At 32.0% G+C, this 58,101-nt stretch overlaps 5 protein-coding genes and 2 long non-coding RNA genes across 7 annotated transcripts; 1 reads left to right on the top strand and 6 right to left on the bottom strand.

The window, feature by feature from the left end:
• Nucleotides 1-11,748: 11,748 nt before the first annotated feature.
• LOC136274175 (uncharacterized) lies at nt 11,749-14,961 on the bottom strand. The gene is made up of 4 exons (XM_066080639.1): nt 14,626-14,961; nt 14,221-14,430; nt 13,810-13,983; nt 11,749-13,240 (listed from the first exon to the last, which is right to left on the bottom strand). Exons 1-4 carry the CDS (start codon nt 14,819-14,821, stop codon nt 12,954-12,956), a joined length of 867 nt encoding a protein of 288 aa, XP_065936711.1. The 5' UTR covers nt 14,822-14,961; the 3' UTR covers nt 11,749-12,953.
• Nucleotides 14,962-15,051: 90 nt separating this feature from the next.
• LOC105334438 (uncharacterized) lies at nt 15,052-19,456 on the bottom strand. Its single transcript, XM_020069814.3, has 6 exons — nt 19,357-19,456; nt 18,062-18,370; nt 17,587-17,718; nt 17,385-17,483; nt 16,586-16,705; nt 15,052-16,384 (listed from the first exon to the last, which is right to left on the bottom strand). Exons 1-6 carry the CDS (start codon nt 19,400-19,402, stop codon nt 16,110-16,112), a joined length of 981 nt encoding a protein of 326 aa, XP_019925373.3. The 5' UTR covers nt 19,403-19,456; the 3' UTR covers nt 15,052-16,109.
• A 5,000-nt stretch (nt 19,457-24,456) lies between these two features.
• On the bottom strand, nt 24,457-38,599 carry LOC105334439 (nucleolar protein 9). Its single transcript, XM_011437877.4, has 10 exons — nt 38,380-38,599; nt 36,111-36,497; nt 35,859-35,963; nt 35,060-35,195; nt 34,376-34,565; nt 33,796-33,924; nt 29,765-29,896; nt 29,077-29,298; nt 24,871-25,135; nt 24,457-24,528 (listed from the first exon to the last, which is right to left on the bottom strand). The coding sequence occupies exons 1-10, from the start codon at nt 38,531-38,533 to the stop codon at nt 24,500-24,502; spliced, it is 1,749 nt and encodes a 582-aa protein (XP_011436179.3). The 5' UTR covers nt 38,534-38,599; the 3' UTR covers nt 24,457-24,499.
• Nucleotides 38,600-41,082: 2,483 nt separating this feature from the next.
• LOC105334440 (uncharacterized) lies at nt 41,083-44,034 on the top strand. The gene is made up of 3 exons (XM_011437880.4): nt 41,083-41,415; nt 42,021-42,102; nt 42,231-44,034. The coding sequence occupies exons 1-3, from the start codon at nt 41,291-41,293 to the stop codon at nt 42,774-42,776; spliced, it is 753 nt and encodes a 250-aa protein (XP_011436182.3). The 5' UTR covers nt 41,083-41,290; the 3' UTR covers nt 42,777-44,034.
• A 15-nt stretch (nt 44,035-44,049) lies between these two features.
• LOC105334441 (uncharacterized) lies at nt 44,050-45,629 on the bottom strand. Its single transcript, XR_010712487.1, has 4 exons — nt 45,537-45,629; nt 45,144-45,255; nt 44,921-44,982; nt 44,050-44,680 (listed from the first exon to the last, which is right to left on the bottom strand). It is a non-coding gene; the product is annotated as an uncharacterized lncRNA (long non-coding RNA).
• Nucleotides 45,630-45,781: 152 nt separating this feature from the next.
• Nucleotides 45,782-47,028, bottom strand: LOC136274172 (uncharacterized). The gene is made up of 3 exons (XR_010712488.1): nt 46,941-47,028; nt 46,727-46,785; nt 45,782-46,575 (listed from the first exon to the last, which is right to left on the bottom strand). It is a non-coding gene; the product is annotated as an uncharacterized lncRNA (long non-coding RNA).
• Nucleotides 47,029-52,515: 5,487 nt separating this feature from the next.
• On the bottom strand, nt 52,516-55,439 carry LOC109619547 (uncharacterized). The gene is made up of 4 exons (XM_066080637.1): nt 55,382-55,439; nt 55,142-55,283; nt 54,594-54,646; nt 52,516-53,183 (listed from the first exon to the last, which is right to left on the bottom strand). The coding sequence occupies exons 2-4, from the start codon at nt 55,183-55,185 to the stop codon at nt 52,966-52,968; spliced, it is 315 nt and encodes a 104-aa protein (XP_065936709.1). The 5' UTR covers nt 55,186-55,283; nt 55,382-55,439; the 3' UTR covers nt 52,516-52,965.
• Nucleotides 55,440-58,101: the final 2,662 nt, after the last annotated feature.

Here is a 58,101-nt window from a genome sequence, read left to right as displayed (position 1 = left end):
GTCATTTTTAAAATTTTCAAAAAGTCATTTCGTCCGCGGCGTTTCTCAAAAACGCTTATAGATAGAGACTTGAAATTTTCAATGCTTATGATTTGGTCGATTTACCCCTGTAATAAGGCTGGAAATGAAAATCTGTCACTTCCGGTCGAAACCGGAAGTGAAACAAATTTTTCGAAAAAATGAATTTTCTGATCAAATCAAAAACGAATATGTGTTTTGTAGAGCTTATTAAGCTGAATCTAACACTGAAAGCCGTTTTAAAATCTGACGATGCATTACAGAGATATCGGGGTTTAAAAATTGATTTTTCCGGAAATTTTGATTCCGCGTCCTTGGTTTAAAAAATAGCATAATGTTCATAGTAAAGTTAACTCGTACCAAAAATAATTGTTAAGTCGTACTTAAACACATTCGGATTTTTTTTGTTAAGTCGTTCTTAAAATTAAAAAAAGTTTTTGTTAATTCGTACTTAAAATCATTCGGATTTTGTTAAGTCGTACCAGGAATAATTCGATTTTTTTCATCTTTTTATTTTAGTTACTCTTGTTCTTGGTTTAAAAGCTCTGCTTCTTACAGGAGCTTCCAGCTTTACTTCCGGTTTTAACGGAAGACCCACTCGTTGCTTTGCAACGAGCTTTGCTCTAGTTATTATTAGGGTCTTCCGTTTTCAACGGAAGACCCTCTTGTTATTCTTCGGTTTCTTTTTATTATTATTATACTTTTTCTTTTTTTTTCTGACTCCTTCTCGGCTTTATAACTCATAAAGTTTCCAACTGATTTTGATGAAACTTTCAGAGATAATGTGAAACTATTATCCCTCAAAGATGTTAAAGTTTTCTTGACAACGTCAATTCCGTTTTGACGTAACGTCATTTTTAAAATTTTCAAAAAGTCATTTTGTCCGCGGCGTTTCTCAAAAACGTTTTGAGATAGAGGCTTGAAATTTTCAATGGTTATGACTTGGTCGATTTACCTCTGTAATAAGGCTCGAAATAAAAATCTGTCTCTTCCGGTCGAAACCGGAAGTGAAACAAATTTTTCGAAAAAATGAATTTTCTGATCAAATCAAAAACGAATATGTGTTTTGTAGAGCTTAATAAGCTGAATCTAACACTGAAAGCCGTTTTAAAATCGGGCGATGCATTACAGAGATATCGGGGTTTAAAAATTGATTTTTCCGGAAATTTTGATTCCGCTTCCTTGGTTTAAAAAATAGCGTAATGTTTATAGTAAAGTTAACTCGTACTAAAAATAATTGGTAAGTCGTACTAAGACACATTCGGATTTTTTTTGTTAAGTCGTTCTTAAAATCAGAAAGGTTTTTGTTAATTCGTACTTAAAATCATTCGGATTTTGTTAAGTCGTACCAGGAATAATTCGATTTTTTTCATCTTTTTTTTAAATTACTTTTGTTATTGGTTTAAGAGCTCTGCTTCTTACAGAAACTTCAAGCTTTACTTCTGACAATAACGGAAGACCCACTCGTTGCTTTGCAACGAGCTTTGCTCTAGTTATTATACTTTTTCTTTTTTTTTCTGACTCCTTCTCGGCTTTATAACTCAAAAAGTTTCCAACCGATTTTGATGACATTTTCAGAGATAACGTGAAAGTATTATCCCGCAAAGATGTTAAAGTTTTCTTGACCACGTCACTTCCGTTTTTACGTTACGTCATTTTAAAAATATTCAAAAAGTCATTTTGTCCGCGGCGTTTCTCGAAAACGCTTAAAGATAGAGGCTTGAAATGTTCAATGGTTATGATTTGGTCGATTTACCTCTGTAATAAGGCTGGAAATGAAAATCTGTCACTTCCGGTCGAAACCGGAAGTGAATCAAATTTTTCGAAAAAATGAATTTTCTGATCAAATCAAAAATGAATATGTGTTTTGTAGAGCTTATTAAGCTGAATGTAACACTGAAATCCGTTTTAAAATCTGACGATGCATTACAGAGATATTGGGGTTTAAAAATTGATTTTTCCGGAAATTTTGATTCCGCGTCCTTGGTTTAAAAAATAGCGTAATGTTCAAAGTAAAATTAACTCGTACCAAAAATATTTGTTAAGTCGCACTGTAACACATTCGGAATTTTTTGTTAAGTCGTACTTGAAATCGGAAAAGTTTTTGTTAAATCGTACTTAAAATCATTCGTATTTTGTTAAGTCGTACCAGGAATAATTCGATTTTTTTCATCTTTTTATTTAAGTTACTCTTGTTGTTGGTTTAAGAGCTCTGCTTCTTACAGGAACTACCAGCTTTACTTCCAACATTAACGGAAGACCCACTCGTTGCTTTGCAACGAGCTTTGCTCTAGTTTTTATTATTTTCTTACTAAAATATTCAACATAAAGGGGTTGTTGGACTGTAGTACAAGTTGAAAACACTCGTACATTAAGATTTAGGCAAAAACAGTCTTTAATTATTAGGGTCTTCCGTCTTCAGCGGAAGACCCTTCTATTATTCTATTGTTTCTTTTTAGGGTCTTCCGTTTCCGGAACGGAAGACCCTTTTGTTTTTCTTCGGTTTCTTTTTATTATTATTATACTTTTTCTTTTTTTTCTGACTCCTTTTTTGCTTCATAACTCAAAAAGTTTTCAACCGATTACAATGAAACTTCCAGAGATTTTAGCAAGTTATCGTCCCTCAAAGATGTTAAAGTTTTAAAGACAACGTCACTTCCGTTTTGACGTTACGTCATTTTTAAAATTTTAAAAAAGTCATTTTGTCCGGGACTTTTCTCAAAAACGCTTTAAGATAGAGGCTTGCAATTTTCAATGGTTATGATTTGGTCGATTTACCTCTGTAATGATGCTATATAATAAAAATCCGTCACTTCCGGTCGAAACCGGAAGCAAATCAAATTTTTCAAAAAATTGAATTTTTTGCTCAAACAAAAAACGTATACGTATTTTGTAGAGCTTTTTAGGCTGAATCTAATGCTGAAAACCGTTTAAAATTCGGAGGATGCATTACAGAGATATCGGGGTTTAAATATTGATTTTTCCGGAAATTTTGATGCCGCGTTCTTGGTTTCAAAAATAGTGCAAAATTCACACTGAAAGTAATTTCTACTGTAACAATTCGTACTGATCATAAAACTTTATAAAAATCATAAAATTATATGCATATTGTATAGTTTGCAAAGCTAAATACAAAACTTAAATTCGTTTTAAAATCGGATACTGCATAGCAGAGATATCGGGGTCTAAATATTGATTTTTCCGGAAATGTTGATTCCTCGTTATTGGTTTAAAAAATAGTACAAAATTCACACTTAAAGTAACTCCTGCTGAAAAGATTTCGTACAGGTCATTAAACCGAACTCCTTTTTTATATAGTTAATCAGAGTGTTTATTGAAACAATTTCGTTAATTCCGTCGATAATTACGTTGTTAGTTTTTATTAGTCTTATTAGTTTTAATCGAAATAATTATCGTACGATTCACCATGTCAACTCGCCATGTTTTGACTGCGAACAGCAACTGGTAGCGGTGTGTCAGAAGAATGGCCTGCAAGACGGCGATAGTGGAAATTTCAGCTCAACTAACGTATGACAGATTATAAAGGTATGTTTCAATACAGGATATGTCGTATTGACTTTTTCTTTACAAAGTGTTTGTGCACTTTTCAATCTAATCCGACATTCCTCTGACTCTAACCTCCGCTTTTGACGTGCGTAACAATATAAAAGCGGGCATTTGAGTCAGAGAAATCTCGGGATATTATCTGTCCAATGTATTTTCACATGTATGTTTTGCACACTACTCTTTTGAATTTCTATTTATAATTATGTATGTCTTATTTTGTATTGAACAACACACCACACACTGTAAAACAGTGCAATTAAAAGGGGTGGGGGTCCAAAGGCACACAAGAGTAGAATGTTGTAATTAGAGTGCATGTTTGCATGATGATAACTTTACCCTAAATATTTGAATATAGCAGATATTTACCATATCACCTCCACTTAATCAATGAATTAAAGAACTCGGACAGGCTTGTGCTTAATTAAATAAATATATTTGACATGGTAAATATTCAGTCTAATTAAAATTAGAACTTTTGTCTGGCTCGCCGTTATATATATATCGCCTGCGAAAGAGCATGTAAAACAGAGTGCAAGATGAAAAGAACTTTAAGTTCAGATTTTAGGTTAATGTTCCCTGATATCTATAAAACATTCTTCTCAAGATTTGATTATTTCACAAAACCATTGTAAATTCTTTGAGATTAGTTTATCTTTTATATATATTGAATTTTATTGATTCATTTTAGGTAAACTTTACATGCAGAACACATCTACATTGTAAACAATTTTTACAGTAAGACAAATGTATGTAATAATTTTTACTACATGTGCCTCAGATCTCTCTCTCTCCCTCTCTCTCTCTCATGCTTTTAATCTTGGCAAAGCATCACAGAGCAACATCATTTTGTGCATATCTCTATAGTAAAAGAAATCAACAATGCTTTAAATTTCAAAATGAGCATGTATTATCGTGCAATCCCTCATTTTTTCATTGTGCAAGTAAAATCCAAAGCTTTGTAAAATTGTTTATGGAATTTTATACATACTAAACATAATATTGTTTTTAAAACATTAATAAGAAAAGAGAAAAAAATCCTCGCTAAATTTATTTGCAAAAAAAAAACTTAGTAGAATTCATTTAATAAAAAATGGTATAGCAGAAAATTATATGTTGAGGCTGTTCGGATGAAATACTGTAGGTTGTTTTAATTCCACCGTGTTAAAATTTCATGATTTTTACTAAAGTATCAATTGCTATGGTTTTAATTTCACGCTGCTTAAAAATTCAATTGATCAGAATAGAAGCATTTAAATTTCATAATATTTGGTTAAAGTGTTCAAACTTAAATGCTTCTTAGGAAAATCAAAAAATAGGGGGAGGGTATACATGTAAGGGTATTTCTAAGTGATGTGATGCTTTTGTCATGATAATATCATGTATATGTATGTAGTTTTGAATAAGGTTTCTTATTTAGGGAGGTTGAACAACAGTTGACCTCTAAAAGATTAGGTAACGATGCTTTATTTATGGAGAGCCTTATGAATCTGTATTAAATAGAGGAAAGTGGAAATGCTGGGTTCACTTAAATGGCCATATTTTTCTTAATCCTTAATGGAATTGGCAAAATGAGGTATACTTTTTCTCAGAATAGCATAAGCTTTGTAAGTTTAAGACAAGATGACTTTTCAGAGAATGTTAGTGTAAGTTTCAAGACTACATGGTATTTCAGATTTCTCATTTAACTGTAATTTTGAGTGGATTTTGTACCAAAAGTTGTCTATTTTGGGAAAATGGATGATTTTGTTGGTTATATATGTCATTACATGATTTATTAGCTATAATATACAAGGGAAGTACCGGTAAATCAATGTGTAGAATGACCACCACTAGAGTAAATTGGCTTAGAAAGTATAGGTATTTCCTATCATGATGACAATTAATAGGCTTAAGTTAATTACCGAGATAAGAATTAATACTGTAAAAGAGTTTTGATCAATTGAATTATTTAAATCATAAATTTGCAGCAATTTTGCTGTCTGATTTCATGAAATAACATTAAGCAACCTGACTTATATAACTCAATTTTTTTAAAACAGCATATTTTTCTTTCAAATAAAATTCACATGTAGACAAATGCAGTTATCAACTTGAGTAAAAAAACTCAAGTTTTTGCTCCTTCCTATCCAAAAGTGATATTTTAGATATAATTACAGAATTCAAAAAGCCACCCCCTCTTTCCAATTGTCTCCATTACCATTACATGTTGGATATGTAAATGTACATTGTAAATTGCATTGTGACTCCATTAAGCTGATTTTATCATACCTATTGTTCCTCAGGTGAGCGATGTGGCCCATTTGCCTCTTGTTTTAGTTTTTCATTGTTTTTCAATATTAAAAATTAAACATATGTAACCTACGGTATATTTCATGATGAGTACAAAACTAAAATCCGTTTTTAAATCGGACGATGCATAACAGATATCGGGGTTTTAAAATTGATTTTTCGGAAATTTTGATTCTGCGTTTTTGTTTCAAAAATAGCGTAAAGTTCAAACTCGTACCAAAAATAATTCGATTTTTGTTAAGTACTTTGACACCTTCGGAATTATTTGTTTGTTAAGTCGTTCTTAGAATCGTAAAGGTTTTTGTTAATTCGTACATAGTATCATTCGTATTTTTTTTTATCTTTTACTTTAAGTTGCTCTTGTTATTGATTTAAACACTCTGCTTCTTGCAGGAACATCAAGCTTTACTCTTGACATTAACGGAAGACCCACTCGTTGCTTTGCAACGAGCTTTGCTCTAGTTATTCTTTTTTTTCTTTTTCTGACTTTTTTGGAGCGCAATTTCTCAAAAACTATCTAACCGATTCGCAAAAAATTTTCAGGACTAATAAATCATGATCGGCGCTACATATTATAAAATTTTCAAATGATGACGTCACTTCCGGTTTCAGATATTGATGATTTTGTAAATTTTTAAGGGTCATTTTGTCCACGCATCTCCTCCGAAACTAATCAAGATAGAAGCTTGAAATTTTCAGGGATTGTAGATGAATGTATGTAGATGTACCCCCATGCTTCCACTGATGAAAATTGCTAAAGGCCTCAAAGCTCGCCTGAACCTGAAAATTGGCACCAAATTTTTTCACGAAATTTTTGCACATTTTCTGTGATATCTGTTGATGTATAAATATTTTGTTAAAACATGTAATGCAAAAGTTGTTTCAAAGTACACGGGCTTTCATTTGATATCAAGAAAAAGGGGCTGGTTCCTCAAATTAGGGGCCAAGAGGGCTGTAAAGTCTTCTTAAAATAACTCTTTACTGAATAATAATTTCTTATTAATTATAGAAGCAAAAATGTTCATTGTTGGGCTGTTTATCTATACAAAACCATACTTAAGTCATATGTTACGTAATTAGGGGTTTCAAGGGGCCAGAAATTCAAAATTTCGATCATTAATATCTGAAAAAGGAGAAATATTTTGAAAAGCATTGTAGAACAAAAGTTGCTTAAAATAATGTTCTGTACAATATGCCATCTTAAATTTTTTTGTTCATGACCCCATTTAGGAGATAAAGGGCCAGCCCCTAAAACACATTTGTAAAGATATCCAAAGAACGGTTAACATTTTGTGAACACATGTTGAACAAAATATGTTTATATTTGCAAGACCTTTCATTTGATATCAAGAAAAAAGGGGCTGGCCCCTCCAATTAGGGGTCAAGAGGGGTCTTAAATCTTCTTACAATAACTTTTACTGAACAATAATTTGTTATTGATTATAGAAGCAAAAATGTTCATTGTACAGCTGTTTATCTATACAGTACCATAACTAAGTCATTTATTACGTAATTAGGGGTTTCAAGGGGCCAGAACTCAAAACTTTGATCATTAATAACTGAAAAAGGAGAAATATTTTTTAAAGCAATGTAGAACAAAAGTTCTTCAAAATAATGTTCCTAACCATATGATTCCAAAAATTTTGTTGTTAGTGGCCCCGGTAAGGGGTTAAAGGGTCGGCCCCTAAAACGCATTTGTACAGATATCTCGAGAACGGTTTACAATTCATGAACACTTGTAGAACAAAATATGTTTATATTAGCGAGACCTTTTATTTGATATCAAGAAAAAGGGGCTGACCCCTCAAATTAGGGGCCAGAAGGGCTACTTAGTATTTTCATAATAACTCTTTTCTGACCAATAATTTGATATTAATCATAAAGCAGCAAAAAAGCTTTTATTAAGCTTAATTTAAAACCGAAACCCGTTTTAAAATCAGACGATGCATTACAGAGATATCGAGGTTTAAAAATTGATTTTTCCGGAAATTTTGATTCCGCGTCCTTGGTTAAAAAAATAGCGTAAGTTTAAAGTAAAATTAACTCGTACCAAAAATAATTGTTAAGTCGTACTTGAACACATTCGGATTTTTTTTTCTTAAGTCGTTCTTGAAATCTGATAGGTGTTTGTTAAGTCGTACTTAAAATCGTATTTTGTTAAGTCGTACCAGGAATAATTCGATTTTTTTCATATTTTATATTTTAGTTACTCTTGTTATTGGTTTAAGAGCTCTGCTTCTTACAGGAACTTCCAGCTTTACTTCCGACATTAACGGAAGACCCACTCGTTGCTTTGCAACGAGCTTTGCTCTAGTTTGTTTTTATTTTTTGTCAATCTAGCTTCGCCAATTAATAATCAACGAAAATTCCGTTAAAAAATCCGGAAATTATCTCGATTTTTTGGATTTTACAATCTTGCACATGCGCATTACAATCACGCTAAATCACGAGAGGCTCTTTAGTTTATGTTCCCACAATATCACATTTGCATGGATAAACCCAGGTAACTCTGTGCATTTAGTATGAAATATCCCGAGAGTTCCGAATGTCAACTCGGTGTGTAAATTCGAATCGAGTAAAAAACGTTGGTGAAAATGTGTTGAGTTCTTCATTACAATGAATTAAATTTTTAAATAAAAATTTGACTTTTATTTTCAATGCAGCCTCATCAATTTACTCCAAAATCGTTTTGGAGCGATTTTGCATTTTTGTTTTGCTACATCACAGTTTTATGGGAGGCATTTTAACTGTGGTAAAGGCCTGTTCCGAGACACGGTTAGAATATTTTAACTAAGCAGAGTGTAGTGAAATTATTAGCATGTTTGTAGTCTTAAAGCTTGGTTATGTAAATGTTAACAATACGGTGTGTCGATGTATCTATTTCGTAAATGTCCGATAGCAAATGCAATGTTAACCCGTGCACGCACGGGTCAAAGTCTAGTAATAACAATGCAACAACATTGAGCTTATCGGCACCACTGTTATGTATGATATATACTATAGTCTTACTTTCTATGCTTTGATAGAGGCATCTGCATGTGAACTACGGTTGGTGAATATTTCAATTGGATTTTATCTTTTAATTTCAATTTATTATTGAATTAATTTTTTTGATTTAATATATGATTTAACAAAATTAACTTGTTTAATATTTCAATTCTTATAAATACATGTTCATGTTTTCGGTACAGATCAGTGATTGGACGACATTTCAACGAGTGGAGAAAGCCAATATTTTGCTTTGGAATTCAAGACGAAATGGTAGAAGATTTTTTTGACGATAATCGTCTACATATAGAAAGAGATGACTGGGAGTTGAGTTGTGAAATTGTTGACAGAGTTTTAGGTGTCGTTGTTGGCGAGATGGTCAAAGTAGCGAACAAGCGGTTCCCTCGACTCATTTTTGGAGGCACTTTAAAAAAACAAGGCAGCTCAAGGGATGGTTTAAAGGTGTGTGATGCACTGGAATTTGATTTGCTTATACCATTTTACATAGAAGATGTACGCATGGTTGAACGAGTCGTTTGTGAAGGGAATGGGTCTCCAATACCTGGACTTAAAAAGATGCAGATCATGAATTATTTGAAATTTCCATCGTGGGGCGCTAGATACAACTTACTTTATTGTGAAAACGAAAAAACATATATAAATGCAAGAAATCTTCAGACAAGAGTCTTTACTTTCATTCTTGATCAAGTCAAAAACAGATTGAATATACGATTCAAGAGAGTGACGAAAAATTCTTATAACGAATACTCCATTGTGCTCAAGCCTGAGTCGCCCAATTTGAAAATAACAATTAAAGTTAAAAGTAAAGATGGGCTTGATGGTTTGAAATATCTTTTGCTTTCTGGAAATAATATTGACGACTCTCCTGATTCGAATGAAGTGAATCTCGAAATTGATTTAGTTCCAGGTATTTTATTATCAACTGACAATTATTCGTGCTATGCTGATTACGATAGAGATGTATCTTGTGAACGATATGGGGTTATAAAGTGGCTTAAGGAAGGGGATCTAAATATTTCATCAGAAGATGGAGACCTAATATGGCGAAATTCATCTTGTGGGTATGAGAAATGTATATTTAATATTGCGCAGAAAAATCCAGATCAACTTTATATAATGACGGCATGCATATTGCTGAAAGGATCATTGCGACAATTTGAACCAGAATCAACCGATAAACTCAGAAATGTGTTGCAATCTTACCATCTGAAAACTTTATGTGATTGTCTTTTTTGTATCTTGTTTTTGTCGATACTTGAACAAGAATCTACAATTTCTAGTGTAACAGAAGCATTGGGATATTTAATGGAGTTTCTTCGTCTTAGTTTAAATGTCGAAAATCTGCCGCATTTCTTTCACGGTAATCCATATCTTGATGCCATGTTTCCTGGGAGTTGTTTTGAAAACGAAAGAAAATTTAACATGTTCGCGAAACACAGTCCAGAGTCATTAGATCAACCAAGATTGCAATTTTCATGTTTCGCGTATAAACTTCGCAGACTTTATTGTGAAAAACATCTGCTTGACCGCAACAAGATTAAACTTTTTTGCTGGTCTTATGTTTGTGTAAAACCAGTATAATTGTTAAATTATGGTGGTTAGTATTCAAAAGAACTATGCAAATAAACTATTTTTAAAGAAATAGAAAAATACTAACCTGATATACTACTAAGTGTAATCCATCGAGGACATTTTTTTTTTCTCGTCATTGAATTTTCAGTAAACTTTTTGTCTAACAAGTTGTTGTTTCTTCAACAGGATAAAAATATAACAGTAGATTAATATAAATTTTAAGTAAATTTTGTTCAAAGGTTAGAAAAAGTCGTAAGGTTAGCGAAGCTTTTTTTCGTGGAGTCAACCGCGTTTCCCTCTCTCTGCGCAGGCCTATATTCTGCTTATACAAAGCACATTTTAAACAGGAGATGGTTGTTTAAAAATAATTCTAAAACTAGCTGTTATCAAACCTTTATTGTATATTTTTAGCCAATGCTGAGGCAAAGTATGAACATTTCTAACAGGTATCAAACCGTATGTTGTTTTACGAGTATGTTAAAAAATTAACCTATTTAGGACCTAAGATACGAGTTCTTGACAAATTTTAAAAAAGATTCTGTGTCACATGTCTTTTTTTGTGTCACATATTCCTGTAATGGATTTGAAGTCAATAGATATCGTTAGTTGGCCGTCGCCATTCTTGTCAGAGGTAGAGAAATGATTAATACCCACTCGTTTTGAAAAAAGGGGGCCTTAGATGTTTTTAATTGGTACAAAGCACAATTTGAAGAAAAACTATTTCATTGTAAAGTACTAACTTACTAACAAATTCTCAAAAAGTGTATTACGATCCAAATTATTAAAATTAATTATTCTGTGTACAGGCACTTACATTTTCTAAAATCCTAAACCGTGGGGGGGGGGGGGGGGGGGGGGGGGGGAGAAAACTAAAGTAACTTCAATTCTCATTTTTACATGGTCCCTTAAAAGTGGGGGGGGGACTCCATTTTAATTCTATTTTTTGTATGTAAATTTAAGAAAAATCTTTGCTGCCCAAAAAAAGATGCTACGTGCCTGATGTATATTCGAAAACTATTTAAATATTGGGAAACAATGTACTATCATTGGGGGGGTCCTCAACAAACACCATGTTTCTGCACGATCAATTTCATCTCTATTGAGAATTCATGACGTCATAACAAAAGAAAAAAGAAGACAGTTTTTTTAATGTTCCACTGTTTACACATGTAAATCTAGATTTCAGTCTGTTTTATAAGGTGTTTTTTTTATTCAATTTCACCTTTTCTTTCAAAACACACATTTAAATGTATCTGGGGTCAATGCTACGTTTCCAGGTAACTAAATTAATATAAAATACTTTAATGCAGTGAATCTCATGTGGCAGTAGTGAAGCGATACGCTTAACAATTAGAAATCCAAAACCTCATATATTCGAGAGGAAAGAGTAACGCAGCGTATTTAAAAGTTCCTGACGGCTTAAAATAAATAACAATAATAATTGAAAATGAAAAACACATTTCAGTTCAGTTTGGTAAACGCATGTTATCTACATGCTGTACCTCAAAGAAGATTGAGGTAATTATGATCATATTTAGACATTAGACGGGACGATAATGTAATTGTTAATAGCTTCAAAGAAACCGAATATTCTTTATCAACAAGTTTTAAAAAGTTATTGTGGAATAACACACCTGAAATTAACAGTAAATTATTTGAATGAAAAAGATATAATGATAAATAATTGTACTTGGGTTAAATAAGCGAAAATTTTGCAGTTTTGGGATAACAAATGAGTATCTTAAAAATTAACTTCAATAAGTGACAACAAAAGCAACTTAGGGATTCTAACTTGAAATATAGGGATCACAATCCCTTCGGCTATGGAGTAAGTTACATTTTTCCGTCAATAAAATCCTTTTAATAAAACGAAATGTCGTTTCGATTAAAAGCCATCCATTTTGTGATGATGTGTTATTCCATCTTAATTCTTGATGTGAAATTAAAACAAAATATTCAGCAAAGCCAAAGTAGACGCAAAATGAGCTTTTAAAGATTAAACAGGGATTTCCTGTTTCATACAATTAACTTGAAAGAAATAAATACAAAGATAAAGGAAGGTATTAAATGGTAACTGTCTTGTCGTGATATACCATTTCTGTTATTTAAGTGAACATTTAGTCATATTTCATGCGTAATCTTGTGTATCTCGTGAAATCTCGTTTATTTCGTCGAAAATAAAATGTGTACGGATTTCTTAGGAGTTCAAATAAGAGTAAACTTTTGAATAATTAAGGGAGAAAAGTTGTCAATCCAACCACAAATGGCAGAAGCACCTTGGTTTTTAGACTGTTTGCATGTTCAAAATATGACTATAGAAACAGAAAAAGGCTAGTGAAATTAAAAGTGGCACTTTTGAAACAAAGCTGTTCCATTCCTTGTCCTGGTTTTTACACAAGTCAAAGCGACAATGGAACTTTGAAATTAAAATAACAGTATGGTGTCCAATCCAAGCAATTTTTCAAATTCTTTTTCACAAGCATTTGCGAATAAGTAAATTATATAAAATTGTTCTTTGCTTGTTTAAGGTGCAACATCAGTATTGGTAGATCACTAATTATGAGGAAAGTAGCAATGGAAATTAGAAGTCCAGCCCCAAAAGTAGCCCCTACCCCCTTGGCAGAGGCACGTGGGTCGTACGCACAATGTTTCCGACGCATAGCCTTAGTTGTAGAATTTCTCGAGATTGTTAGTTGATTTTTCAACTCTTGTATTCGTTGCAGTAGCCATGCTGTTTCATTGATATTTTCGTCCCATTTGTGTATTGGGCATTGACAAAAACATCCTATAGCCATGTAAAAAAAAAAAAGGAAACAACATTTTTATTATTTTTTCATATGAAATTTGATACATCGTCACAAAAAATTAGCGTTTGTCCAGTGTATACTATATGAAACGTTATTTTTGCCCATTTTCGCCCTTTTACACTTTCAAACGGTTTTGCCAAGTCTCCAAATGTGTGATAGATAATCTTTTTTATTAACAAAACAATTAAAAGAGGTTCGCTCCTTAGGTCTTGGGTAGCCATTTTGGATCACATCTAGCCTGAAAATTCTGCATCCCATATTAAATTTAGTGTAATATTTATTTTTTGCAATGTCAAATAAACTTTATTGAATAAAATTGTGTTAAAAATATTACATTTTTATAGAGATTAGTAAGGGGCTATATTTTGTTGCGGAAGGTTTTAAAGAAAGAAATGAAGAACTTTCATAACTCGCTAGTTTTAAAGTTCGTGGGATCAATTTTTAATTCTTTGATGAGGGGTACCCACGAATTCCACGAAAATTGAACCACCACGAACTCTAGTGATTCCCCAGTATTTATATGTATATTCTTTAAACAACATCGTACCTGTACAAATCGGCGACACTCCACTCCAGGTACCCGTGTCCAGACAGGTGCGCTCCAGGTTCCCTCCCACGTGGTCAAAGCCAGCCACACAGGACAGAGTAACACTTCCACCGACAGAATCGTTCAGGTGAATGACTTGTGTGTTAGGTACTACAGGGCTAGGGCAAGTGATGGCTTTCAAAATATTTTGTAACGCTTAGTACCAATATAACATCACGTTTTACTCTTTCGTGCTGTTTTATTGTACAAGTTTAAATTTTACCATACTGCGAATCTTTGAAAATATCTTTCATTTTTCTTTAATGGTTAGTTATTAATCATTTCATGAAACCAATGTAATGTTAGAACTTTGTTGTATATTTCAATCTCACTGAGCCTTTATCGTCAACATATAATAGTCCTACTGTTTACCTTCACATATGATGGGTTCAGGGTTCCAGCTACCCCCGTTGTGTGATTCACACGTTGTAGTACTGTTAACTTCCACAGAACGGTATCCCGGTAAACACTGTAAACTCAACGTGTCGCCAACAGCAAAGACAGAGGCGTTGTGTCTTTCATATTTTGATGTGATGTTTATAATGGTTGTGGATAAATCAAAATCAAGAAGACAGATTGGCACTAAAACAGACATATTCCTCCGCGTTTATACTAGTAAGTACATACTTAAATACTGACATATTTCAAATCTAATTCTGTGTATACTGAGAAACATTACGGCAACGTTTAAAAACCATGAATGAACTTAAATCTTTAAAACCATAAATGCATGTTTGCTAAAGAGCTATTTTTTTTTACATTACAAGTGCTTTTTACCAAGTATATCTGTAGCTTTGACAACTATATCTACATTGTTCGTCGCCTGTGCCTTGAACGCCCATCCCCATACTTGTCCCAACATAAAAACAGCCGCCTTTCCATTGCTTCGTTTAAAAGAGGTGGGTACCCAGATCGCTACCATGGAATCGTTGTAACCATACACAAGTCCTCCATATAAAGGAGCTTCATTCATCACAGAACCGACGCCATCAAACCGGAAATCCTTGTTTGCGCCATCCAAAATGTGAAGCTTAACAAATCACAAATTAAAATCAAAGTACTGAAGAACTGACGGGAGTTGATTTTGTCGATGTTTATTTATTTTAAAATCAATGATATGTTATTTTGCATGACAAATACATGAAGTTTCTAATTTGTACATGTGTTTGAATTACGCACATCCTTATAATATGAATTTGTCGAGAAACCACCATATGAATCATGTTAAATAATATTTAAATATAAAATTAATTCAATCAAACAATGTATCGGTAATAGAAATATTTCTCGAAAATTGTTTGGATCCAAGCAATATTAAACTCTAGTCTCGTTCAACCAAACGCTCAGCTGACACCGTAAATCTCCGACAAGCAAGAGAGACTCTCTGCTTGTCGGAGATTTACGGAGACAGCAGAGCGTCGAGTTGAACGAGACTAAATTGAACTCTAGCGTATGAATACATACGACTACAAAAAATATCTAAATTGTTCGTACCATTTAAAATCTGACTATTTTCAAGGTATTTTTGAATAAGTTTCCTTGAAAAACAATGCTTTAGCATACATTACATCGATTTTATCAATCATTTTCAAGAACTAAGTCTTGTCAGCAGCGATGATTTGTGCTGAGGTCCAAACACTGTTTCACTTTCGGTTTGTCCGAGTAACTGCATAGGAGAGTTGATTAAAATGAACTCCCATAAAGACACTTAAACGTGTTGTGCTACCTTCAAAAAAACTTTTAAAAATATTTATTTTCTACAAATCAATATTATATGATACCACCCGAAAAATGAATATACTATCAACACTGGCCTTGTAAAGCGGCAGAACTAAGTTATTGACACTGACTTGTTAACTTAACTTATATTCTCCCTCACTACGTTCGTCCGAATATAAAACAATAAAGTGCTAAATTACATAGGTACGCTGCTCACAAGCGTTAATTTTATTTTAATAAAAAATACATATTAACATATGTCTGCCCAAAATCAACGCTTTCCATTTTTTCTGCTATTTTACATTAAATCCCAACTGGCTATAGCGAGGTTAGAGTACCATGCCACCGCATGGTCCTACTATCTATATTACCTGATCACGTGACCCGAAACCTATTCGAGTACGTATGAAAACGCATCACGCACATAATTTTTATTAATAAGCAATAAAAATTGCCAACTACATAAAATAAAGTTGTCAAGTTTTAGGGACGTTGTCAAGTTTTTGAGGGACATTACATGTAGTTCTTTTCCAAGACGCAACTCATCCAGTAACACATCTCTCTAATAGCATCGCATTATTGATTTCAATGTACTTTTTTCCCATTACCTGTACATTAACCACATCAAGTGATGGTAAATGAACTGAATCTATTCCATAGGAAGAAGATTCAACGTCATTAAGATTGAATCTACTAAAGACTTGATTCTGAGAACGGTCATGTAAATCCCATGCAGTGACTGTTATAGAGCCGTGAAATCCTCGTAAAAGCATGCCTCGCTGTCCCCATCCATCAGAAACCGACAGCAAGCTCAAACCTTAAAGAACATAAACATCAGTTTATTTGACATACAAGGGTTTTGTACTCTTCTGTAGCTATAAATTGGACGTGGGCCCCGTGGTGAGAATCTATGATAATACACAAAAGTATTGAATGTTTGCGCCTGAGTTATATAACCAAGATATTTTTGAATTATATAACCAAGATATTTTTAAAACGCGTTGGCAATAAAAATTACCACTATAACTTTCAGTTATGTCGCAAAGTGTCCATAAACGAACATGTGATTCGTTCGACCCATAAAGGAGCCCTCCGACTTGAGCGGCTCTTGTTAGACTGTCACCTGTCGACGCAAGACCTGAAGCAAAAACACGTATTACTGAAAGCAAAGCTAAAATGCATTGAATATAATATAGCAGAAACAGTATTGAGGGTTGAATTAGTCATTTTAATTTGTATTTACTCAATTATATTAATATATATAAATTATATCGGAAGAAGAAAAAACGGAATTGATAAAATCATACTAGGGTTAAACAGGTTGAATTGCTATACTTTCATGTTAAATACTGAAATCTGATTGGTTTAGACGCAGTTGATAATCTGTTCTATTACCCTCAGTGTTATCAACACACTTAGCAACGGGTAACATTATATAAATAGTGCCTGTTTGGGAGGGTAACAGTTGAAATTGACACCCCGAGAAAACCATTGTCAACCGACGCGAAAACCATGCGCGTACGGTTCGCCTTAGAATTCACGTGTATTCCTATCTAAAAGCAGTGATGTTTTCTTTAAAATTAAGACATTCAGTATAACAAAATTCGCGTCGGTTGACAATGGTTTTCTCGGGGTGTCAATTTCAACTGTTACCCTCCCAAACAGGCACCATTTATATACTATTATAACTTATCTTATGACAGTAAAACCCTAGTATCCAAGCTTAATAAATATCATTTGGTCTCATAAAATAATAAAAGATTTAACTATTATTCAAACATTTTAGCATATTTACACGATAAAACGTTTTTACAAACCTTGCCCCTGATACGATCCTTTTTCTGTTTTAATTTTTACAACAAGCATATCAGGATATTTCATCAGAGAATGTTCCAGGGTAGCATTTATGCAATCGCCTATGCAAAAAAAATTTATTAAATTTAATCAATTAATATCAAACAAATGAACGTACCCCTTATCTGCCGAATATATCAATAATAACCACCCAGGGTAGCATACCTTCAGTCGCCTGTAGACTTCCATTCCACGAGGGAGCTGGTAGGTCACGTGATCTCCATACCATTGCTCTTACTATCACAGACATGTAAATCCGTGGAATTGAATACGGTCCGGCCCATGACAAAGGGTCTCCTAAAATTTACCACGCAATCACAATATAACATATTATTTAAGATATAAACAGCAGATGATTAAGCAAAAAAAATTATAATGACATATTTTTTTCCATTTAAAAAAAAAAGAACTCATTCTTTTTTAATGTGTTCTCTTACATCAACATGATCGAGTTTTTCTTATTTATACGGGTTTTTTTATTTGTTAGAATGCTACATACAAGTAGTGTGGGTGTTGGAGAATGCTTAACGTTTCCTTTCAATTTCCATCTGAATTGTATAGATTGAACGCTTTAAATACTCCAAATTCAGTCAAAAAAAACCTACAGATAACAATCCGATAAAATATTGGCATCAATAACCTGTATAAATCGCGGCCCTTTGGCCTGAGGTTGGACCATTATTCCAAACAGGAACAAACAGATCTACATGAGTACTGTTGTAGACAAACACCACGCCCCCATACATAGCACCAGTGTCGTCATCCTGCTGGGCGGATCCAAACGCGGGAAATATAAACCCATTCTCTGTCCGTGCCTCGACCTTGACGTAAGCAGGATCTTCCTGAAGGTCATGCCGGAGGGTCACTTTAGCGGTAGGAGAATTGGCTGTCATCGGTGTCCAATTACTTACGTAGCTAGGTGTTGATCGAATCAAAATTGCATCTAATTCTAAACGATTGATAATGTTAGAATAGATTGATAACACAATATAACCAAATGTGTAATTGTAAGGAAACATCCATAATTTTCCTGTATACCGGTATGTTATCTTAAAGTGATATGTGATTTGAATATCAGGGATGTGCTAATTTACATTTGAAAGTATATATTAAACTACAATAACATGCTTAAAACCCTCAATTACATGTAAAAACAAACATCATTACAAAGGCATTGGCACGCTATTAAATTACAATAACTTTGAAAATTTGATTAAATTAATTACATTTAACTTTGAGAAAAATACATTAATAAAAGTTATTGAATTAACTCGTACAAATTTTGTCATGACATTTACTTGTGGTTTAGATCTAATACCTACACATGTTTACATGTATAATAAACTGTTCAGTATTAATCCACAATGTAAACAGATTTGGCAACTGAAACTTAAAAATCCAATTCAAGCCATTGCTCTAGGTCAATTGTCAACTAAAAAAGCATGACTTAATAGTTTAATTCAATTAACATTGATTTCTTTTTCGAAACAATTTTTTTTATCAAACTCAATAATGATTGAACACATTAATTATTCAATTAAAATAACTCAGTTTTCAGGAAAAGGAAATCGATAATGCAATCAAAATTATAAGTGAGTTTTTGTATTTGTTTCAAAAAGCCATATATAAAATAATCATGAACCTGCGAAAAGAGTCAAATAACAATAAGGTAAAAAAAAAAGAAGAAAATTTATTGTTTACATTTTAGATCAAATTACTAGTAAACACAAATTACATTTTACAGACTGATCGATTCTCTCTAAAAAATATGACTGTGCAATTTTTGCTGCGCTCGTCCCAACGGTAGCGCCGTAAAACATTTAAGTTTACAATACCTTTAACAATCATAAGCAAACGAAGTCCTAGAAAATAGCGGTACAATGGAACCTTGTTATGACGAGTCAAATTGAGGCACGTAAGAGGAAGATAAGTTACCTTTTAATAAAGTGATGCACAAAAATGAGATGACCACTGCAGACATGGTGCTGTTATTGTCTCTCGCAAATTCTGATATTCATAACCAAAAATCACTCTGGAAAAGGAAATAAGCACATATGTAAATAAGTAGGTATTTGCCCCATCCTTCTTTTAAGTTCTAGTACAAAACAATTGACCTTATATATTAGCTTTTGAATTTTAAGTGTTTCTTAAATCTTCAAAATCCAAAATTCCAAAAAAAAAGCTGCCAATTCAAAACTGTTTTGCAATATTTAATCGTTTTCATTTTACCAGTAAACTGCACTCCATCAGCAGAATCCAAAACTTGCTTGAAGTCATTTATATTTACTTAGAACACGAAAGCCATAAAAAATATCGGACAAATGATGTAAAAAAAATTATTGTAATCAGAAAATGTGAACAATTGAAGTTTAACGATAAAAAAGTAAGATGAATGTAAAATCATTAATTTTATAAAAATCCCTTAGAAAAAATCATTTATAATCCCGTATGCTCTTTCAAAATTATTTTGAAATGATGTTTTAGAACCGCTTATAGAGTGTTAATCCCAGATACACCGAATATTAGAATTAACAGCAAGCAAATAAGCATGAGAATTTATTTCCGATAATAAGACTGTAATAATTTTTATGGCATTGAATAAGTGTTCAAAATGAATGTAAAATCATTAATTTTATAAAATCTCTTAGAAAAATTATTTATAATCCCGTATGCTCTTTCAAAATTATTTTAAAATGATTTAAAGAACCGCTTATAGAGTGGAATGTTCGACAAATTCGATAAATTGTAAATTACATTATTTTAAGAGTCCCACCTAATTAATCAATATCAGCATTTCATCAGGAGGAACATTTAAAGATACATGTATCAATATTTGTCCATTATGTCAATCTTTAAAAAAGTACTATTTTGGTTTTAAAACAGTTATCAGATTTTTTTATATTGGATTTTGCAACGAAATCAGCAAAAATAACTAAATAAAACAACTTTTTGAGGACCTTTCTTTTCAATAAGCAGCGTTGCATCTATCTGGATAATAATACATAATAATTGTGGTTATACTGCTGGACAAATTTCAAGAACAAGAGAAAAGCTGTGGTTACATGAAAATCGATTTTTTTTTGTGAACAGTATCCATAATTAATTTGTCAGCTATAAATTGATGTGCACTACCATCCAGAGAAATGTGGTACTGTATATGCAATACCGCTGGTATTTTTCATTATTTATCAGAAATCAAAATCCTAGCAACATGCAAACCTCAGATGTATGTACAATTGATCTGCAAAAGAACAATTTCCTTAGCAAAAGAAAAATCTTGAAAAATGTCGATGGAACTATTCGTAGAATAGTGGTACCCTATATGCAATTTTCTGCCAAAACATGACAAAGTTCAATTGCTTGTATTTTCCCCAAAATTATAAAAATCAAAATCATAGAATTGCACACCTCTGATATATGTACAATTGATCTGCAAAAGAACAGCTTCCTATCTTGAAAACTGCAAGAGGAGGCATTGATTGTATAAGTGATAATTAAAAGGGCTTTTTTTCTCTTTAATGCATATAAATGATGAATTCAGGTAACAATAATTCTTAAAGAAGTATTAAAAAATGCTACTAATTTAAGTCGACATGCAATTTGTATATGATAACATGTCAGAAAAATAGGTTGATATGCAACTTCCTTACGTTAACTTATGCAAGTACTTATTTATGTTGACATGCGAGATAAATTTGTTTACATGCAACTTATTTATGTTGACATCCGAGATAAACATGTTGACATGTAACTAAGTTATGTTGACCTGCGAGATAAACATGTTGACATGTAACTTATTTATGATGACATGCAAGATAAACATGTTGACATGAAACTTTTTTATGTTGACATGCAAGATAAACATGTTAATATGTTACTTAGTTATGTTGACATGCAAGATTAACATGTTGATATGTAACTTAGTTATGTTGACATGCAAGATAAAAATGTTGACATGCAATTTAGTTATGTTGACATGAAAGATAAATATGTTGACATGTGACTTATTTATGTTGACCTGCGAGAAAAACATGTTGACATGTAACTTATTTATGTTGACATGCGAAATAAACATGTTGACATGAAACTTATTTATGTTGAAATGCGAGATGAACATGTTGATATGTATCTTAGTTATGTTGACATGCAAGATAAACATGTTGATATGTAACTTAGTTATGTTGACATGCGAGAGATTAACATGTAGACATTTAACTTATTTACGTTGACATGCGAGATATACATGTTAATATGTAACTTACTTGTGTTGACATGCAAGATTAACATGGTGATTTATAACTTACTTATGTTGACATTCGAGAGATTAACATGTAGACATGTAACTTATTTATGTTGAAATGTCAGATAAACATGCTGACATGTAGCTTAGTTATGTTGACATGCAAGATAAACATGTTAATATGTAACTTATTTATGTTGACATGCGAGATAAGCATGTAGACATGTAACTTATTTAGTTTGACATGCGAGATAAATATGTTGACATGTAACTTAGTTATGTTGATATGCAAAATAAACATGTTGACATGTTACTTATTTTAGTTGACATGCAAGATAAACATGATGACATGTTACTTATTTATGTTGACATGCAAGAAAAACTTGTTGACATGTAACTTATTTAGGTTGAGATGCGAGATAAATATGTTGACATATAATTTATTTATGTTGACATGCGAAATAAACATGTTGACATGTAACTTAGTTATGTTGACATGTAAAAAAAAACATATTGACATGTTATTTATTTATGTTGACATGCAAGATAAATATGTTGACATGCAATTTATTATGTCTACATGCAACTAAGTTACGTTCACATTCGAGATAAACATGCTAACCGAACAAACTGAACAATTCTCTGTGAAAGATTTTTATCTGGTTATTTTATCACAATATCAAAACCTGGGGAGTGTTAAAGAAGGCATGCCAATGCGTTGAGCATATTTTTGCATGATCATTTGTTGGAACAATCGATTCCTTTAGGAAGCAAAACTGATTTTAAAAAGCCAGGGTTTTTAAAAAAAAAACCAGTTGCTTAATGTAAGAGTATGAAAATTGTTGATTTGAATAAATACATAAAGTTATTAAATCTAAACAGTATACATATAAAAAGTTAGATCCACCCTTTATTTTAATTCATACACCTGAACATATACAATAAGGGCAGTGCTTGATCATGAGTTGGTCAGTGGATATTTGTGATCTTGGTTTTTATTGGTTGTTTGTGTCAGGTTGAATTTGGTTGGTTTGTATATTTTGCTTTATGTCAACATAACTAAGTTGCATGCTGATATAAATTAGTTGCATGGTACCATATTTATCTCGCATGTCAACATAACTAAGTTGAATGTCAACATAACCAAGTAGCATGTTGACATAAATAAGTTGCATGTCAACTTAAACAAGAAGCATCTAGCATGCTTGAAGTCACATTTGGGCAATATTTGAGATTTTTTATAGTTCTCATTTAATTACAATTTAATTTTTTGCATGTCAATATATTTATCTTGCATGTTGGCATACCGGTATTTGACGGAAAAATGACTTGCATATATAGGGCAGAGATAGTATAACATTTACTCCTGGCATATCAACAGCGCTTGCTGTGATATAATACCTTAATATAATAGCAATAATAATACTATATATAGGACTATACATGAAAAAAAAAATCATCTGAAAAGGAAATTAAGATAATCATTTGAAAACAAAATAAAATACCGTAGTTAGTGGTTGGAGTTAAACTCCGTTCTCTGTTGCTTTCAATACTCCATTTGCAATGAACAGAAATAAAATTCTCTTCGTTTCTTTAGTAACACTAACGTTCGGGTTATTTTTTTTAAATATGTGCGTGAGTTATATACCTCGTCAAGTAGAAAGAGACTACTTTAAAACTAGAACATCAGTTATCTTATGCATGTACCAATCATCCAAGAATGTTAATTACAATTTTCTTCAAATATTTATACTCCAAACTAATATCATTTTGGACGGCAATGTTTTTACATTTACTTGTAAAACTTACCTTTTTCATGTTGATTCTAATTTATGATAAATATGTAAACAACTTCACTTAAAAGTTCTAGTACAATGAACAAAATAGTCCCCGAAGTAGGGTTTTGTCACATTCAAATCCAATCATAGAAATCGAAATCTTTTTTCCCTGTTCTTTTTAAATACATTTGTTCAATTTCTTTGAAGTCAGTCGTTATACATAATACATAGCCAGTCGGCAGCTTCTATCTAATTTAAAATTACAGATGAAAGAAATGAATGTCTTAACTTTATTGTTAATTGTCATGTTTAAATTATTTTAGAAGAGGGGGGGGGGGGGCTATCCAAAACTTAACATTAGTTTAAATAAGAACTGACTAGAGTTGGGCGGATCCTTACAATGTCAATGAAATGTGCATGTCAAACTGTATCCCTGCAAACATAATAGAGGAGGAATATTTAAGCAATAAAATGCTTTATATTGTGATTCGTGCGGGATATTAAGATGACGACATTGCAGAAAAAAATTATACTGCGTTCGCATAAATCATCAAAAAAGGCATTTAATTGTTTACATATTCACATCTTTCTCTTTTTAACTGATGAAGTGATCGTAAAGAGTAAGTAAAGTAACTAAAGTTTTGATAGTTAATGCACATCAGTACGTTATATAGAAGAAAAAGATAAGTCGTATAATATAGAAATTTGACTCTTACATCAGCATGATTATTTCTTACAGTCCGCAATTTTTCTTAATATTGCTGAAGGTTTCGACCGATCGATAACTTGTTAGAATTGTAGCTTACATCTGTTCGAATTTCAAATGGTGGCTATAAACAGAAAGTAAAGAGAATCCATTTTTCTTGTTTTAAATTACTAAACCGAAGACAAAAGATGATCAACAGATTTAAGAAATCCATATGTCTTTCAAAAAAACTTTAAATGTTGTATATTTGTTATATCTTTTTAAAAATCAACCATATTCTGAGGGAAAAAAAGAGATCCATCAAAACAAAATTTCTTTATCTGTTTTATTAGGTCATTTTTTTTTTTTACAAAATTATTCTTTCTTTTTCTTTTTCTTTGTACCTGAAACATAAAATAATAAACAATCAAGTTAAATAACAATCATCTTTTAGAAAACTATTGTTTCATAATTTGCACAAAGTGCTTATTACATAACTTTATGGAACCCTTTGAATAATATTAAGCATGTCTAACTTTTCAGCACAAAAAAACCTTAAACGTGTTTTATTTAGCGGCTGTCTTTGCAAGATTGTTAGTTTTATCAAAAATCATTTAATCAAATAGCTGCTATTTTCCCGAAATTTTATTGCATGAAATTATAATATAAGTTATATAAATTGTATCACATGGTATCACACATAGTTCGAAACGGGGGAAACTATACATGTATATAATTTAACTGACCCGAGGTTTGAAGTATGTCTTCAAACATCTTTCGTTTCTTTTGACTGCTGGTCTGCATCTCTGTCCAGTGCCTGACACTGTTGATATACGTGGACACACCACAGTTTCTGTGGATGAATCGACCATATTGGTCACCTGCTAAGCGTCTGTCATGCTTGGCTAGAGCCTTAACAATGACTGTTTTCTGAGGGAGAGGGAGTTCTGTCCACATGGTTTCAATTATCCAGGACCCACAGGAACTACAGGCTATGTCTTGTAGTACATCCTAGTCAAATAAACCTTTTGTAGTATATTCAAGTCAAAGAAACCAAATTGAATATTTGTAGTGCATCCTAGTCAAATAAACCTTTTGTAGTATATTCAAGTCAAAGAAACCAAATTAAATATTTGTAGCGCATCCTAGTAAAAAAAAAACCTTTTGTAGTATATTCAAGTCAAAGAAACCAAATTCAATATTTGTAGTGCATCCTAGTCAAACACACCATTTTTAGTATATTCAAGTCAAAGAAACCAAATTGAATATTTGTAGTACATCCTAGTCAAATAAACCATTTGTAGTATTTTCAAGTCAAAGAAACCAAATTGAATATTTGTAGTACATCCTAGTCAAATAAACCATTTGTAGTATTTTCAAGTCAAAGAAACCAAATTGAATATTTGTAGTGAATCCTAGTCAAATTAACTAATATCTGTGAGTACATTTTGGTTTTTAAAAAGATAACATCTGCACAGTAGTTTATTCTAGTCAAAGAAACCAAATTAAATATTTGTAGCGCATCCTAGTCAAAAAAAAACCTTTTGTAGTATATTCAAGTCAAAGAAACCAAATTCAATATTTGTAGTGCATCCTAGTCAAACACACCATTTTTAGTATATTCAAGTCAAAGAAACCAAATTGAATATTTGTAATACATCCTAGGCAAATAAACCATTTGTAGTATTTTCTAGTCAAATAAACCAAATTGAATATTTGTAGTGAATCCTAGTCAAATTAACTAATATCTGTGAGTACATCTTGGTTAAAAAGATAACATCTGCACACCAGTTTATTCTAGTCAAAAAAAAATTAATTTTAAAGTATATCACCGAGTGACAATTACCGGTAACCCGACATTCATTTCTTAGTCCAGGAAGCTATACTTGTAGATATCCTAGTCAAAGATACCAACATTTATGAAATATCTTTGTCAGAGATACTAATACATGTATCAAAGATATATCATACTCAAAGAAAACAATATCTCTGGTACATCCTAGTGTCAAATAAAGCGATTGTTGGTGGAAGCACATCTACATAAAAAGAAACTGGCACTGATGGTTCAATTTTTGTAAAAGTCGAAAGCAAATATTCCTTATAAGGAATAAATACTGTATATCATGATAACCTTCTAAAAGAAACCAATACATTTGCATGTATGTAACCAGTGTAAGTAATTAATGTTACTGTTTCAGAGCTTTTAATTACTTTTTGTGTTCTTTTAATTATTTTTGTGTTCAGTCCATGTGTGAATGTCAACGTGTGTTTGTTTATGTTTATATGGTGTGCCATGACCATAGACATTTTTTTACAAAACACTCAGCGCTACACTCTTGAAGGGAACAGTCTTGTGTTCTACATAATCGATGTAGCTGAATACCTTGGTTGGTTTTTTGTATACTTATTGTTTGAGAGTATTAAAAATACAGTCACACCCTGTATCACAGGGTTGGTTATAATTTCTCTACCGACCTGGACTGCATGTACAACATCATACTATAAAATTACTATTCAATAAAAGTCACAAATATAAGACGCACACAATTCATAAATAAATCATCATTAGTCATTGGTTGTAGTTAAATTATTTGTAATAAGACTTTGCCCTTCCCCAACCCCAAGTTGAGAATATCACCAGAAATTAAAACTAATAAAAAATTTGCTGTGAAATGATGTTATAAATTTTATTTCTGAATTCTGAATTTTATTCTTTAGAACAGGAGAGGCAAATGTAGATTTTGATTTCAATACTTGTAAACATTTTCTTTATATTAGTAGATTTTGAAAACTTGGAGATTAAATAAAATGGGAAAAACAATCAGTAGGGATGAAATGTTCCTTAGAGAACTGAGACAGTAACCTTTTACTAGCCCCACATAAAGCAGTGGACAACACAACCAAGACCCCACGGACCCACATACTGATGCACAGACATTATTCCTGGCATAATGTGAAATTTTTTTTATACATAATCAATTATTGGTTACTCTGTAGTTATTTCGAAAAGCAATAGATGATTTTTTTATATTCTCTTTATTACTGCTTTTATCATGTGATTATCTTTCTCAAGTTTCTTTAAAAACCTAGTTTTAAAGCTAAATACTTAGCTGTGCAATTTCAAAATTCCACAGACCTTTAAAATTGTAATAAACAGTTTGCAAATAATTTTAGAGTTTTTAAATAAATTATCAGACACGTGACATGAACACAACCCTAAGGGAAGAGTACCAATTGTGTTATTATTGATCAGTCACATTCTTATTTCTGACTAGAACAGCACAAAGCCTCTCTCACTAAAACTTTATCTGCACCATTAATGATACAGATCTGCCAGTGTCAACTTACTGTTATATGTGGGTCAACCATTTGTACAACCACTGAAAGGGATCAGTAATAATACAAACTACCTGTACTGATAATCTGTATACCATATTCAAACAATAAAATGTTTTCTTTGATGATTCATTTGAGATATGAAGGTAGCGATATTGCAGAAAAAATACATAACCCAAGTATCATCAAAGAAAGCATTTTATTGTTTATATTAACATTTTAACTAATTAATAAATTGATTTTAAAAGTAAGTAAAATCCACTAAATTACTGTTAATGTACATAAGTATGTTAGCTAAAAGAAACAGTGAAATTGTCTCCTGTGAGACTTTGAGTCTGACATCATCATGATTATTTCGTGCGGTCCGTGATTTTTCTTAGGTCCCTGTAGGTTTTGACCAATCGATACACAGGGCGCGTCAATTTCAGTCCTGTCAGTATCTTGTCAGTTTCAGTCTCTGTAGATTTCGACCAATCGACAAATGGGGCGTGTAAATGTCAGTCTGACTGTTTCTATAGAGCTATGAATTAACTAGTATAAGTTTCCGTAAGAAATGGAGGGAATAATACTTGGTAGATGTAAATAAACAGATGTATCTACCTGTATAGACTTTTGCTGTGGTTTAAGCCAGACAGACAGACACACAAACAAACATACTGATGCACAGACAGCAAGCCTGGCACAATGTCATAAAAAAAACTTTTATACATATTCAATTATTGATTACTCTGTAGTTATTTCGAAAAGCAAAACATTTATTTAGGGGTTTTTCTTCTCTGTTTCTGCTTTTAATCATTAGATAATCTCTCAACTTTTTTTTAAAACCTAGCTGCAATAATGTAGCCTTTTCTGATTTTTTATATCTGATGTTTACTGAAAAAACAAATCGGGAGAGGGCTACATTATTGCAGCTATTAAAAACCCAGTTTGCAACTTGTGTACAATTTAAAAATTCCAAACGTCTTGTTTTAATGGACCGATTTGCAAAAAAACTTGAAGTTTTTAAATAGATTAACAGAAACCCAACCATAAGGATTAAGCAAGATATCTTTTGTTTTTCATCTGTCACATTCTTATTTTTGATAAGAAAAGCAAAGATCCTTTTCAATGTTCCCCATTCATACTTATTCAGCATGAAAGTCAAGCTTGCAAGCAGTCACCATGACCACTGAATAATGTAAAATAAAGCAGTCACCATGACCACTGAATAATGTAAAATAAAGCAGTCACCATGACCACTGAATAATGTAAAATAAAGCAGTCACCATGACCACTGAATAATGTAAAATAAAGCAGTCACCATGACCACTGAATAATGTAAAACAAAGCTGTCACCATGACCACTGAATAATGTAAAACAAAGCAGTCACCATGACCACTGAATAATGTAAAACAGTGCAACAGTCAGCTACCCAACACTGGCATGGTACATGTTGTATTTCTCAGCATTCAAATTAAACAAAGCAAATGACACATACCTTTCAAAGCTCTGTCAAAAGGTATCAGAGTCTGGATTTGTTTTAATGAATAATAATACCCCTAGCCATTCTTATAACTTGTTCAACATAATATGGACTGTATAAATGATTTCTCAACTATATAACTATGGTTATTACCTGTAATCTGTCAACCATAGCTGCTTTATTTTTCTCTGTGACAGTGGTGCTTTTGAAATAAACCTCCATTATGTGACTCCCTGAGGGGTCACAGGCCAGGCACTGCAGGTTCTTCGGGGTCATGTGCAGTAAACTGTTTACAACATATTTTGGATTCTTAAACACAAGTAATGTTTGTAAAATGAGAGACCCATGTATGTTCACTTTCCCTAGTGTTGGATTCTGAAAAAAAAACCCATTACAATGAAAATTCATTTAGAACACAAAAAAAGCCTCAAAATACTATTTGAAATTTCCCTGATATATATATATAAAGAGAGATGCTTCTTGCTCAAATAATTACTTTATAGTTAGATCGTATTCATTGATATTTCATATTCAGTCCTGAAATTTACATTACATGAACTCAGTCCTGATACCTACAGATGGCCAATTCTCTAAATAAAATTAACAAATCAATGGATTTGCAGTGGTTGGTTAAATCAGATAAAAATAAATATTTAATGACCCAATGGAAATTAAAGAAAAGGTATATGTACATTGTAATTAGTTGGAAACTCTTACTGATCGTAAAATCAATATTTTGAACATGAGCATAAGCCATAACACGAATTAATTACATCTTTTTTAAGCAGAGAGATGATAAATTCATTTTATTGGGTCCTTCAGTGTGCCATAGATAATTCACCTCATTTTCTGGTTTGTCTGAACCCTCCTCAATTCCAAAATACACTTCATAAGTAGTCAGGGTGGCCAGAAGTGGAACAAACATTATCTGTCGATCTTCTGGCTCAAAGCAGTGAAACGCCCTCAACAAATGCTACAAAGACATTCAATTTCTCATGTTAGTTAATCATAGATAGCAAAAAATTTGTGTCCAAGTAGCACATTGGCCAATGCACTTGCTTAATACCGCTGCGACCCGACTTTGATCCCGAGATCAACAGTGGCTGTATGTGAAAGGGTATGGAGGTAGCCTGCTAGGGTTTTATCATGGTACTCCGGCTTCAATCCACACCAATGACCACCTTGCACTAACATCCGTGCCAACGAGAGATATTAATATAAGTTGTAGAACTTGTTTATCAATCATTGTTAAATAAATAAATTTTAATTAAAAAACTGAAGGAAAAAAGTCAAATATTCTATAACTAGGTCAATGAAAACTTAAGGAAAAAAGTCAAATATTCAATAACTAGGTCAATGAAAACTTAGAGAAACTTCTACACTTAAACCACAGTGTACTACATTTATCAAAAAGAATGCAGAGACAGATAAAAGAAAAAGCATCACTCAAACAATTCCAGTCGGTCAATTTATTCACCGGTTGATTTTACCCTCTCTAATTTCAACTATTTGTAACTTCAACTGACAAGTCTTCAAGTGATCTTACCTTTTCTAGCTCTTTAGCTAGCCTTTAGCTGCTCTTACCTTCACTAGCCTCATTTGACAGGTCTTACACTGATCTTAACTTCACTAGCTTTATCTGACAGGTCTTACACTGATCTTAACTTCACTAGCTTTATCTGACAGGTCTTACACTGATCTTAACTTCACTAGCTTCAACTGACAGGTCTTACACTGATCTTAACTTCACTAGCTTTATCTGACAGGTCTTAAACTGATCTTACCTTCACCAGTACCCAACAAGTTTTCTGCTAAATCTAACCTTTGCTAGTCTTTAACTGATTGTGGTGGAGCGAAATTTCATGAATTAAATATGTTTATTATATTATATGTATTATTGCATAATTTTGGTGATTATGTTCAAATCTTTTTCTAACATGAAAATATTTGAATATTGGTACAATGTATTATTTTTATATTATTATTATTTAGTCAATGCAATATTTAACAAAAATATTTAATACAGTTATCTAACCTTAATGTTAGAGTCCTATCATTTGTTATTTTTAACTCTGGCAATGCAAAATCTATATTTATAAGGAATACCCTTTTTTTCTGTATTCCTGTATTTCTATTGGATAAAATTGGTCAGCTGTTACTTTATTGGTCATGTGACAATTTTAGTGGGAAATTTCTTTGTTAAACCAGTTCCTATTTGGAAGTCTACTTGTGTCTACTTGAAATTTACATTCTTTATCAGGTCAGTTAATTTACAATTTTTTATACTACCTTATATTTAAATACAGTTTTATTGTGAGATTATTTATAAAGATATCTAAGATATTATATAATTGGCTTAGAAATGAAATGACTTAATATCAGAAAGCTTGTTTAATAGTAAAATTCAGTCTGATCAATGAGTACAAAGCATTGTAAGTGTATTTTATTTTCTTAAAGAACAAGTGCACTTAAGCTATAGAGAATGGGCCCTTTTTCAGTGCCTTTTATATTTAGAAAATATCAACAAATTGCTTTTTTCCGTAATATTTCAGCACTCATGGATACTTCTGATTTATATGCACGCTTAAATTTACCAAAATTAGAATACAATTGAAAAAATTGAGGATTTTTATATGCCTATAAATAATCTAAATCCGGAAAAATCGAACCGAACCTACTTGAATTGTGTCTATTTAAATCAGAGGGAGGAGATATTTAAATCAACATTGCTCTGTTGGTGGATCGATTGGCGCGTTTGCTGAATTATACTTTATGCATTATTTTACGTCTGAAAAAATATCGAATGAAGCTTTGAAGTTGCATATTACCATAGTGACAAACAAACATTCCTGACCATACAAAGATGATGGAAAGCGATCTAAAACGTGTCAATGTTTTACAGTGAGCACATTTTACAAACGTTTACCTGGATAGAAACCACGTGATTGTTTGAAATAATTTATTCCATGCGCGAGTTCAAACATGGGTCACGCAGGTAATAGCTTTCGCTTGCTATAGGAAAAACCTTGAAATTTTCATACGTTTTTCATTTTTTAGGTACCAGCCTAACCGAGTACAAACTTCTTACTTTCACAGGAGTTTACTAGATGTATAATGCGTATTTTGTCTTTTCCACAAGTTTGTACTCGGTTAGGCTGACAGTAAACAAAGGCTTTAAAATGAATGTCTGTCCTCGATTTACTATACAAAACCACGAAAGGCTGCTGACCCCTACTATGTTTTAAAACTTTGTGCTTTTTATAAACAATAATTTCAGCGCTAAAACTTGTTAATTCTTATGGAATAGATATCAATAGATAATGTTAGGGGAAAAAATATGCTTAATTTGATTCTTCATTTTTTCACTTTTCACCGGGGCCCATAAGTGCACTAGTCCTTTAGATTATCAACTACAGTATTTTTTTTACATCCTGAATAATTTTCCTTATCAACCTTTACACCTCATGTGAGGTCAGCATTGTTTAAACATGGTTTAAGCTTAGTTCATGTATAGTTATATATAAATATTTGTTTTCCCTTGGACTGAAATGTCACATTTTCATTGGTTTAAACATAGCACGTGATTGCCTCATATATCTCTATATTTGTTCTGTGAGAAATAATATTAGGCAATATGGCCGCCATTGGTCGACGCTTCGCTTACTCATTTCGACATTTCATAGTATTTTATACATAAACTGCATGCCGTAAGTTCTTAAAGTATTTGGAGTAGTTGCCCTTTGAAATTCTTTAAAATTAGAGTAGTTGCCCTTAGAATATTGACGTCACATTGTTTTGTCTGGAGCAGAACAAAATGGCAGCGTCGAAATTTGCTCAAATCTCTGCAGAGGAAAAGGAGAAAACATTTAAAATTGAATAGCAACAAAACCTTGTAAGTAAACATGGGTGAAGCAAAGATTTTGAAAGAGTATTTGTAAGGTGAGATTGAGAATTTTGAAGAGTTTAAATGAGTTAAACTGGACGAGATGTAAGGCATCATGTACATGGCTTTGCGTAGATCATCACTATTTGTGAATAAATATGTCGCTTGAAAGTCCTCGAGAAAACAAAACACTTATTAGGTTAGTTACTGACTCACTACAGAAATATATTGGGTTGATCAATCTCATAGAAGGCTCGGCTTCGCCTCGCCATCTATGAGATTGATCAACCCAATATATTTCCGTAGTGAGTCAGTAACTAACCTAATAAGTAATAATATCATAGTATTAGTAGTATTATGAAACTGATTAATATTTCTACAATTTAATTATAAACTCATGTGAAATAAGTTTGACATGATAACGTACAGTTCTATTTATACAGATGTGATTATTATTGTTTATTTATCTAATAAGCAGATAATTTCAATATAGACACAAATATTTTTGAGTCTAGTTTGTAAAGAGGAATATTTTCATATTTTGTCAAAACTACATGCTTGTAAGAGTTATCTTTCCTAACTCACATTTATTTCATTGCAGGGTTTATTTATACCTATTTTGTAATTTATTACATCAAATAAAGAAGTAAACTGAATTTATATATTTATTCAACTTTATATCCACAACAGACTTAAGACTGACCCAAATACCCCGGGTTACATGATCGTACCAGTGCTAGTCTAGAAAACTGACTTTACCTTCATTATTCTTTAGCTGATCTTACTTTCACTAGCTTCATCTGACAGGTGTTTTGCTTAATCTTACCTTTGCTAGTCTTTATCTGATTTTACCTTTGTTTGTCTTTAACTGATCTTACCTTTGCTTGTCTTTATCTGATTTTACCTTTGTTTGTCTTTAACTGATCTTACCTTTGCTAGTCTTTATAACTGATTTAACCTTGAGTTCATTAGTCTTGAGCTGATCTTACCTTCACTAGCTTCATCTGACAGGTCTTTAGCTGACAGGCAGCCTTGGCTAGGCTGGTGATGACCCTCAGATGGTTGAAGGCCAGAATGTCCTCAAAGTTCTCCTTCAGCTCCACAAATATCTCCTCAAACTACAAACAAAACCACAGGGATGGTTTGTTAAGACAACAAACTCAGTCAACTGTGCCTCTTGTGAATCTTATGTGAATACACCATTCACAAGAATCATGTATTTTTTTTACATATAAAACTTATAATTAAGATGGCTTGACACACCAATATGCTATATAATGGATGAATAAGGTGTCTTTTTGAAAACAAAGAAAATAAGAGACCAATATCAGCTTTAAATTATTTGACCTGATTTTTTTTCTTAATATCTTTTCATATAATACACAGTTCCTAGTATACAGGTGCAATGTAAACAACACCATCTAATTCTTCTGGAAAATCAATTACCTACATGAGGTTTACTATGCATGGCACTGCGAGATAATGTTACACAGTGTACTACGGCCCTTTATTTTATTTCCTCACATACAGTTTTTGTTACACAGTGTATTACTGTAACATAAGTTATACCTGTTCCTTGTCCTTGGCGCCCTTGATGAGGCTCTCCAGGACAAAGTTGGCCTGGGGGTGGACGGCCAGACTCAGCAGGTGCCCCTTACAGACGGATGAGTATAGCTCGGTGTAGATCTCGTCCGAGCAGCACTCGATGATTGTCTGCATCAGGAACGACCCTCTGCTGTCAGACACCAGCCACTGGAACCTGGTCAAGTATAACGAGATTGAACTACACCAGCCTATGGAACCTGGTCAAGTATAACGAGATTGTACTATACCAAGCAACTGAAACTTGGTCAAGTATAACAAGATTGTACAACACCAGCCACTGGAACCTGGTCAAGTATAACGAGATTGTACTATACCAAGCAACTGAAACTTGGTCAAGTGTAAAGATACTGTACTATACCAAACAACTAAGACCTTATGAACTTGTGTAAAGATATTAGTATTATAAAACGACATTAAAACCTTTTATAAAAAAAATTAACAAATACAGCACCTTATGTTAATGGGGCATGAAAACAACATGGAAAATTAGTTTGCTTTAATCATTTGTTTATTATCATGACTTTGCTAAATTTCCTTATTTCTTTATTCTGTTTCTAATTTATATAGACATTTAACTAACCCATAAAATTCTAACACAATACATTAAATACATAGACTTTATTTTTACTTATCAATAAGAAGACTCACTTTTCGTGGTCGGTCAGGACTCCCGACATGGTAAGGTATTTCCTGATGAACTTGTGACAGGTGGGCGTGTCCACTTTGTGTAGGAGAGGGAACACGTGGGTCAGGACCATGCTGGCCTTGTTGTGCTCCACCTTCTCTGTAACCAGAAAATTAACATTTCTAATGGTAAATTTACCATATTGTTATGTATTTCAATAACATGTCATTACATATTCAATGATGTGCATTGTATTTAATCATTAACTATGAGATATCTATTTGGCACTTCTGGAGAACACTCATATACATGTATATTTAGTTTTATGTGCTTAGTATGTCTGGAGATTTACATCTATTCTCTGATAACCATTAAATCAAGATTTCTCATGTATCATTACTATTTTTAATCTTCAGTAAGTAAGCAAGTACAACTCTGGCTCATGATCAAAGCTGCCTCAACCACACACATTGCCAACTTGTCTCTATTCTTATACCAGCTTGCCCCTGGCCCAACAAGAATATCAACAATATAGAGAGGAAAAGAAGTAATTATCTTGTACTGATAAAATTGTAATTCAAAATGTTTAAGAATCATTTATAAATGTTATTAGATAGCATTTAGACTTCAGATTGGATGTTATTACTTCAACAAAATTGGTATTGACTTAAATGCAAGTCATAAATAAATCCTGGTATAAAATTTTCCATTGAAGCTGATGTACTGATACCAGATTAACAATGATATTCATAAAATTCCTCTACATTTGATGACTTCATCTTGTATCATCTTATCTTAAATTTACATGTGGAAAGTTCTTACCTTGAATGTCATCCAAACTAAAAATCTCCTCACACATTTCATGGAATGTTTGAATAAATTCCGTGGGAGGAGTGTAGTTCCATGTTGTTTTATTTCTCTTCATTCCTAAAATCAATTCAATATGCCTTATGATTTTTACTGCAGAAAACAATGTATGTGAATTAGAAATATGTTTACAACTGCTGCAAATTTATTAAATACAATGTAAGGTGGCAATATCATAAAACATAGTTGACTCATTAAATGGCATACCAATATCTTTAGCTGACATGTTGACATGGCCACTCAGAACCTGTAGTACAGTCTTGACCACGAGGACATTCTCCACATCCCCCTTCAGACTCTGACAAATCTCCAGGAACACTTCCTGTAGCTCCTCCAAGTGCTCCCGCTGCTCCTTAGATTTCTCTCCACCAGAAAACTCCGCCACTTGCAGGAGTAGACTACACATGACCTTCCTGGCTTTTCCATCATTTAATAATTCTGCTGTGTTATCTTTCAGAATCTGGAGGAGTTTTATAGTTTGTTCGACATTACATAGTTCTGTTAGCTTAACCAACACATCCTGCAGTGATGGATGCATAAACACGTGAATGTCCTCTTTTTCAAGTTGAATAAATACATTCCGTAAAAAAAGCTCTACAAAAAAAATTTATGTGTATGCACAAATTAACAGGACAAGTCAAAAAATGAACAATTCAATGACATCATGTTTATATACATATTCATCCATTAGAAAGGTCAGATGAGTAAAATTAACAATGCAATAATATAAGCAGGTTTTTTTTTAATACATTATGTAAACTGAAAGCTGATTTAAGTAAAACGAACCAACAGTTTGAAAAGTATGAGGTAGTAACTCAAAATGCCCAAGATGATACAAATAAAAAAACGGAAACATTACATTGTATTTAAAACCCCTCACAAAATCTAAAAGTACAGTTATACAAATATTTGAGATATATAATTACAAGGAGCAACTTAAAGGCTTAGAACTTGGGGCTAAGCAGTCTCGGCAGACTCGAAAACAGGGCATTTGTCACTGTCATGCATTTCAATTTCCTCAACTTCTATTTTGTAGCTAATGTAAATAATGGTAAGTTACCTCCCTTCTCTGTGAAAATGTGATTAAAAAGTAGAGTACAAACCTTCAGAAGTGGGGGGAAAATAGATAATCATAATGATACATAAATAGTTAATTTTAAAATTATATCTCAAAAGAAATGTGGAAATGTTTTTGAAAACAACAGGAAAAATAAATAAATAAAAAGCTTAAAATTCACAAGTGTTCATGATTTAGAAAATTACCAATTCTTTTAAAATTTTTATAGAAATCAGACTTCAAGTAAAAACTTGGAAGTATGGAGATGGAAATAAAGGATAGATGGAAATAATGGTAATAAAGGTGGCATTTTAAAAATAGAATATGACTTATTACAATGTATACAAGGTTTTTACAAGTGCCAACTAAGCAAATCATCAAGTGTTCTTCATAACAGTGTAGTGACTAAAAAAAGGATACAAAACTCACGGTAAAAACTCCATTTTCAGGGTATTTTTATTTTTGAGCATTGACTTCCATTTACTCTATTTTAGGAGTCTGCCCAGGATAAATCTAAACCATGTATTGCCCCAGACTCTGCCCAGGATAAATCTAAACCATGTATTGCCCCAGACTCTGCCCAGGATAAATCTAACCCATGTATTGCCCCAGACTCTGCCCAGGATAAATCTAAACCATGTATTGCCCCAGACTCTGCCCAGGATAAATCTAAACCATGTATTGCCCCAGACTCTGCCCAGGATAAATCTAAACCATGTATTGCCCCAGACTCTGCCCAGGATAAATCTAAACCATGTATTGCCCCAGACTCTGCCCAGGATAAATCTAAACCATGTATTGCCCCAGACTCTGCCCAGGATAAATCTAAACCATGTATTGCCCCAGACTCTCTCTTCTTTCACTTTTAATAGATGTACTAAAATTTATATTTTTATGTTTTATCATAAAAATACCAATGTCCAAACAAGATCCATTCCCTGGGATGAAAAATGTCAAAGATTTGTTTTAAAAGCTTATTGGTATAACTGGTATTCAATTAAAAAAATCCGTGAGAAAAAAATATCCAGATTATTATGTTGAGGAATTATGACCCGACATATACTGTAATTTTTTTTTACAGATTTAATTTTCTATTGAGAAATCGCTTCCATTTAAGTTCTCTGCTTTTAAGGTCCGCCAAGACCGTTGAACGTAATTGTCAGATTTTACATTATAAATTCTATAAGGATTTGTTTTCTTTCCTTTCAACCCCCCCCCCCCCCTTCCAAAAAGACAATCTTGGACCTTTTTATTTTACTTCAAATCATATTCTATATCATATAAATGAAACAGAGTTTAGCCTGTTATTTTTCTGAAAAATATTGTTCAAAGACAAATTGCTGATGGATTTACATATAAATGGAGTTCATGGAGAGTTTGTAATTCTAAACTGACGACAACAATCAACAATTTACGTACCTCTGTCTTCGTCTCCTTCAAACCCCTCATCTAGTGTCGCTGCTATTCGTACATAGTAATTGACAGTTTCCTCATTCACGTTTTTATCTATCAGTCTTTTGTGTGCTTTTGGATTTGCCTTTTTCTCTTTCTTATCCATACCTTCCTTTAACATTATAATCGAAGCATTCGAACAAATTTTCACAACGTGTTTTTTATGAAAATAAAAACGGGAAATAAACAATGCGTAGTAAAGGAAGATTTGTTCTGACAAATGGAAAAATTCCGGATTTTTATACTGCATGTACAAAGGGCACACATATTCTTTATCTTCAATTATCATAACATAAAATGTATGACTTTGAAATACTCTTTCACATTTTACGAAAAAATTCACCAAGCATTATTTTTTTAAATATTCAAAACTAAATTTAGTTTAAGATTGTGCTTTTTCTAGTTTGTATTATAAAATTATCAAATAAATGTACATGTTTATGGGAAAAAAAATGTTGTTTTACGATGAAACCAACGGGAATTTGCGCTGTCTTATTACCAAATCTTCTTTAAAACAATTTTCGTCACTTCAAATGCATGTACATCATACAGTTTTTGAGACAACCATATTACATTCGAAACATTAAAATTGTATAATACATCGCAATTAAAGATACAAACGAAAAAATAGAGAACCTCGACACGATTCAAGATCAGAATTGATTAAAATATATCATCATTTTGATGTATAAAATTAATATTGTGTACTTGGACATTTTGAATGTTTGATCAGAATTTGAACATTAGAAGTGACACAGAGGTCATATCGTTGAACGCAAACAGTTCAGTTTATTTGGCTCCAAACCATAGATTGGTACATGAGGTACACGATCAAAACTAACATATTTACAATAACTTATTTGAACACTACTCCACCTTCCTATTTCTACGGGAAGGTGACGATTTGCAGTTTCTAAATCTAACTAATTTTTTTTTCTTAATTACCTTGAAAACAATTATAGTGTTTACCACAGTCTAGAACTTTCAGTACAATTGAGGAGAACATTTTTAGGACCAAACAATTTAATTCAGTTCAATTCAGTTTATTCGCTCAAACCATATGCATGAAATGGTACCTGAGGTAAATCATTATATAAAGTTCAAAAGTCAGAGGTACATTTTATAAATGAATAGATAAGTAGTAGATAAATAGTAATTAGCATAAATATGCAATATATACAATGAACTTGAATAGGAAAAAGTATAATAATGGAGGACAGACTGTTATATATCAGACTGTATATTTTGATAATAAGATAACATAATTTTTTCAGATTTGTAACATTTGAAGAAGACATCAGTTCACAAAACTTATTTAAAATATTTGGCGCTGAAGAGGATTTATCATCAAGCTATTTATGTTTAATGTCAATAGCTCTTTACATGCATTCAAGAATACCGGTTTAATGGAATTCGTCAGCAATTTGTCCTGAATTACACAATCGACACATTCTTTGGTTTATAGGAATATTGTACCATCTCCCAGTCTCCACTGGGAGATGGTGGTTTGAGATTCTAAATTTTATTAAAATCTCTCTGAGCTTATGTGGCAATATATTTATCTAATATTCATAGCTAATTTTTTTCTGTAAAATTTTGTAAATTTGCCCTTTTAACGAGTCATTAATTTCACTAGACCATTTTTTGATATATTGGTCTTGTAACCATTGTTTTACAATTGCAGAAATCCACTTTACATAAACTATATTTTGTTCGGACCAATATTTGAAAAACCACACATATCTAAAATATTTCTTAACACTAGCAATCAAAGAGTTTGACATTTTTCCCCTTTGATATTGCAAGACCAAAAACTTATATAAAAGTAAATTTGCTTTCAGAGTTTGTAAATAATTTTGACCAGTAGGAAACCATTCTGGTATAATACATAAAGGCAAACAGCCTGTCTCCCCGTAAACCATATAGGATGGTGTACTACTTTTTATAAGTTCAAAACATATTTTTAAAAAATTCAAATGCACACGTTCAATAACTTCTATATTTTCGTAACCCCAAATTTCACACCCCATACAATAACACTGGAGCTACAGTTTAATCAAATAAGTCAAATTGACAATCGACTGGTAAATTAAATTGTCTTATTTTCTAATAACACTGTACATTGCTTTCTGTACCTGTTCACACAAATGTTTTTTTTTTTTTAGCTTTAGCAAATGATCCTGTTCTGGAAAAAAATATACCCAAATGCATGTGATAAAAATCTCTGATATTTTCTATAGCAACCTTATTGTAATAAAACGCATTTATGGTTTACATACGTTGTACATTAAGGAAATTAAATCAATTTTAACTAATTGGCAACCAAAATAAACTCATTCAATGGGTTCATAAATACAGCAGATATGTAATCATTAATAATAATTATTACTAATAACTCAATATTTGACATTTAAATGATTATGTATTAAAATACCCATATTAACCATATCATTCTAGACATTAAAAATTGAAAAAATAAACTTGGAAAGCTTGGGGTAAAATCGTTTCTAGGTCTCTTTGATAATGTTTTCAATTTTTGGATGCATGTCAATATATATGTACACGTTCCCATGCAGATAAATTTATTTCAGTTGTCGATGTCACTGCTGAACAGAAACCGTTTGTTCCAGCAAGAGCATTTCAATTAGTAGGAAACGTGCAAAGGTTTGTAAGGACTTTAAACTAGGACAAACTACCATATTGACAAATTAAGCTTCAACATCCGATCTTAATAGTGTTGACAGGGATAGGACACACAAACATCGATGATATATATTTCTTCTGTGATCAATGATATTTATCGTTTCGTTGTCTGAACCAGAACTATTTGACATACTGGTCTGTGGCCTATATCACTGTGTCTTCTCAGTTTTACGTCATGGGTGATGACGTGAATAAATCCCCGGGGGTCGCCTTCGTCGGTGCCTCTCTGGTGGGCGGGGCTCTACTGGTTGTGGCCGCTTTGACAATATGTACCACGTGTGATCGAAAAAGACGTCAAAGGTAATTTATAATTCTAAATTTGATATAAGGTCTTTATAATATGTAATACTAGTATTAAAAGGCAACGTTATAGTGTAAGTCATACGCATGTCAATTTTAAATTACAAAAATATCAAATCGTCTTTTGAAAAATTATGGTAACGCATCCCGCAAACATTCTAGATGAAAAACTGTTACATTTGACCCCAAATTGCCCTCTTTGAAGCGTCTGTTCTCTGTGTTTATATGTGTTCAAGGCTACACTGTAGCAAGTAATTAACTTCCTCATTTTGTTTCTGTTGGATAATAAACAACTTATTTATAACTTGTGGTTAGAAAGTGTTTAAAAACAAAACCGTAAGCCTTAAGATTTATTTTGTTAAAAGATAAAAAAAAATTCAACTTCGCTTTGACTTACAGTCCAACTGTGTAACCAATGTTTGATGTTCTCCAGAAAAAAAGCAGAGACTTTGGTTATACTGGAAACTTCCTAGCATGTTATTGCCACAGCTCGTATTTAATCTAAATAGAGTGAATCTGAAATGATTTTATTTTTTTTCTCACGACGCTTAATATTTAAAATAAATGTCTTCAAATTATCTGATTTTAGCCGTATTTTTTTATAGATTAAAGGACAAAAGTCGAGACAACATACCGCATACAATGGAGCGCGGCCGTGACACCGCCGAGGGATTCAATACAGAAATTGTGTGTATTAAATTGTGTAAATGGTCTATAGATATTCCTTGTTTTTGTCAACACAAAATGTTTGTATAATGATCTATCAAATCTCTGTAACATTGGAGGAATATATCTTATGCTGTCATTTCTTACAGGAAAATGTCTACTCTTATGTCGGAAATGGCCAGGAAGTTCTTCCCCAGCAACCAGTGGCGCCCCCTATTTTAAGTGAGTACGACTACGCTATCGACAAGAGTCTCGGTATGAACCCAAACAAACCTAGCGGCCATAGGGACGACGGCCTTATTCTACAGGAAAATCGCTATGAAAATTCTTTTGCTGTAGGACAAGATGGCTTCCCTCCTGATAAAGAGTATTACCAAAATCTGCGTTCTATTGCCAATGCATCAGACAAACCCAGCAAAGAGAACGAATATGATGCCAATTCAAACCGATGTTCATCTAATTACACTTATGGACCGATAAACAGAGACAACGAAAAGGACATTTACAATCAGCTGAGCCACGGGAATCAGCATGCTGTTGTGATGGAGACAGGTGACCCCTCCTACAGCCACATACAACCACTGGGTACCTACCAGAGTACGGCTCCAAGACCCCCGTCCGTACCCCAGGCAGAATACATATACCAAAACCAGTCTGAGCTGTACGAGGATAGGATGAAAATGGTCTGGATATAAGTGTATTTCTCTGTTCTCGTCATGTATAAGACATATTGTTTGCTTATTTAGCTATCATGTGTGTAGTAATAGCGACATTGTTAGACCATTAGATGCAGAGTAGTAGAATACGTATATATGTAGATAACAAACGAAGTTTCCATGTTATCAGTTTTACATTCTGAATTATACATGCATATATACCTCACAGAGTGACCAATCTCAGCGGTCAGTTTTAATTGTCATTAACGCCTCAGCTAAATAGTTTCTTTGCACGATTTATTTTCCATTCAAAGAATGGTGATCCTGAAATGAATTCACTGCTATAAATTACACTAAGAGGGTGAGGATGAATGGGATTGCTTAATCAGATGCATGGTATTCAGAAGGGGGCACTGGTACAGTGTAGACTAACTACCAGATTTAAGAAGGCTAGATGGTCATGGCCATTTTTAGACTTTATCAACCTCCTGTAGAGAAAGATCTCGAAATATAGATGATAGAAAAAAAAATTAATTGTAAAGTTAAAAATTTGAATTCTTCACAACTGAATAAATGTTTATGACGAAAGAAATACTATCTAAATCTTTTAACTAGATCTAATGAGTAGTTAGTTGACCACCCAACCTTCCTTTTCATTGAATGTTTTATAACCATTAATATCAAGAACGGATATACATTTACTATTTGTCCATTCTGAAGAAATCTCGGTAATTTATCAGTATATGCGCTTGTTTGAATGTGCCATCAAAATTATTGCATTATAATTCTACAATATTTATCAAGTAACTTATAACTTGAAATGATAGACATTCCCTTTAATTCAGGATGGAAACAAAACGCTAATAATCGGAAGGACACATTTAATTTGAATAAAATAGTTTCAGTTTGAAGACAAAAACTTTGTAAACAGTTATTCAAGACAGCGCACCAACAACAATTATAGAAAAACTTTTTATTTTAAACCTTGATTAAATATTATACACAAGCTCGAGTATATTTGAAAAGTTTCAAGAAAATTTACCGTCTAGGTTTTGTTGGGGAGCCATATCAAAATACAGATACATCTTCAATAATGATTCAGAGGATTTGTCAATTTTCGCACTTCGAAGCAGATTTAAAAAATGCTTTGATAGAGATTTTCTCAAATTGTAATATTTCATTAGTAATATCGTTTTTTAACTTATATGTAAAAAAAAAAGTATCAAATTCTACCATATGATTTATAACGTTCTTTTTGATAATGGTTTTCTCAAAATATCAAAGTGCACCATATTTTGCTATGGTTGATTTATATAAAAATACAGAACAATAACCCTGATATTTGCAATGGGCAACCTTTTTACTTTCATTATTTTTTCTAATATTGTACATTTACTAATCTTCATATTACCATAACGTGATGAAAGCACAATCTCAGTGTCACCTACCAAACAACGGAATATTGTTTGAAAAAATAAATTTTTCGCTAAAAAATCTTAATATTTTTAACTATATTTTGATTATTGTGTTCAATTTCATAAATGGTAGCGAAACATTTTTTCAAAAGGTATAAGTACCATGTATTGTACTAGATTGCGCAAAAACATGCGCAATGAAAACAAAAGTCAGCCACCTCAACATCAGTATCTATAATGTTACAGTGACAGCTATTGCGAAGCACAACTAGAACTTTTTTGTGGTAAACATATACTTTGTTAAATCATTCATAGTGTCATTCGGTTTATTAAGACACACTCTGTTCGGAATCTTTCAGCCTTTGGTAGTTTATGGAAACAATTTAAGACTCCCCATGGTCCCTTGCCTGTAGCCTCAGTTTATTTCCGAGTAATCTGTTTGGTCTATTAGTTCCACGACCCGAACTGGTGTAGTTCTGGGGTGTATCACATCGATGTAGATTGAGGACGAGGCGCAAGTATTGCGATCTACAAAACATAAAGTTGATCTCTGAAATTTTAATGCCTAAAATCTGCTGTACACTGTCTCAGAGAGAGAGAGAGAGAGAGAGAGAGAGAGAGTATGGACTATCTTTAAAAATTTGGACTATCTAAGTTTTAGAACTTGTGTCTTATCCTTTTGATTTATTCAATAAAAAATATGTTCAATTCAAAGAGAGAGAGAGAGAGAGAGAGAGAGAGAGAGAGAGAGAGAGAGAGAGGCTGTACCATGAATTAAGCTGTCTTTTGTGCTGACAACGGGGTTTCTGGTCTCGGTTTTCCTTTTCAGTCTATATTGAATAAATGACAATAATAAAGTCTGTCAGTATAGAGTTCTTGTATGATAAGTAAAACTGCGTATAGTTTAACCCCTACTTAAATTGCAAAGATGTATCAAGATAGACGACTTGGCAATTGATTACGTCTGTATTGTGGTGAATACAAAGCTAACCTGCAGGCGATGGTTACAGTGATGCCAATCAGTAGGGAGAGAAAGAATACCAGTGCGGTCAAAGTATGACGCAGAATCAACCCTGAATCTTTTGGTTTGCACAAATCCAGTTCTATGCCAAAATTTAAAAAATATATATTTAGTATTAACAACTCTGACCATTTACAAGTACCGGATCTAGAATAAATAATGAGCAGCAAATATAATATTTTAATTATTTCTTGGAACTGGTATGCGATGCAACCAAAAAGTTGATGTTCATCATTCTTTTCAATACTGAATGATAAAAATGTTAAGCTTATGCATTACGTTTAACTGTATTAAAAAAGTCATTGAGAGATCTAGAGAAAGAGAGAGAGAGAGAGAGAGAGAGAGAGAGAGAGAGAGACATACCCTTGAATGTTATATTCTCATATAATTCAGTTTGAACTGGAATGCAAAATTCAAATCATGTACTCAAAGAAAATAGATCATGTATCTGCTTTCCAATAAAACAGTGTCTAACAAACAGGAAAAAATAAAAACAGAGGAATATTTGTTTTAAAAATCAGATTTGTAAATACAGTATCTGCGTAAAAAAGTACATATTTTTTAAAGCTTTGATGTACGAAATGCCATACTGACCATATCTTGTGTAATACAGTAGTTTCATTTCAGGAGAGAAACATTCAATATTCAAAGGAACACAATGCATTTCAAATATTCAGCGTAAATAATGAAACAGAGTTATGCTAAAATTTGACATATTGTTATTATTTTCTAGATTTTTTTTCTAACGATATAAAATTAATCAATCGTTGTGATCTGAACTAAAGATCATGAATTGGTGAAGTACTTAGCTCTTGCTACACTTTGACTCTTGAATAATTTCGTTAGCATATTAATTCTATGAAATATCTAACAAACCAGGAAACAGGTAAATTACATTACACTATCCGAAATACGATTATGTCCTAGTTTGATCTTCAGTTGATAGTCTAAAGACATTTTAATGATTTTTACTGTATATATTATAAATCGAGTATTGATGTGTTCAACAAGATTCACAGAGAAAGCAATGCTCCCCGATTCGATGACCACCACTTATTTCCAGGGTTTTTGATTTGAAATATTCAAACAATATAAGAATACATTGCTTGAAATCACATATTATAGACATAAGTTTTCATCAGTGCTCCGTGTGCACACTTGTCTGATTAATATCATAAACACGGGAAAACAAATCATGCAATTGCCGTCGATAAAGAAATAAGGCAAGTTTTAAAACAGCTAAGTATTAAAATTAAAAATCGCTTACCCGATGTGACTTTTAAACATCCTGTCACTTCGTCGCACACGGTGAAATTACAATTACAAGTTTCATTACACCGTCGTCCATAATATCCGAGAGGACAACTTTGGCTGCAGTTGACACCGAACCTTCCAATACAAGCTACATCACGGCAATTTACAATAAAACACAAGTTAATATTACAGTTCATAGAGGTATAAAATATCATGCTTTGTTACAGATAATTTTTCAAATAACCTCTAAAAAACGAACTTTCAACCAACAAACCATTACAAAAGTTCCCCATACTGACCTACACATTGCTGCAATGTGTCGTTGTAGATATAGCTCGTACAGCATGCTGGAATAACTCTGAAATCATCAAAGTGGATCAATGATTACAGTAATTTATGATTTTAAATAACTTTGTTTGCATATAGTATTTGATAGTGCCATATGCTATGATGCTTTATCTGCTAATAATAAGCAGCTGGTTTAAAGGGACATGTCATTATATCAGTGCATACGTGTTATTGTCACATACTCCATCGTCAGCATAGCTACGTCCAAACAGGATTGGAATCAAAAACAGTTTCATATACTCTGAATTCATTTTTGTAGAAATAAAATTGACGTTTTTCTTGTATCATTTTATAGTATTAAAATTGACTTTCGATCTTTTGGGGTATTAGATAGTCCAAAAGCTATAATAGAAGTTTAATAACCCATTTTTACTTTCCTATATGGAAATTAAGCATTAGGTCTACAAAGTACCTTTTTCATGAGATCATCCAAGTTGATAATATTTCATATCCTTCTGAAGACTTGAAACACTACACTAAATATGAGGAACCATTAACGATCTCGCAATAACATTCTGTTGTCTAATGTGTATATTCCAACTTTGTACATCATCACTCTTTATTGCAATTACACTTTGGAGAAGTATTACTCACAAATTTCAAAGTGTTGACTAATGACATATATACATTTAAAGCATCTTCCTTATAAAACTAAATTACAGTTTATGGTAAGAGTTATCGAGTTGACAAAAGTGGGTATTTTAGTTGAATATATGATTATAAATTCCAAAGATAATAGATTGACACTCCAGTTTAATTGTGCGTGTGTGCGTACGTTAATTCAACTTTGTACGTTTATTCTGTAATTAAGCTTGAATAGGTGATATATTACATATATTAAGAATATTAATAGTGATTTACATTTTGAACTTCATACATTTTTCCGAATGCATTCATTGGATGATACAGTCAAATCTTTGTCGCCAAGTAATTAGTTCTGATAATAATTAGCAAAATATAATGTAGTCTGATTTGATTCATTGTTCAGTAAAAACAATAATTAAGAAATTCTAACATTAAACACTTCCTCGAAATGATCGCATAAACTGGATGGTGGCGTCATTAAATTATGTGAACCATATTAATCAAATCACGCTAAAAGAAATTTTTGATACATTTGGTAGATTGAATAAATATTAAATTTTTCTATACATATATCACGACTATTAGCGAACACAATTGATAATATTGTAAAACAGTACCTAAGGGTATATGCAAGGATACAAATTTAGTGATGAACATTTTTAAGAGCTTCTACAATTGATTAAAAGTAGCCAAAGTTAAACCACGAAAAGAGAAACCAACTTTACGTTATAAGAACTATTAAACCAAACCAAAACAACAAAAACCAACAACAAAATACAAAACAACAACATATCATCATCGAAGTTAGCAATTTTTATTACTTACTTTGAGACAGTAATTGATTTACTTGATCGAACCTCCGTCCCATTTTTCTATGCTGAATAAATATTAAACATTTCGGTTTTATGTAAAAGTAAATTCTTCGAAATTACAAACTTAACGCATTTGTAATTTTTACCAGAATCTGATTTTTAAAAAAAAGAGTTTTTATAAAACACATTACTAACACATTTTCTCATTAGTTCAAAATCATTCACTTTCTTTTATTAATTTATTTATTAAAATGATAAATCATCAATACTTTTTATTGAAATGAACAATTAATACAAGTCATTATCAATATATGAATATGAGCGTACACAATCAATTCCAGGTAAGTAAATTCAGTGGCGTCGGAAGCAATTTGCAAGTGGGGGGGGGGGGGGGGTTAGACTAAACATCAGAAATCTTCTCTTGACCAAAAGAACATAATTCTCAGAACCCTAAAAATCCTAATCCGTGTGTGTGTGTGTGTGTGTGTGTATGGAGGGGGGGGGGGAGTTCTATACCTATAACTAAAAAAAAGCATCTTACTTATCAAATAAATTCCCAAAATCATGGAAGAAATTTCTAATCCGGGGAGGGGGAGGCCGTTAGTGTAATTTCCAATTTACAAGATCATTATCAATATTTCATTCTTAATAAGGTTTACCTGTAAATTTGGGAACAGTTACGTTTGCTGCAACAAAACTGGGATGGGGTATTGACCCATCCCTGGTGCTATTTGCGTAATGGTTAGGTCTAACTTTGCAAAAAAGGGGGGAGGCTAAGCCATATGACGTAGAATCAACCCTGAATCTTTTTGTTTGCATAAATCCATTTCTATAATAAATTAAAAAAAATACATTGTATTAACAACTCGGATAATTTACAAGTACCAGATCTAGAAAGTATATACTGACCAGCATATTAAATAAATTTATCCTTTGAACTGGTATGCGATGTAAAATATAGAGAAAAGAAAAAGAAAATTGTCTTTTTACAACAGTCCAAAAAAATTGATGTTTATCCTTCTTTTCAATACTGAATCATAAAAATGTAAAGTTTATGCATTACGTTTAACTGTATAAAAAGTCATTAAGAGAGAGAGAGAGAGAGAGAGAGAGAGAGAGAGAGAGAGAGAGAGAGAGTCCTGAATGTTATTTTCTCATATAATTCAGTTTGATCTGGAATGCAAAATTCAAATCATGTACTCAAAGAAAAAAGATTATGTATCTGCTTTCCAATAAAACAGTGTCTTACAAACAGGAAAAAATAAAAACATAGGAATATTTTTTGAAAATCCGATTTGTAAATACAGTATCTGCGTAAAAAAGTACATATATTTCAAAGCTTTAATGTACGAAATGTCATACTGACCTTCACCTGTTTAATACTGAAGTTTCATTTCAGGAGAATTGACAAACAGGACAAAATAAAAACATAGGAATATTTTTTAAAAATCCGATTTGTAAGTAAAAAAGTACATATATTTCAAAGTTTTAATGTACGAAATGTCATTATGACCTTATCCTGTTTAATATAGTAGTTTCGTTTCAGGAGAGAAACATTCAATATTCAAGGGAACACAAACATTTTTATGTATTTAAGATTATCAGCGTAAATAATGAAACAGAGTTATGCTAAAATTTGGCATATTTTTATTATTTTCTGGATTATTTTTTACGACTTAAAATTAGTCAGGCGCTGTCATCTGACCTAATTAAAGACCATAAATTGACAAAATACTTAGCTGTTGCTACACTTTGACTTTTGAATAATTTCATAAGCATATTAGTTTTATGAAATATCTAACAAACCAGGAACGAAGAAAAAAATTATAACACTATCCGAAAACGATTGTGTCCTAATTCGATCTTTAGTTGATAGTCTTTGATCTTGTTGATGATTTTTACTGTATATATCATATATCGAGTATTGATATGTGTAACACGCTTTACGGAGAAAGCAATGCTCTCCGATTCGATGACCACCACTTATTTATTAGGTTTTTTTATTTTAATTATTCAAACAATATAAGAATACACTGCTTGAAATCACATATTATAGACATTGTTTTATGAGTTGGTTGATAAAGAAAAGGACAGTTTTCTGATTCAATTTTCATCAGTAACCCGTGTGCACACTCGTCTGATGAATATTATAAACGCGAAACAATTAAAATCATGCAATTGCTCTCGAAAAAGAATAAGACAAATTTCAAATAAGCTAAGTAATAAATTTTAAAAATCGCTTACCTGATGCAACTTTTAAACATCCCGTCACTTTGTTGTGCACGGTGAAATTACAATTACAAGTTTCCTTACACCGTCGTTCATAATATCCCAAGGGGCATTCCCAACTACAGCTGTCACCGAACCTTCCAATACAAGCTGCATCACGGCAATTAACAATAAACACATAAATTAATGTTACAGCTTATATATGTATTAGATGTTATGCTTCGTTACAAATATTTTCTCAACTAAGCTCAACATTTAAATATTTCATAAATCAAAACATAAATTTCCATCCTAACCTACACATTCCTGCAATGTGTCATCGAACAGATAACTTGTACAACATGTTGGAATAACTCTGAAATATTAAAGTGCATCAATGATTACAGTAATTTATGATTTTAAATATAACTTTGTTTACATATGGTATTTGATAATAGCATATGCTATGATGATTTATCTGGTAATAGTAAGCAGCTGGTTTATAAAGGGAAATGTCATTATATCAGTGCATACGTGTTAATGTCACAGACTCCATCGTCAGCATAGCTACTTCCGAACAGGATTGGAATCAAAAAACAGTTTCATATACTCTGAACTCATTTCTGTATTAAATTTGACGTTTTTCCTGTATCATTTTATAGTATTAAAATTGACTTTTAAACCTTTTTTGTATTAGACAGTCTTAAAGCTGAAATCGAAGTTTTATAATCCTGTTTACTTTCCTGAAATAAAAATTAGGCATGAGGTCTACAAAGTACTCTTTTTAAGAGACCATCTCTGCCTAATGAGGTAAGTTGAATATTTCATATACTTCTGAAGACTTGAAACACTACACGTAACTATGGGGAACCATTAACGATCTCGTAATAAAATCCTGTTGTATATTGTGTATATTTCAACTTTGCACATCACAAATCTTTATTGCAATAACGTTTTAGAGAAGTGTTACTCCTAAACTGTTGACTTATGACATTTATAGCTTTAAAACATCTTCCTTATAAAACTAAATTATAATTTATGGTAAGAGTTATTAAGTAGACAAAAAGGATATTTTAGTTGAATATGTGATTATCAATTTCAAAGACGATCGATTGACACTCCAGTTGAATTGTGCGTGTGTGTCCGTCGTTTTAACTTTGTACGTTCATTATGTATTATAGCTTTACTAGGTGAGATGTTACTTATATGTTACGAAGATTAATAGTGAGTGAGTTACATTTCAAAATAGAACAATATACATTATTTTTCGAACACAGGTCAAAAGTCGTTGGCATTTACAGTCAAATCTTTGCCGCCAAGTAATTAGTCTGCAAATAATAATTAGCAAAGTCTTATGTAGTCTGGTTTGAATCAATGTACAATAAACAGCAATAAAATTAGAAAAAAATGTGTATTTCATGCAAATAACAAATACAAACATTAAAAACTTCCTCTTGATGGTCGCATAAACTGGTTGGTGACGTTATCAAATCTGTGATCATATTAATCGAATCACGTTTTAAGACGTTTTTGATGCCTTTGGCAGCTTGAATAAATATCAAATATTTATCCATACACCACGAATCCTAGCGGACACAATTGATAACATTGTAAAACAGTACCTAAGGGTATATGCAAGGATGCAAATTTAGTGATGAACATTTTTATGAGCTTCTACAATAGATTAAATGTAGCCCAAATTAAATTTCCATGAAGAGAAACATGCTTTACGTTATAAGAACGATTCAAAACAATAAAACATTTTAATCAAGCAATTTCTATAACTTACTTAGAGACAGTAATTATTTTATTTGATCAAACCTTCGTCACATATTTCAAAGTTGAATTAATATTAAACATATCCGTTCATGTTATAATCAATTCTTCGAAATTACAAACTTAAAGTCATAACCAGCTGTCATATTTACCAAAATATAATTTTTTTAAAAAGTTTTTTTTAGTAAATTATATAGTGACACGTTTTCTCATTAGTCAAAAATGATTCATATTCATTTATTGATTTATTTATTTAAATGATAAATGAATATATCTTCAATAGATATTTTTTTAATCAACAAAAATTACAAAATATTATTACTATATACATAATATTAGAGTACAAAGCCAATCCCGAATAAGTAAATTTATTTTTGAGGAGGTTAGCATTATAATATCAAACAAATTACACGTGTTGAATTAAACATACAAATGTTTGCACAACGATTAGTCCCTTTATTGTTAAAATACCACATTCAGCTCATGGATATAAAAGAAAAACAATAAGACGTGTGCAGTCATAAGAAAATAACACTCACATTTTTTGTGAGTTTTAAAGGCAAAAAATGTATGATCATTAATTATACGTATCTTCACATTATGTTTCTTAGATTTCATCAGAATGACATCTTAATACTTCATTATTTTTATTACTAAATATATTCTTACAAACATATTTGTGATTCAAAAATTATATTCATGAAAGTCGAAACATTTCGTTATGAAATCTAACATCACGCAGGACCTTGAGTGTAAAGTACATCTTTAGTGTTGCTATCTTTAAACGAATATTCTCCTTGGTTCTCCTACTAACACATCGTCATGTTTCCATACTCCTGATCGTACTGTCCTTCATCAGATGATGAAGTCCTACCATGATGTCTGACATCCAGTGATAACGCCCTGTCATGATGTCTTACATCCAGTGATGAAGTCCTGTCAGGATTTCGTACATCCAGGGGTGAAGTTTTGTTAGGATGTTCCACAAAGGAGTAGGTTGCCGGGGTACCATATTTTACACCTTCCTCTACAATTTATATATTCATTTGCAAGAATAGCAGTAATATTTTCTCATATAATTTAAGTAATGGACAATAACAAATTGCAAATTGAGTTCACAAAGTAAAGCTGTTACGAGTAGCGTTCAATGAATAATGTCACTAGTCAGATTTATAGAATACAGGGTTCAATTTTTTTTTAAATTTCTTTTCACGCATAATTTGGTTTATATTCTATTTATTACCGATTATCTGAATGCGTTTCATCATCGAACACTCCTTTAAGAAGCTGATATATAACCTCTATTCGAGACACTTTATGAAAATATGACTACTAAGTCATCATCCAAAAAGCCTGAAAAGAGGCTACATAAAAGCGTCTGTCAAACCAGGTAAAGACTCTAATGAAAATTCTCTAAGAAAAGTGTGATATGTTTGGAAACAAGTGAATGTCATTGAGACAAGTTTACAGGTAGGTCAGCAAATTTCAAAATGACCAAACAGACTTTAGGGATAAGCAACGTCCTGGAGAACCTCGTACGGCTTCAACAGATGCAATACAATAATGATGGTCCATTAACAATTAAACGAATAGCAAATTTAGTAGGCATTTCATTGATAACAGTATTTATAATTTTAAAGAAAAACCTTGGCCGCTAAAAGGTGGATACCTTAACATAAAAACAAAATGCGGGTTGAAATGTGTAGAAAACTACTTAAAATCTACAGAAATTGCAATGGACTACGTTTTATGGAAATTGTTACAGGTGACGAAACGTGGATACATTATTATGAATCTCAGAGGGAAACTGATAACAAGATGTGGGTGAAGCTCTGTTATAGGAAAACGATGCGACAGTACAAAGAAATTATTATACACAATTTTCTTCAATAAAGAAGATCCTGTAGTTAAAGTTGCTATTCCAAAAGACCGATCAATCACCGGACATGTATACAGATATTATGTGCTCTATAAAGTTAAAAACATTATGAAAGGAAGTGACCAAAGTCTTGAATTCGCAACATTCGATTCTTCATAACAGCGTCTTAGCACATAAGTCACAGATTGTGAGATTTATTTCTTGGAAAAAGAAAAATGTGTTTGCGCCTTCATCCCTATTCACTCGACTTTATTCTTTTTTTTCTAAAGTACAAAAAGCACTTGTTAGGAAGAAGGTATGCTTCAAGATAAGTTTTGGCTCTGCCATTTATCAGTATACTATCATAAATGTATCCTTGCCAAAAAAAATTATATGAGATAATTTAATGCTTAGATAAACCTGTTGAAATGATGCGTGCCTGCTAAAACAGAGTGTTTTGAAGGTAACCATAAAAAATAACAAAAAAATTCTTACAGTGTTATTGTTGTAACAACAATGATATTATTCATCAAACGCCCATCGTATATATTTAAGATTAAGCGAGAGAAAATTCTTTACCATTTGTTGCATTGCTACTGGTATGGATTTTAGAGGTTTTCGGTATCTTTTTCCTGTTCATTATGCGTTAAAAGGAAAAAAAACAGTAAAGACAAGTATTTTTATATGGTCATTTTTAAAACAAAAGTCACACTTAAAAGAAATAATATAATGACTTCTTTAAAAAGTAAAAAACTCGATGTTTTTATGATTTCAAAAGATTTTGAATGGGACTTTTTGTGATTCTTTTTATCTCATCCAGGCATCTAGCTTTAAAAGATTTTCTTAACAAAGTTCGTTTGCCTATGTCCGCAAAATAAAATATTTTTTTTGTCTGTTTACATTTTTTCTGTTTTGAATCGCTAAACAGACATCAAAACCTGGCAAGAGGCACACAAGTAGTACATAAATAACGCTGAGGGTAATATAATGGATTATCAACTGCGTCTAAACCAATCAGTTTTCAGTATTTAACATGAAAGTATAATTATGACATATGGCCAACATAATCTTTGCAAACTGTTAACTACTATGATTGATTCTGGAGCATGTCTGAAAAAATTGCTTACCTCTCTCGATTCGGTTTTTGCAGCTTTAGCGTATTTCCGTACATTTGGTCGCTTTGATCTACACCCCTGACTAGTTTCTTGTTAGGGCGCACGACTGCGGCATAGATTACTGGTGAATCTCTAGTTATGTTATCTGATGACACTGATGAAATTAAATAGCAGATATACAAAACCTTTAATAAAACTCGTCGTTTTGAGAAAAAAAACCGAAAATTTGGAAAGAAAGGATTAAAACCAAACCGTTTGATGCATTTCTTTCAGTGGAAACTATGGGGTATCCTGTGTTATTTTTTCTTGCTCTGTGATGAAGTATTAAAATCGCATTTATGTATTAATTATGTAGAAATGAAGTATATCACATATAGATTTCTATAGATTTCCGACTATTGTGGTTATAATAATATGTATCTCACCTGTAAATTACATTTAGAAGTACCACCAACAGCACGATTATGATGAATAATGATGCAGACAAAGAAATTTTTAAAACGGTTCCAAACGGTTTTCCTTGTTGCTCGTCTATAATTTGATTAGGTTACCGTTATTTAAAATTCACTAAACGCATGTAGGCTGAAGATTTCCTTTATTTTATATCAACAAAAAAAATGAAATATTATAAAATTAACTTGTTTCTAAATGCACAACTTTAAATGGTCCTTCGTTTTGTGTTTTTGTTTTGGGTTTAGAACGGGTAATAAAATATTTCACAAACCCTGAATCATCTAAATAAACTCATTTTGATGCTCATATAAATTCTAAAATATTTAACTAAACATAATCGAAACATATTTTGATAAAATTTATTTTTTTATAGTGCATTAATAAAAATGCATACTTTGTGTGAGGTTTTAAAGAATTTTTATATGTACGTTTATTTGAGGAAAGTCAGTAGCAACTTACGTTCAATTCAAAGTAGGATAAATTAACGAATGAATACGGGGCTAAAAGTTGGGTATAGCAAATATGAGAAAAGACATTTTTGAAAGAATGTTCGACAGGATACTTTTGATGAACATTTACCTTTGCTTTTTTCATCTATGGATCTTGAAGTTTTATCTGTAAAAATAATCAAATTGATTATGAAAAAAAATTTATTCGAATAAAGTATTTCTTGACCAGGATGATCATGTTTTTTATTTGTTTCTAAAATACCGTTGAATAAATGGGATTGTGTAGTCAAAAATTATTATTTTGTAGTCATCGACAGTTCTATTGATGGGAATTTAAAAACACAAAATCCAGGATTGAACGGGCATATCAACTTGTGATTATTGTGATTACAATCATAACTAGACTCTAGTTGGAAAAGCAACAGAAAGGTCTTCCGTTTTGTACGGAAGCGTATTAGTGCCACTATATATATATATATATATATATATATATATATATATATATATATATATATATATATATATATATATATATGTATATATGTATATTTTAAATTGCAACTTTAATCTTGGAAGTTCCTGAAAATTTCAAGAAAATCTATCCAGCCATCTCTGAGAAATCTTGTGGACAAAAAAAAGGGGGGGGGGGGATAATAAGAAACATTACAATCACTATAAGGTCTTCCGTTGAAAACGGAAGACCTTAATAAATTCACAAGCATTTGCAAGACACAATGCAATTTACCCTGTTCCAAGTTAGATTATACCATTTAATCTTAAATGTCGATGTCAATTAAGAAAAAGAATCTCTCAGAAATATGATTAAATATTGTTTACCAAAATTACCAAATTACCATAATCTCAAATTATTTACAGTAAAATGAGTTAATAGAGATAAAAAAAAAGTTAAGAAAAAGAATTAAGAAAGAAATAAAACCAGCAACCTCCTGAAGCAAACCGTATATTTCAATTGCAAACAAAAAATATGAATGACTTTTTACAAATATAATGATGATAATTATGTTTTATAGAGAATATTCTTTAAATTGAACAAATATTTTATTATGCAAAAAGTACATAATGGGAGTGCCAATGTAAGTCCTATCCCTAAGGATCAAAGTTACAACTGATGCAGAATACTCAAACAAACTTTTCAGAAAGCATATGATTGACATAGAGAATGCATCCATTTACCTGTATTTATACATCCAAACACATCGTCACATGCGTCAGCATTACAAGTACAGATTACATCACACTGCTCTCCATAATATCCCCGGGAACAAGTTGGTCTACATAAACGTCCAATACAGGCTAGAACAAAACAAATGGTAATATAACCAAATATTTCGGGATTCAATATGTAAAACACGATATAAAATATTGCATTATACTGATATCTATTTATTTATCTCGGCATGATATATCTATATTGGAGGCATACATACCGCTGCATATTTTTTTAATTGTACCATTGTGGTGGATATTGTAATTCTCATCATCACTACAACACGTTGATAGAAATCTGAAAAAGAAAGGGCCCAGTGAACCTTTCATAAGTATCGTAAGTGTCCATGAAAAGTGAAAAAAAGCACCTACAAATGTAGGTGTATATTGTACATACGTTCTATAGTTACAACTTGCATCTTTCTGTTTGTTAGCAATAACAAAGATATTTCCACAAAAACCCACAACCAAGTACAGTGCGATAGTCTTCATTTCAAAAATAAAAGGATACGTTAAGTTGTCTCCCTTTATACCATCCTTGTTGACTTTTGGACTAGAACTAGACAATACTTCAAAACTGTTTAGTTCCGTCCCGTTCGATCAAGTAGTATTAGATTAATAATTACTAAATAATGCAAAATAAACCAATTATTTTATAGTTACTTAGTATCTTTAAATGTTGTAACACATTTATCGACAACAGTGAAACGGTTAAAACGTTATTATTATAAAAGTGAATCGCACCATTGCAGTAAATATGTTTGCATTATCAATAGTATCAGTTTCTGCGATATTTGATAATAGTGTACCTTATATTATTTATTCTTACTAAATTTTTAATTG

The sequence above is a fragment of the Magallana gigas genome, chromosome 3 (genome assembly GCF_963853765.1).
Source record: "Magallana gigas chromosome 3, xbMagGiga1.1, whole genome shotgun sequence".
Taxonomy (NCBI): Eukaryota; Metazoa; Mollusca; class Bivalvia; order Ostreida; family Ostreidae; genus Magallana; species Magallana gigas.
The sequence above is the reverse complement of the archived record's forward strand: the minus strand, read 5'-3'. Positions and strand labels throughout refer to the sequence as shown.

Coding starts and splice junctions, on each gene's coding strand:
- LOC105334439 (XM_011437877.4), bottom strand. CDS start 38,533: ATGTTAAAGGAAGGTATGGATAAGAAAGAGAAAAAGGCAAATCCAAAA. Junction 34,566..35,059: donor GTCCTGACCGACCACGAAAA/GTGAGTCTTCTT, acceptor ATACTTGACCAG/GTTCCAGTGGCTGGTGTCTG. Junction 33,925..34,375: donor GCGCCAAGGACAAGGAACAG/GTATAACTTATG, acceptor TTTTGTTTGTAG/TTTGAGGAGATATTTGTGGA.
- LOC105334440 (XM_011437880.4), top strand. CDS start 41,291: ATGGGTGATGACGTGAATAAATCCCCGGGGGTCGCCTTCGTCGGTGCC. Junction 41,416..42,020: donor GATCGAAAAAGACGTCAAAG/GTAATTTATAAT, acceptor ATTTTTTTATAG/ATTAAAGGACAAAAGTCGAG. Junction 42,103..42,230: donor AGGGATTCAATACAGAAATT/GTGTGTATTAAA, acceptor CATTTCTTACAG/GAAAATGTCTACTCTTATGT.
- LOC136274175 (XM_066080639.1), bottom strand. CDS start 14,821: ATGAATGAAGCTCCTTTATATGGAGGACTTGTGTATGGTTACAACGAT. Junction 14,431..14,625: donor CAAAGCTACAGATATACTTG/GTAAAAAGCACT, acceptor TGTCTGTTTTAG/TGCCAATCTGTCTTCTTGAT. Junction 13,241..13,809: donor AGTGTCGCCGATTTGTACAG/GTACGATGTTGT, acceptor ACATGGCTATAG/GATGTTTTTGTCAATGCCCA.
- LOC105334438 (XM_020069814.3), bottom strand. CDS start 19,402: ATGTCTGCAGTGGTCATCTCATTTTTGTGCATCACTTTATTAAAAG. Junction 17,719..18,061: donor AAGGGCCGCGATTTATACAG/GTTATTGATGCC, acceptor GGTAAATTTTAG/GAGACCCTTTGTCATGGGCC. Junction 16,706..17,384: donor AGGATCGTATCAGGGGCAAG/GTTTGTAAAAAC, acceptor TTTTTGCTTCAG/GTCTTGCGTCGACAGGTGAC.
- LOC109619547 (XM_066080637.1), bottom strand. CDS start 55,185: ATGTACGGAAATACGCTAAAGCTGCAAAAACCGAATCGAGAGAG. Junction 54,647..55,141: donor CAAAAACCGAATCGAGAGAG/GTAAGCAATTTT, acceptor CATAATGAACAG/GAAAAAGATACCGAAAACCT. Junction 53,184..54,593: donor CAGTAGCAATGCAACAAATG/GTAAAGAATTTT, acceptor TATAAATTGTAG/AGGAAGGTGTAAAATATGGT.